The sequence below is a fragment of the Culex quinquefasciatus genome, chromosome 1 (assembly GCF_015732765.1).
Source record: "Culex quinquefasciatus strain JHB chromosome 1, VPISU_Cqui_1.0_pri_paternal, whole genome shotgun sequence".
NCBI classification, from domain to species: Eukaryota; Metazoa; Arthropoda; class Insecta; order Diptera; family Culicidae; genus Culex; species Culex quinquefasciatus.
Genome location: NC_051861.1, coordinates 58,611,894 through 58,681,764, shown reverse-complemented (window position 1 = coordinate 58,681,764; position 69,871 = coordinate 58,611,894). Strand labels below are relative to the sequence as shown.

General features: G+C 39.7%; 3 protein-coding genes across 3 annotated transcripts; 1 reads left to right on the top strand and 2 right to left on the bottom strand.

Annotated features, from left to right (window-relative positions):
- Nucleotides 1–9,716: 9,716 nt before the first annotated feature.
- On the top strand, nucleotides 9,717–18,497 carry LOC119769763. Its single transcript, XM_038263335.1, has 5 exons — nucleotides 9,717–9,843; nucleotides 9,905–10,018; nucleotides 10,078–10,247; nucleotides 10,897–11,271; nucleotides 18,295–18,497. Exons 1-5 carry the CDS (start codon nucleotides 9,758–9,760, stop codon nucleotides 18,495–18,497), a joined length of 948 nt encoding a protein of 315 aa, XP_038119263.1. The 5' UTR covers nucleotides 9,717–9,757.
- A 711-nt stretch (nucleotides 18,498–19,208) lies between these two features.
- LOC119769761 lies at nucleotides 19,209–28,080 on the bottom strand. The gene is made up of 2 exons (XM_038263327.1): nucleotides 27,934–28,080; nucleotides 19,209–19,596 (listed from the first exon to the last, which is right to left on the bottom strand). The coding sequence occupies exons 1-2, from the start codon at nucleotides 28,078–28,080 to the stop codon at nucleotides 19,303–19,305; spliced, it is 441 nt and encodes a 146-aa protein (XP_038119255.1). The 3' UTR covers nucleotides 19,209–19,302.
- A 7,001-nt stretch (nucleotides 28,081–35,081) lies between these two features.
- LOC119769758 lies at nucleotides 35,082–35,822 on the bottom strand. Its single transcript, XM_038263316.1, has one exon. The coding sequence runs from the start codon at nucleotides 35,820–35,822 to the stop codon at nucleotides 35,082–35,084; it is 741 nt and encodes a 246-aa protein (XP_038119244.1).
- Nucleotides 35,823–69,871: the final 34,049 nt, after the last annotated feature.

The window sequence follows — 69,871 nt, the reverse complement described above, 5'->3', positions numbered from 1 at the left end:
ATCTGTCAAACAAAAGACTACATGAACCTCTTGACGAAAAAAAAGCAACATGAACAAAGCGCCATGTACATTCGGCGAAGAAAAACGAATCATAACAAAGCGTCCCCCTCAATGACAGCAGGGTGATATAGACGTTGGTGATTTCAAAAGAAGTTATGTTTGTTTTTCTCAAATAAAATTACGGAACTAATGTTTTATTGAATTTGGATGATCAAGTATCAATAAAAGCAACGTTTTTATCATTAGAAAATCTTATTTTGCTTTTATATTAGAATGGGAATTGAAAATGGATGCTCAACATTCAAATGCGTTTTTCTCAAAACGCATGGTTTGTACATGATGCTTTTTGAAATGTTGGCGTCGAAATGCCCCCCCATCGGAACATCCGCGGGGCCTCCGGCCACTCCGGATTGTGGCCACTACTGCCGAAATGTCAAATTTCATGTCCAGTATCAAAAACCATAAAGTTTGATACCCATATTGCCCCAACTCTTACGGTTCGGCTAATGTCCCCCCATCGAAACATCCGCGGGGTCTCCGGCCACTGGATTGTGGCCACTACTGCCGAAATGTCAAATTTCATATCCAGTATCAAAAACCATAAAGTTTGATACCCATATTGGCCCAACTCTTACGCCCATATTGATCCAACATCGGAAAATCCCTGGGGCCTTCGGCCACTCCAGTCCAGGTGGTGGCCAGTTCCAATGATCGACTCCCGCGAATGGCATGTCTTAGCTGGTCCTTGCCTCCAAGCCATCTGCTCCTGGACCTCCAGGCCGTCTGCTTCTGATGTGTTCTCGTCGACGTCCAGCAATAGAATGAATTTTCGGGACCGACTGAGCCTCGTTTTGTTGCCTCGTCGACGATCCGAAAATTATGAGGTGGAGTGGGGGTGATTTAAGATACATCAATCTCACGTCTCTCGATTGACTGATTGGGAAACGTTCGTTCATCCAACCAGCGTGCACCAAAAAGCGGGGAAATTTGCCGAGAGTGGAATTCGTCACGTAACGTTTTCGCTTCGCGAAAATTTTGGATTGACACCACGTATAGAAACCTTAGGACAAAGTTCTTTGTCAATTAGCCACCCTTACCTTTCATTTGCTGCCAAAACATTTGAAATCGGTTAATTTCTAGGGGGGTGCCACTTAGGTTCTGGCGGGTTTCTCGGGTCTAAATCCTTTCAATCGGCTTCAGACGCTCCGAAACGAAACTATTGGCACTACGCCCCCCGGGGCATGGCCTTCCTCTAACGTGGGATTTCTGCTCCAGCGCCTCTGACGAGACAGGAGAAACCGGGACCGACGTTTTACTTCACCATCCGATAGAAGCTCAGTGGATAAGGCGGGAATCGAACCCGCGTCTCATAGCATCATCGGGATCGGCAGCCGAAGCCGCTACCCCTGCGCCACGAGACCCACTCAGACGCTCCGAATCCTCCGAATCCAATCCGAAACCTTGTCTGGAACAAAGATTATTCTAAGCTAAATTTGTTAATTCCACTCAACCGTGTACATGCTGTCGAACTGTCATTAGAAGGAAAACAAAACAAACGGCATGTTATGTTTTTATTAAATTTTAAAAAATACCCGAAATCGGATCATCAGTTTGCGTGTCTTTGTCCCTTGGCATTGGTACTGGAGTCGGTTTCGGTTAAGGCCCAGCTAGTGACCTTGGAAGACGCGGAAGAAGTAGTGAGTGGGAATGCAAAGATCCCCAGCAGATTGATGCTAACAAAATTTGTATTTAATACGTAGATTTCTGTTGTTTGGATGCACCGGAAATGCAGCAGCGCAGGGGACGCTCCGAATGGACGTGGTGGAATCTTCGAGTGCGAAGGCTTTCGATATTGCCGGGATGTTGGAGTATACTTTTCAGGTGATGGTTCACAATATAAAGTGGTTTAGGAAACTTTATTAAATTCCTTCCCACAGGAAAAAGCTTGCGGAGCCTCGTCCAGAACCGCACTTTTTCCAACGATGTTGCGCTGCCTGGTCGGCCTCTACCACAGAGGCGTACAAACTACTGCGTTCACATGTGCCTGATTTTCCTGGAGAACGCCAAATTGCTCTAAAAACCTGACCTTGCGCAAACTCGGTCCTGGTGGCTTACCAGATCGAATTCCACCTTGAAGCCGCAAGGTACAAAGGTTGCGGTGGTAGCAGCTGCGCTGGAAGTTAAGCAATAAGGAGAGGCGGACGTTTCGTGGCCACTGGCCCTGCAGGACAAATCCAACCAATCATCATCACCACCACCACTACAACACCGGCTGTGATTTGATCGGCTCGATGATGTCCGTGTCCACAACTGAGCAGAGCAACTCCGTAACGAAGCGATCTGCAAGCTTTTTCACGTTGCTATTAGCGAGACTAATGCGGAATCGCCTGTGACGGCCATAAACCTGCTCCAAGGTCATCACCAACAAGCACGAAAACGAGATGGGCAAGTACGGCGCCATCCTGACCCAGGGCATCATCGACGCCGTCACCGTCAACCTCCAAACCTTACCGTATAGCACTTCACCCAAGCCTGCTGCTGCCCGTTGCCTACCCATCCAACCCTTCTACAGGAGGAAGAATGCAAAGAACTTGCAAGGTCGTCATTGCTGTCCTGTATTTTGCAGCACATCCCTGTATTGAGACGAGAAAACGGACAACACTCAAGACGCCGAATCCAAGATGCTTATTGACGAAGATTCCGGCGCCAATCCAAACAAGTCAAGGCAAGGAGGAAGCCAAAGGAGGAGAAAAATTAGAAAAGTCCAAGGACGGCAATCCAGCGCCGCCAACAAACTCCATCAATCGCTGCCACCGAAGACCCCGAATGGGCCCGAACTCAGCTTCGACATTCAGGACACCGGTCGTGCACAACCCGGCTCGTATGATGCGCGTCCAAGTGAAGTTGATTAGCAAGGACGTCACCACCAGCGAGAACGTGATAATGCAGCATAACGCGGCCGTCGGCGTGCAAGTGCTGGTAGAGCGCTGTACGGCGCACGAGCCGAAAAATGACTACCTGGAACTGAATGCGCACGAGCCGTCCGAGTACATTGAGGATTACATGAAGACAGATACATTTATTGCTATAGTCATTTAATTTATTGTTACTTTAATTTGTCGGTATTTGATGCGATTGATAAAATAAAGCTTTGCTAATTTAAGTGCCAACGATGGCGTACGAATCAGCCATCTTCGCGTGCAGTCCAAGCATGCGCGGCTTGAGCCATCCTTGTGACTTCCAGCTGAGCGACATATCGGGAATCGAATGAACGGTTCATCACGTCGGATTCCAGAAAGCGTTGGTTCAGCTTGCAGTCGTGACCTTTGTGACAAACCTTGGTGCACTCGGTGCAGTAGCACAGCGACTCGGTTAGGCCACACGTGCAGCACCGGTCTAGGTGAACGAGCAGGTGTCATTGATTCAAAGGATTCTGAGTGGAAATTGATCGGGGACACTTCCAACCGGGAAAATCATCGAATTACGAATGGTCGCGTCGCCATTGGCTATTTTGAGGATCGCGTTGAACACGCTGATGCCGGTCTGCTAGGCACGGCACGTTACTGTAAACATGAACGATTTTTGTCTTTCGGTTTTTTTTCGTGCTCAGAAGTTGGTTCAGATAGGGCTGTACAACGGGACTTTCACACGACTTGCACGATTTGCAGAGCGATTTTGCACAAATTTGCACGACGATTCGGTCGGTGCTGTATGTCTCGTTGACGGATTTAGGCGTTTAAGCCACTCGTATTGTCTTCGTCGCCGCTAGCCGGGTTGTACTCTGGTGGCCAGTAGAAAACGGGGTAGGATCCTCCGGGTGCTTTGTAATTTCCAGTTCCAAACTTGACCGCTGCGCATTTACCGTCCACCAAGAGATCGCGGCGGTTGGTACTGACCGATCGTCCTCAAAAAAGATGACGACCCTGCAAAGATAAAAGATTAGTTCCGATACGAACTTAGGTCACTTCTAGATGAATCTGACTTCAGCAGCCACTGCTCCCCGTCTTTCGTGCTGTCCAAGTCGTCTTATGGTTCGGCAAATGTCCCCCCATCGGAACATCCCCGGGGCCTCCAGCCACTTCGGAGTGTGGCCACTACTGTCGAAATTTCAAATTTCATGTCCAGTATCAAAATCCATAAAGTTTAATACCCATATTGCAACAACTCTTATGATTCGGCAAATGTCCCCCCATCGGAACATCCCCGGGGCCTCCGGCCACTCCAGGTGGTGGCCACTACTGCCAAAATTTCAAATTTCATGTGCAGTATTAAAAACCCTACAGTTTGATACCCATATTACCCCAACTCTTATGGTTTGGCAAATGTCCCCCCATCGGAACATCCGCGGGGCCTCCGGCCACTCCGGATTGTGGCCACTACTGCCGAAATGTCAAATTTCATGTGCAGTATCAAAAACCCTACAGTTTGATACCCATATTGCCCCAACTCTTATGGTTCGGCAAATGCCCCCCCATCGGAACATCCGCGGGGCCCTCCGGATTGTGGCCACTACTGCTGAAATGTCAAATTTCATGTTCAGTATCAAAAACCTTAAAGTTTGATACCCATATTGCCCCAACTCTTATGGTTCGGCAAATGTCCCCCCATCGGAACATCCCCGAGGCCTCCGGCCACTCCACGTGGTGGCCACTACTGCCGAAATGTCAAATTTCATGTCCAGTATCAAAATCCATAAAGTTTAATACCCATATTACCCCAACTCTTATGGTTTGGCAAATGTCCCCCCATCGGAACATCCGCGAGGCCTCCGGCCACTCCGGATTGTGGTCACTACTGCCGAAATGTCAAATTTCATATCCAGTATCAAAAACCCTAAAGTTTGATACCCATATTGCCCCAACTCTTATGGTTCGGCAAATGCCCCCCCATCGGAACATCCCCGGGGCCTCCAGCCACTTCGGAGTGTGGCCACTACTGTCGAAATTTCAAATTTCATGTCCAGTATCAAAATCCATAAAGTTTAATACCCATATTACCCCAACTCTTATGGTTTGGCAAATGTCCCCCCATCGGAACATCCGCGAGGCCTCCGGCCACTCCGGATTGTGGTCACTACTGCCGAAATGTCAAATTTCATATCCAGTATCAAAAACCCTAAAGTTTGATACCCATATTGCCCCAACTCTTATGGTTCGGCAAATGCCCCCCCATCGGAACATCCCCGGGGCCTCCGGCCACTCCAGGTGGTGGACACTACTGCCAAAATGTCAAATTTCATGTCCAGTATCAAAAACCCTAAAGTTTGATACCCATATTGCCCCAACTCTTATGGTTCCGCAAATGTCCCCCCATCGGAACATCCGCGGGGCCTCCGGCCACTCCGGATTGTGGCCACTACTGCTGATATGTCAAATTTCATGTGCAGTATCAAAAACCCTACAGTTTGATACCCATATTGCCCCAACTCTTATGGTTCGGCAAATGTCCCCCCATCGGAACATCCGCGGGGCCCTCCGGATTGTGGCCACTACTGCTGAAATGTCAAATTTCATGTTCAGTATCAAAAACCTTAAAGTTTGATACCCATATTGCCCCAACTCTTATGGTTCGGCAAATGTCCCCCCATCGGAACATCCCCGAGGCCTCCGGCCACTCCACGTGGTGGCCACTACTGCCGAAATGTCAAATTTCATGTCCAGTATCAAAAAAACCCTACAGTTTGATACCCATATTGCCCCAACTCTTATGGTTCGGCAAATGTCCCCCCATCGGAACATCCCCGGGGCCTCCGGCCACTCCAGGTGGTAGCCACTACTGCCGAAATGTCAAATTTCATATGCAGTATCAAAAACCCTAAAGTTTGATACCCATATTGCCCCAACTCTTATGGTTCGGGAAAAGTCCCCCTATCGGAACACCCGCCGGGGACTCCGGCCACTCCAAGTGGTGGCCAATTCCAATTCCCGCTCATGCCGGCTGGCATGTCTTGGCGTGTCCATGCCTCCAGGCTATCTGCTCCCGGGCCTCCAGGCCGTCTGCAAACGGGCCACCAGGCCATCTGCTCCTGATGTGTTCTCGTCGACGGCCAGCAACAGACTGAATTTTCGGGACCGACCGAGCCGAGTTTTGTTAATTTAGATCGGGGACGTATGCCCCGCCTTTTTGCACATCTCCTTATTCGCTTTTTGCCGCGTCGACGATCCGAAAATTATGAGGTAGATTGGGGGTGATTTTAGATACATCAATCTCACGTCTCTATATTGACTGATTGGGAAACGTTTGTTCAACCAACCAGCGTGCACCAAAAAGAGGGGAAATTTGCCGAGAGGGGAATTCTTTACGTAACGTTTTCGCTTCGCGAAAATTTTGGATTGACACCCCGTATAGAAACCTTAGGACAAAGTTCTTTGTCAAAAAATCAAACCATCCACATTAACGACCTCCGGGTCTTTTGTGGTCTCTATTGCAAGTTTCTGCTCGAACCTATGAGTCCGAAGGCTTGAATGGGGAGAGCACCCAAACCTCTTTCTACTCCAAGGAACCTTCCACCCCAGTGTTTGAACTGACGGCCTTTGGATTGCGAGTCCAACCGCCGCCAGCGATTCCACCGGAGTAGGCTTGGTTTGGTGTGTTGTTTGTACTTATGGCATGGAGACGACTCCTACACCTGGAATGACTTAACGGCGTAACAACCAAGGCCGGGACCGACATTTTACTTCCTCATCCGATGGAAGGTTGGAGCAGATGGGAATCGAACCCAGAATCATCCGCTTACAAAGCGAACAGCGTAACCATTCGGCCACGCACTGCTACTTAAATTGTATTATTCTTAAAATTCTTGATATTTTCAAAATATTTTTTTTAATTATTCAGATATTTAAAATTTTTACGATTCTAACATTCAAACATTTGAGCATGAGCATGAGCATGAGAGACCACCCATGGTTGTCCTTCTCCGTTGCTGAACAGGACCATAATATCCCATCAGCACAACCGGTCACACGCTTCAACGATCAAATGATGTTTCCCTTATCAACAGCATGCATGAATGCGCTGAAAAGATAAAACATCACGATCATCAAAACAAGAGCCGGTGCGAATAGGAAACAGTCGTTGGCCACCAACGGCGCCCGCCATGTCAGTTTGTAGATCTCGAGGAATGGGACGGGAATGTTAGTTAGCACAGGCTGCTACCAAGGGTGGGTTCTATACGATATCCACACCCCGCGTGTGCCGGAAAACTACTTCTACTTGGGATTTTGTTAGTGGGTAAGGGTAATGGCCAGGATTCAACATAGAGGATGATGATGCGACCCAATAATCAATAAATTTTGTTTAATGGTGTGATGTATTATGCATTCTCAAGGCAAACAGTCGGAGTATGCGGATGAGACTGTTCCCGGTTATTTGGTGTTGAGTTTAGCATAAATGATTAGATCTTAGACAGCCGGCTGTGGAAAGATAAAACCAACTAAAATGCGAAAACGCGAAACCGCCCGGATCGAAATACACGCACAATCGGGGGGACAACAAAGACGGAAACGGCAACGAAAATCCTGCGCGAGGACCGCGACGCATACCGTTCAAATTCTCCAACTCAACTGTCTAACATCCCGAAACCGCCCGGATCGAAATACACACACAATCGGGGGGACAACAAAGACGGAAACGGCAACGAAAATCCTGCGCGAGGACCGCGACGCACACCGTTCAAATTCTCCAACGCAACTGTCAAACATCCCGAAACCGCCCGGATCGAAATACACACACAATCGGGGGGACAACAAAAACGGAAACGGCAACGAAAATCCTGCGCGAGGACCGCGACGCACACCGTTCAAATTCTCCAACGCAACTGTCAAACATCCCGAAACCGCCCGGATCGAAATACACACACAATCGGGGGGGACAACAAAGATGGAAACGGCAACGAAAATCCTGCGCGAGGACCGACGCACACCGTTCAAATTCTCCAACGCAACTGTCAAACATCCCGAAACCGCCCGGATCGAAATACACACACAATCGGGGGGACAACAAAGACGGAAACGGCAACGAAAATCCTGCGTGATGACCGCGACGCACACCGTTCAAATTCTCCAACTCAACTGTCAAACATCCCGAAACCGCCCGGATCGAAATACACACACAATCGGGGGGACAACAAAGACGGAAACGGCAACGAAAATCCTGCGCGAGGACCGATGCACACCGTTCAAATTCTCCAACTCAACTGTCAAACATCCCGAAACCGCCCGGATCGAAATACACACACAATCGGGGGGACAACAAAGACGGAAACGGCAACGAAAATCCTGCGCGAGGACCGCGACGCACACCGTTCAAATTCTCCAACGCAACTGTCAAACATCCCGAAACCGCCCGGATGGAAATACACACACAATCGGGGGGACAACAAAAACGGAAACGGCAACGAAAATCCTGCGCGAGGACCGCGACGCACACCGTTCAAATTCTCCAACTCAACTGTCTAACATCCCGAAACCGCCCGGATCGAAATACACACACAATCGGGGGGACAACAAAGACGGAAACGGCAACGAAAATCCTGCGCGAGGACCGACGCACCAATTCTAACATTCAAACATTTCAAAATTATTTAAAAACTTTAATGTTCATTGCATCTTTAAAGCAAGGACTTCAGAATCCCAAGAAACACACGCTTTAAATGTCGGAAATTTTTAATTTTTCTTGAAAAAACTTTCATTTTTAATCACATGATCACCCCTAATTCAACAATTCAACACAACAGCTAGATAAGCGTTGTGCAGCCATCCGGAATTGTGCGACCTTTATTGCTAATGCTAATGCTAATGGAACCGGTTGGCGGAATCCGGAGCAGGACACGACGGAAGCGGACATAAGGTCAGTGGGTGGTTAGGAGGTTAATGATCTGCAGCGATGGTGCTGCATCCGGAACGTCGTGTCTCAAGGAGTCCTGGTTGCGACTCTACAGATTGGTAGGTTTTTCGTTAGGTCAATTCCGTCACCGACTGCATTGCCCTCCAACAGATCATCGAAACCATCTGCAAATGGTGCGGCCTCAACGGGATGAAAGTGAACCCCGCCAAATGCAAATGCATAGTTTTCACCAGATCAGCTGTTCCAACCGTGTTCGCGTATTCATTCAGCTCCGTTGAACTTGACAGGATTTCTTCAATCAGGGATCTCGGCCTGCTGTGTGTGTGTGTGTGTGTGTGTGTGTGTGTGTGTGTGTGTGTGTGTGTGTGTGTGTGTGTGTGTGTGTGTGTGTGTGTGTGTGTGTGTGTGTGTGTGTGTGTGTGTGTGTGTGTGTGTGTGTGTGTGTGTGTGTGTGTGTGTGTGTGTGTGTGTGGTCCAATCCAATACCCGCTGACCGGCAGCGAAATTATGGGAAAGAATAGTTTGTATCAGACTTGGTTTGTGCTGATACAACATATCTCAGTCCCGGGTATTAGGTGGTGACAGCCCTTGCGCTGCTTCCAATGACCCATTTCAGAATTGCAGAGATCAAAGCGGACCAATTCCGAGGTCATTGGGCATTGTCTGGCCCCGCCTAAACATAGAAACAGAACCAAACCACCGACACCGACGTAACACTCCTTGAAAAAAATAATTTGAATTCTGACCCTGAATGATTTACCGCATTTACTGAAACTTTGACTAGCCCCTCGTTTTGAATGAAAATAAATCTTTCGCGCAACACTGCTTCGCTCGGGTGACATTTTGACATGTTGATTTGTTTTGATGCTGTGTTGAAGCATGATGCAGATTATTTTTATTGATTCCGTTCGCAATGGGAAGAACCTGTTTCTTTCCCGGTTGCAGAAGTCGTGACGGAAACTTCATCTCGTTTCACGCGTTTCCTGTGGACGAGCCGACGTGAGTAGAAATTATTGCTTCAAAATCGATAGAATGCGATGAAAAATTTCTTTTTTTTTAGGTTAGGTATCTGGAAAGCATTTTGCGGAAGAGAAAATGCTACTCACAGGAACTTGCTATGTAGCGTGCATTTCGACACTGCCTGTTTTCGTGATCCTTCCCGACCATCGAAAGGGTAAGACTTTTCCAACTTTTTTTAGCTTCATAATTCTGAGTGTTGTTTATTATTTTCAGCTTGCTCAAAACAGCTGTTCCCACACTCAAGGTCCCGGAGCTGGAAGCACACGGCGTAGAGTTCCTAGATGGTTTTGAAACAGAAGTCCATCGAGCCTTGCAGAACCATCCAGCAATAGAAAAGCTTGAGAACTCTGCTACCGGAAATGCAGGAGCTGACGACGAACAGAGTAAGTTTATATATCGACGGTAACATTTCAAAAGGCATCATGTACATTTTGACACTTTCTGGGTTATTGCATATTCTGAAAGTACTCCTAATAAGCTACCTCTCCACCAAAAATGAGCAAAAGTTACTTCAGTAAAGTCTGTTAAATCATGATTTTAAATAAAGTAACATAAATAAAATCTCTGCCATCAGCAGTCCCTGTTTTTAAAGCCCTGTCAATCTGTCAAACAAAAGACTACATGAACCTCGTGACGAAAAAAAAGCAACATGAACAAAGCGCCATTTACATTCGGCGAAGAAAAACGAATCATAACAAACCGCTCCCCTCAATGACAGCAGGGTGATATAGACGTTGGTGATTTCAAAAGAAGTTATGTTTGTTTTTCTCAAATAAAATTACGGAACTAATGTTTTATTGAATTTGGATAATCAAGTATCAATAAAAGCAACGTTTTCCATCGTTTGTTATCATTAGAACATCTTATTTTGCTTCTATATTAAAATGGGAATTGAAAATGGATGCTCAACATTCTAATGCGCTTTTCTCAAAACGTATGGTTTGTACATGATGCTTTTTGAAATGTTGGCGTCGATATTTAAAAAAAAAACAGATTAATAAACAACCAACCTATTAATAACATTATTTACAGTCGATTTCCGTCAGCTTTATCTAATGGAGCGACGACAACGTGAGGCAAGCGAGCAAAAGTTGAGAAAAACGGAAGGAGCACTTAAGATCGCGGAAGATAAGCTGGAGACTTCTCATGCAAGCCAGAAACTGCTGAAACGACGCTGCACCAGACAAGAGCAAAGACTGGCTACAAACAAGGTCGACATCCTGGCGCTAAAGAAGCAGGTCCGACTCAAGCTTGGGGCCCAAGACCGCATGTTTGCGCAAGCCGTCCGATCGAACCCCGTCCTTCGGGAGTGGCAACACGCAACAGCGCTGATATTAATATCGCAAATGTTTTCATTCTCGCACAAAACAAAATCGAGTTTTCTTGCTTTAATAGTCAAAATAACCAGTCAGTCCAAAAACATAAAGTATTTGTAAAAATGAAACTCATAGCGACCAAAACACACCAAACAAATAAAATTTCACTGACAGTTCTCGACTTCAAAATCAGCTGTTCGAACAGTGGTGCCAGTTTGAAAGAAACTTAAACAATATGTCAAATATGACAGCACACCTCACCGGACTTACCCGTGGGGTACTTCAATGGTGGACAACATTTTATCAGCGAGTGTTACGTCGGTGTCGGTGACCAAACCTCAAACTATCTTTAAACTTCCAATCCCATCAGGCAAAACATGGATCTGCGCGTATATAATGGTTAATAAATGGCATTTGTATAACACATCATTTATTTATTTTTTCCATCCTCCGACGAAGCTCGCACTCAAACTGGTCCCGACGCCCGACCAACTCGTTGGATTTTCTTTTTTTCCACTTTTTTTTCACCAAAGGATGCGCAGGATTGATCCTGTCATCCTCCGATGAAGCTCGCACTCAAACTGGTCCCGACGCTCGACCAACTCGTCGGATTTTCTTCTTTTTTCCACTTTTTTTTCACCAGAGGATGCGCAGGATTGATCCTGTCATCCTCCGACGAAGCTTGCACTCAAACTGGCTCCGACGCCCGACCAACTCGTCGGATTATCTTCTTTTTCCCACTTTTTTTCACCAGAGGATGCGCAGGATTGATCCTGTCGTCCTCCGACGAAGCTCACACTCAAACTGGCTCCGACGCCCGACCAACTCGTCGGATTTTCTTCTTTTTTCCACTTTTTTTTCACCAGAGGATGCGCAGGATTGATCCTGTCATCCTCCGACGAAGCTTGCACTCAAACTCAGGGATCTCGGCCTGCTGATTGACCGGAAACTAAACTTCTCGGACCACGTCGCCGCTACTACAGCCAAAGCATTTACGATGTTGGGGTTTCTTCGACGCAAAACTGCTGACTTCGAGAATATCCACGCCCTCAAAACTCTCTTCGTCAGCATAGTCAAAAACAAGTGAGCTTTAAAGTGAGCTCTGTACGCCAGGGATGCCACATGATTTTTAAAAATGTCTGTGAAAAAGTCTGTGTATGTCTGTGTCTTTGTCTAAAATTCAAATAAATCAATTTACAGTCATAGAAATCTATCAAAAATTGTGTTTTTAAGCATTTGAAGACTAACGAAATAAGTTTCGATTGATATTTTAACAAAATAACAATTTAATGAAGTTTTTAAAAAGTCTGTGTACCTCAAAAAATGTCTGACACGAGCTCAAATGTCTGTGAAACACAGACAAATCTGTGTATCTGGCATCCCTGCTGTACGCCCTGCGCCGTCTACCCTGGTGGAACGGTGTATGCACCCAGAACTGGGCATCGGCATACGAGCCCTGTTTGAAAAATGTCGCACGTCGTACGAGTTGTCGCACGGTTTTGATTTTACCGTTTCGATATCGATTGGTCGAAAAGACGACAAACGTACGACAAACACTCGACATGCCCGACATTGTTTTTTCTATCGATTTTCCTTCAATTTGACGTCACGATTTTCGTCGACGCAAGAGTTTGACAGTTCTATTCAGTTGGACTTGTTTGAACATGATTGCTGTTGAGCTTCGCAAGGATTTTGGCCGGTTGATAGGTGATTTGTGTTATTTTTTCTGCTGGAAAGATTCAGCGTGAGTGGGCGTGCGGCCAAATCATAGTGTCATTTGTTCCAGGTTTCCTGATTTCGGTTATCGTGGTGGTGGAGGCGAAGGAGGATGGGAAAGATAACCCGGCGGCCATGCCGGAAGACGGGATGGGAAGGAACCAAATCTGCGGTCGAGGAAGCGGATGTTTTATTTTCCAAGGGAGGTTGCCGTGCATTCCCAAAAGAGAAAAAGGATTAAATTCCAAGTTCCGGCCAAGGGAACATGAAAAAGGAAACGGAACTTCGTAAGAAGTTATTATCAATGGTGAGTAATGTTTTTGAAATAATAAAAAAATCAAACATTCAGAATTAAAAAAAAATATTTATGAATTCATAAGCTCAAAAATTAAAAAAAAAACTTCAAAAAATATAATTCAAAAATAACAAAATTCAAAAATTTCAAAAAAATTATCTAAAAAAATTAACAAAAATCAAATTTAAGTTTTTTAAAATTTATATTTTTTTTAATTTCTGGAATTAATAAAGTTTTAAAAAATCTATGATTAACAAAAAATATAAAAAAATTCACATTTCTTACACGTTTTCAAATTTTAAGACTTCTGCTGTTTTAAATTTCTTTTTTCAAAATTTCTGAATTATAAAATTTATCAATTACTAAATAATAAAATCATAAAATTATAAAATTATAAAATTATAAAATTATAAAATTATAAAATTATAAAATTATAAAATTATAAAATTATAAAATTATAAAATTATAAAATTATAAAATTATAAAATTATAAAATTATAAAATTATAAAATTATAAAATTATAAAATTATAAAATTATAAAATTATAAAATTATAAAATTATAAAATTATAAAATTATAAAATTATAAAATTATAAAATTATAAAATTATAAAATTATAAAATTATAAAATTATAAAATTATAAAATTATAAAATTATAAAATTATAAAATTATAAAATTATAAAATTATAAAATTATAAAATTATAAAATTATAAAATTATAAAATTATAAAATTATAAAATTATAAAATTATAAAATTATAAAATTATAAAATTATAAAATTATAAAATTATAAAATTATAAAATTATAAAATTATAAAATTATAAAATTATAAAATTATAAAATTATAAAATTATAAAATTATAAAATTATAAAATTATAAAATTATAAAATTATAAAATTATAAAATTATAAAATTATAAAATTATAAAATTATAAAATTATAAAATTATAAAATTATAAAATTATAAAATTATAAAATTATAAAATTATAAAATTATAAAATTATAAAATTATAAAATTATAAAATTATAAAATTATAAAATTATAAAATTATAAAATTATAAAATTATAAAATTATAAAATTATAAAATTATAAAATTATAAAATTATAAAATTATAAAATTATAAAATTATAAAATTATAAAATTATAAAATTATAAAATTATAAAATTATAAAATTATAAAATTATAAAATTATAAAATTATAAAATTATAAAATTATAAAATTATAAAATTATAAAATTATAAAATTATAAAATTATAAAATTATAAAATTATAAAATTATAAAATTATAAAATTATAAAATTATAAAATTATAAAATTATAAAATTATAAAATTATAAAATTATAAAATTATAAAATTATAAAATTATAAAATTATAAAATTATAAAATTATAAAATTATAAAATTATAAAATTATAAAATTATAAAATTATAAAATTATAAAATTATAAAATTATAAAATTATAAAATTATAAAATTATAAAATTATAAAATTATAAAATTATAAAATTATAAAATTATAAAATTATAAAATTATAAAATTATAAAATTATAAAATTATAAAATTATAAAATTATAAAATTATAAAATTATAAAATTATAAAACTATAAAATTATAAAATTATAAAATTATAAAATTATAAAATTATTAAATTATTAAATTATTAAATTATTAAATTATTAAATTATTAAATTATTAAATTATTAAATTATTAAATTATTAAATTATTAAATTATTAAATTATTAAATTATTAAATCAAAAAAATTTAAACTTTAAAATTTTTGTAATTTTAAAATTTAAAATTTTTGTAATTTAATTATTTTAAAATTTTTAAAATTTAAAATTTTTGTAATTTAAAAATTTTAAAATTTTAAAATTGTGGAATTGCATGAGCATGAGCATGAGCATGAGCATGAGAGATCACCCATGGTTGCCCCTCCGTTGCTGAACAGAACCGTAATATCCTTTCAGCACTACTGATTATAGGCTTCGACGATCTAGTGGTGTTTCCCTTATCAACAGCATGTATGAATGCGCTGAAAAGATAAAACACCATGATTGCTAAAGCTAGATCAGTTGCGAATAGGTAACAGTCATTGGCCACCAACGGCGCCCGCCATGTCAGTTTGTAGACCTCGATTTTAAGGGACGGGAATGTTAGTTAGCGCAGGTTGCTACTAGGGCAGCTGATTTACTCTGTGCTTACACCCCACGAGCGCCAGGAACCTGAAAACTTGTTAGTAGGATAGGGTGTTTGGTCAGGATTCATCATAGAAGATGATGATGCGACCCAAAATCATAGTGTTTGTTAAAAGATGTTATATATTATTCTCAAGGCAAACAATCGGATGCTGCGGATGAGACATTTCCCGTTTATCGGTTGTTAAATTTTAAATGAAATGGTCTAGTCTTAGACAGCCGGCTGTGGAAAGATAGAACAAAAATCATTTGTAATTAAAGAATGAAGGATTAAACAATGTAACTTTTAACTTGAGATGATTTTACGAGTTTTAAATGATTGATGTTCAGTGAGGTACTGATTAACGGTGCGAACGACGAGTTTCGATGTGTATCGAGCTGAAATGGTATGATAGGGTGTTGATAGGGTCAAATCAAACTGGCTAGCTGTCATCGGGACAGCCAAAGCCAGCCGCACCTTCACACGCACGCGAGAAAAACGAAAACGAAAAAAAACACACCGACGGCGGACGCGAAAATTCTTACGACCCTACGGAAAGGAATCGCAAATCTGACTGGCTCAACTGTCATCGAGACAGCCAAAGCCAGCCGCACCTTCACACGCACACACGCACGCCAAAAAAACGAAAAACACACCGACGGCGGACGCGAAAATTCTACGACCCTACGGAAAGGAATCGCAAATCTGACTGGCTCAACTGTCATCGGGACAGCAAAAGCCAGCCGCACCTTCACACGCACACACGCACGCCAAAAAAAACGAAAAACACACCGACGGCGGACGCGAAAATTCTTACGACCCTACGGAAAGGAATCGCAAATCTGACTTACACCCCACGAGCGCCAGGAACCTGAAAACTTGTTAGTAGGATAGGGTGTTTGGTCAGGATTCATCATAGAAGATGATGATGCGACCCAAAATCATAGTGTTTGTTAAAAGATGTTATATATTATTCTCAAGGCAAACAATCGGATGCTGCGGATGAGACATTTCCCGTTTATCGGTTGTTAAATTTTAAATGAAATGGTCTAGTCTTAGACAGCCGGCTGTGGAAAGATAGAACAAAAATCATTTGTAATTAAAGAATGAAGGATTAAACAATGTAACTTTTAACTTGAGATGATTTTACGAGTTTTAAATGATTGATGTTCAGTGAGGTACTGATTAACGGTGCGAACGACGAGTTTCGATGTGTATCGAGCTGAAATGGTATGATAGGGTGTTGATAGGGTCAAATCAAACTGGCTAGCTGTCATCGGGACAGCCAAAGCCAGCCGCACCTTCACACGCACGTGAGAAAAACGAAAAAAAAAACGAAAAAACACACCGACGGCGGACGCGAAAATTCTTACGACCCTACGGAAAGGAATCGCAAATCTGACTGGCTCAACTGTCATCGAGACAGCCAAAGCCAGCCGCACCTTCACACGCACACACGCACGCCAAAAAAAACGAAAAACAAAAAAACACACCGACGGCGGACGCGAAAATTCTACGACCCTACGGAAAGGAATCGCAAATCTGACTGGCTCAACTGTCATCGGGACAGCAAAAGCCAGCCGCACCTTCACACGCACACACGCACACCAAAAAAACGAAAAACACACCGACGGCGGACGCGAAAATTCTTACGACCCTACGGAAAGGAATCGCAAATCTGACTGGCTCAACTGTCATCGAGACAGCCAAAGCCAGCCGCACCTTCACACGCACACACGCACGCCAAAAAAAACGAAAAACAAAAAAACACACCGACGGCGGACGCGAAAATTCTACGACCCTACGGAAAGGAATCGCAAATCTGACTGGCTCAACTGTCATCGGGACAGCAAAAGCCAGCCGCACCTTCACACGCACACACGCACGCCAAAAAAACGAAAAACACACCGACGGCGGACGCGAAAATTCTACGACCCTACGGAAAGGAATCGCAAATCTGACTGGCTCAACTGTCATCGGGACAGCAAAAGCCAGCCGCACCTTCACACGCACACACGCACGCCAAAAAACGAAAAACACACCGACGGCGGACGCGAAAATTCTACGACCCTACGGAAAGGAATCGCAAATCTGACTGGCTCAACTGTCATCGGGACAGCAAAAGCCAGCCGCACCTTCACACGCACACACGCACGCCAAAAAACGAAAAACACACCGACGGCGGACGCGAAAATTCTTACGACCCTACGGAAAGGAATCACAAATCTGACTGGCTCAACTGTCATCGAGACAGCAAAAGCCAGCCGCACCTTCACACGCACACACGCACGCCAAAAAAACGAAAAACACACCCTTTAAAATTTTAAAATTGTGGAATTATAGAATTATAAAATTTTATAATTATAAAATTTTAAAATTATGAAATTGTTGAAATTCAAAATAATGTTTACTATGAAATTCCTAAATTATGCAATTCTTGAATTGTCAAATATTAAAATTTTTGTTTTGTATAATTAAGAAATTATAAAGTAAATAAAAATTAGTAGCTATATATATTATGATTTTTTTAATTAATTTCATTCTTGATTTGTCAATTGTTAATTTATTGAATTGATAAATTATGAAATCATAAAATCGTCAAATTATTTTTTTTAAATGGTTGCATATTTCTAAATTTATATAATTAAAATATTTGAAATCTGCAGCATTCTAAAATTCAATGATTTAAAAATTCTTATTTCTAGAATCTTTTATTCGATTAATCTTGAATAAAATTGGGTATTTTTTACCTTGTAATTTTAAAATCTTGTATTTTCCTGTAAGCAAAAACCTCTAAATATGAATGGTTAAACGGAATCACCCTATCTTATTTCAGACATTCGAAAATATTCCTATCTGATCCTGCAGAAAGTCTTGCAAAGTGCGTAAACCCACGTTATCCGTTACTTCAGTGGCCATCAGTCCATCGGACATAAAACAGTGGGCAGCACCAGGACCGTTTCCAAGTCCAACTTTGATCAGCATCTGCGGCAGCAACGAGGAGCAACAGTCCATCTTGGCCAAGATGCTGCCCCGCCTGCATCGGAAGAAGCGACTCGCAACGGCGCTCGAGAAGATGACTGACGAATTCTTGCCGAGCGACGAGGAGAACTAGAAGACCAACCGGAAGACGACACCAAGATGTACGTGAAGATCCGCGACACAACAAGTATAATGAATTAATTGATTTTTTACTCCGGTGAAAAGTTCAAATACATAAAAAATAAAAAAAAAATTAAAAATAAACAATTATCTATTTTTTAACTGCAACATAACCTAAAAACCTGAAAAACAGCACACGACAAAGGCACGACAACCTAAATAACAAAACCGTGCGACGTCGGTCGAATGTCGTACGACAATGTCGAAAAATTTCGATGATCGATCGCACGACAAATACGACATTTTGGTGCAAAAACGTATGACATTCGTGCGAATGTCGCACGACATTGTCGTACGACGTCGTACGATTGTACGGACGACAGACGACGGACGTCCGACGGACTTTTCAGTCAGGGAGAGGATAAAGAGCGTGATTCGGTAGTAAAATGGTACTGCCCTGACTGAAAAGTCCGTCGGACGTCCGTCGTTTGTCGTCCGTGCATTCGTACGACGTCGCACGACAATGTCGTGCGACTGTCGCGCAAATGTCATACGTTTTTGCACCAAAATGTCGTATTTGTCGTGCGATCGATAATCGAAATTGTACGACATTGTCGTACGACATTCGACCGACGTCGCACGGTTTTGTTATTTAGGATGTCGTGCCATTGTCGTGTGCTGTCAATTCTAATTTTTAGGTTATGTTGCAGTTAAAAACATGTGGTTTTGTTTTTTTATTTTTTTTTATTCAGACGCACAAAATTTCACAATAATATTAGCTTTTTCACTCAATTAAACTTTCGGATCGCAGATTCTTCTCAAAATTCCTTGATTTTCCTTGACCGCAGCTTAAGGCTTGGATTGGTGTTCTCCTGGCAGCATTTTGGTGGTGGACTTTTGATCCCCGACGAGCTGATCAAAGTTGTACAGGGATGCGAAGACAATCTTGGATCTCCGACGAATTGATCGTCGAATTGATGGCCACCGGAGTACGAGACAATGTGGGTTTGTGGAGTATGCGTACGAAACAACGTGGCTGCTTCCGTGGGTTCTACGGATGCAACGCGGGACCACACGTGGACGGCAGGATCTGATTGGAATACGTTTGTTGCCTGAAAAAAAGATGCGTCAATCATAAATTGGCAAGCATTTATAAATAAAATTCAGATTTGAATAATAATAACATGAAAATTTCAAGATACTAAATTTCAAAAAAAATCCTCAAAAAATAAAAATTGCATGACTTTTCAAAAGTTTAAACATCTATAAAAAAATAATAATGAATGTATCTTAAAATTTTAAAATGCATAAAACGTGTTTGAAAATTTTAAGAAATTTAAAAATGCTAAAAAAATTAATGTTCTTATGCTTGAATTTCAAGATTTCAATTTTTTTTGGAATTCAAAATTCTTTGAAATATTTTATGAACCGTCATCAGAGGTGACATTCTGTCATCAGGGGTGAGATTGGGTCAAACAAAAATGCTGAAATTTGTTTGACCCAATCTCACACCCCACACGCAATGGAACTATATAACTTTAATTTTTAAGGATTACAGAATGTTAAAATTTTAGAAAATATCAAATGTTACGAATTTTCAAAATATTAAAATTCTTAAAGTTAACAAATATCAAAACATAAAAAATGTAATAAAAATAATCTAATCAAAAATTTAAAATTCTAAAATTCTAAAATTCTAAAATTCTAAAATTCTAAAATTCTAAAATTCTAAAATTCTAAAATTCTAAAATTCTAAAATTCAAAAATTCAAAAATTCAAAAATTCAAAAATTTAAAATTTAAAATTCTAAATTTAAAATTCTAAAATTCTAAATTCTAAATTCTAAAATTCTAAAATTCTAAAATTCTAAAATTTAAAATTCCAAAATTTAAAATTCTAAAATTCTAAAATTCTAAAATTCTAAAATTCTAAAATTCTAAAATTCTAAAATTCTAAAATTCTAAAATTCTAAAATTCTAAAATTCTAAAATTCTAAAATTCTAAAATTTAAAATTCTAAAATTCTAAAATTCTAAAATTTAAAATTCTAAAATTCTAAAATTTAAAATTCTAAAATTCTAAAATTCTAAAATTCTAAAATTCTAAAATTCTAAAATTCTAAAATTCTAAAATTCTAAAATTCTAAAATTCTAAAATTCTAAAATTCTAAAATTCTAAAATTCTAAAATTCTAAAATTCTAAAATTCTAAAATTCTAAAATTTAAAATTCTAAATTTAAAATTCTAAAATTCTAAAATTCTAAAATTCTAAAATTCTAAAATTCTAAAATTCTAAAATTCTAAAATTCAAAATTCAAAAATTCAAAAATTCAAAAATTCAAAAATTCAAAAATTCAAAAATTCAAAAATTCAAAAATTCAAAATTCTAAAATTCTAAAATTCTAAAATTCTAAAATTCTAAAATTCTAAAATTCTAAAATTCTAAAATTCTAAAATTCTAAAATTCTAAAATTCTAAAATTCTAAAATTCTAAAATTCTAAAATTCTAAAATTCTAAAATTCTAAAATTCTAAAATTCTAAAATTCTAAAATTCTAAAATTTAAAATTCTAAAATTCTAAAATTTAAAATTTAAAATTCTAAAATTCTAAAATTCTAAAACTAAAATTCTAAAATTCTAAAATTCTAAAATTCTAAAATTTAAAATTCTAAAATTTAAAATTCTAAAATTCTAAAATTTAAAATTTAAAATTCTAAAATTCTAAAATTCTAAAATTCTAAAATTCTAAATTCTAAAATTCTAAAATTCTAAAATTCTAAAATTCTAAAATTCTAAAATTCTAAAATTCTAAAATTCTAAAATTCTAAAATTCTAAAATTCTAAAATTCAAAATTCAAAATTCAAAAATTCAAAATTCAAAAATTCAAAAATTCAAAATTCTAAAATTCTAAAATTCTAAAATTCTAAATTTAAAATTTAAAATTCTAAATTTAAAATTCTAAAATTCTAAAATTCTAAAATTCTAAAATTCTAAAATTCTAAAATTCTAAAATTTAAAATTCTAAAATTCTAAAATTCTAAATTTAAAATTTAAAATTCTAAAATTCTAAAATTCTAAAATTCTAAAATTCTAAAATTCTAAAATTCTAAAATTCTAATTTAAAATTCTAAAATTCTAAAATTCTAAAATTCTAAATTCTAAAATTCTAAAATTCTAAAATTCTAAAATTCTAAAATTTAAAATTCTAAAATTTAAAATTCTAAAATTCTAAAATTCTAAAATTCTAAAATTCTAAAATTCTAAAATTCTAAAATTCTAAAATTCTAAAATTCTAAAATTCTAAAATTCTATTCTAAAATTCTAAAATTTAAAATTCTAAAATTCTAAAATTCAAAATTCTAAAATTCTAAAATTCTAAATTAAAATTCAAATTCTAAAATTCAAAATTCAAAATTCAAAAATTCAAAATTCAAAATTCAAAATTCAAAATTCAAAATTCAAAATTCAAAATTCAAAATTCAAAATTCAAAAATTCAAAATTCAAAAATTCAAAAGTTCAAAATTCAAAAATTCAAAATTCAAAAATTCAAAATTCAAAATTCAAAAATTCAAGGTTCAAAATTCAAAATTCAAAAGTTCAAAATTCAAAATTCAAAATTCAAAATTCAAAATTCAAAATTCAAAATTCAAAAATTCAAAATTCAAAAGTTCAAAATTCAAAATTCAAAATTCAAAAATTCAAAATTCAAGGGATTCAAAATTCAAGGTTCAAAAATTCAAAATTCAAAATTCAAAATTCAAAATTCAAAATTCAAAATTCAAAAATTCAAAAATTCAAAATTCAAACGTTCAAAGGTTCAAAATTCAAAATTCAAAAATCAAAAATCAAAGGTTCAAAATTCAAAATTCAAAATTCAAAATTTTTTCAAAATTCAAAATTCAAAATTCAAAATTCAAAAATTCAAGGGATTCAAGGATTCAAAGGTTCAAAATTCAAAATTCTAAAATTCTGGAGTTCTAAAATTCTAAAGTTCTAAAATTCAAAATTCAAAAATTCAAAAATTCTCAAAATTCTAAAATTCTAAAATTCTAAAATTCAAAAATTCAAAAATTCAAAAATTCAAAAATTCAAAAATTCAAAAATTCAAAAATTCAAAAATTCAAAAATTCAAAAATTCAAAAATTCAAAAATTCAAAAATTCAAAAATTCAAAAATTCAAAAATTCAAAAATTCAAAAATTCAAAAATTCAAAAATTCAAAATTCAAAATTCAAAATTCAAAAATTCAAAAATTCAAAAATTCAAAAATTCAAAAATTCAAAAATTCAAAAATTCAAAAATTCAAAAATTCAAAAATTCAAAAATTCAAAAATTCAAAAATTCAAAAATTCAAAAATTCAAAAATTCAAAAATTCAAAAATTCAATTCGGTTTTATTGGTGAATAATCAAGATACAATGAGTTATTTTGAAGTGCATAACAGAGTTTTGGAGTTTCTTACAGCTGTGTGTTGCATCATAATCCATTTAGGAACAATTATTTCTTTAACTAAGGCACTAGCAAGAGTAAGAAAAACTATAAAAAACTTACAGAAATTGCAAAGGAAAGGGATAGAGGAAGAGAAAGCTTATATCTAGATCACAGTTAATTTATCCTTTGTAGATGTGTTTGATCATCAGTTCCCCAAGGGCCAGGAATTGTTCTGCCTTGTTCCGGCAGCTCCGAAACCGCGTCATCATCTCCCCGCGAGAGCAAAGAACTCCGGCAGGGTGAAGAGATCTTCCCGGTGACTTCTTGCTGGGCCGTACTGCCGCTACCGGCAGCGACCACGCTGGCAAACGAACGCCCCAACCAGGAGGGAACGCTGAGTTTTCCGCTGGAACCGTACGCTGTCCAGCTGCAGGAACGGCTGCGCTCGTACTTCGCTGAGGAGGGTGGGACGCTTTCTTCTTCCTCTTTTCCTGCTCCTCGAGGTAGGCCTTGCGCGCGACGCATCCGCGGTAATTGCCGGTATGGTTGCCGTCACAGTTCGCGCACTTTACGCGCGGCTTGGTTTGTTCTGCCTTGTCCCCCAAGTCCGCCTTTCGCGGCAGTGCGCACGCCTCCGAGAGGTGTGACTCACCACACTTCACGCAGCGGGGCCGGAGGTTGCAGTTCCGCGAGCCGTGGCCGAATTTCTGGCAACGGTGGCATTGCGCTACGTCCGTCGGGTTCTTGGTGTAAAACCGCCAGTTTACCCAAAAACCGTCCAACGTTTTAGTCCGCCGCAGGTCTTGGATCTTGACGGTGCCGCGGTCGAAGTACAACAGGTTCAGTGTGTGTGTACCTGTTACCGTTGTCTTGCGCGATAGCACTTTAATCTCCCGCGGTTTTATTCCGGCGTCCGAAAGGTGACCCTTCAGGTCGGAGATCGGACGGTCTTGATAACCCTGCAAGACGACCTTAACAGGAGGCTTCTCGGGGTTGAATGTGTAGAAGTTGAAGTTGCTACGCTTCAATTCTTCAAACACCAGGTCGAAATTCTTTTGGTCAGTGTGATCACTTGCACTGCCGACTTACCGATTTTCAGACAATATCCGAGGCCTTCCAGCAACTCGTCAACATCGTCCGCTAACGTGTCCAAAACAAAAATTGGAGGTGGTCTACGTTCCGCTGGAGAGTTGTTCTTTTTTGACGTCGGCACTTTTTTCCGTGCACGACCATCATCGTCGTCGTCGTCGTCGGTAGTGCTGCTACCGTCAGAGTTGTTATTTTCTTCATCGTCGCTCAGCATCTGGAACTCGTTCCTGATGGGGATGTTGGCGGATGTTGATGTTCCACTGGTCGTGGCACCGGAAGTACCGGAACGGGTTCGCACTGGTGATCTTGCGACATATCCGGGATGTAGTAACTTTTTGTCGATGCCTTCAGCGCTGACGCTCCCCTGCGCGATGGCGGCCGACACGGCGTTGGTTTGTTTACCTTTTTGCACACGGCCGGTAGACGAACTTCGCGGGTTTTTCGAGGCCGCACTCGAACTGCCACGGCCACGGCCGGCCTTTGGCATGCTGGAGAAGCAAACTCGCGTGTAACCACACTCAATTACGGCGAAAAAAATCGAAAAAACGATGGAGCACTGAGCACTAGCTGCATGCTCTCGTGCGTACACGGAGGGAGCTGTTCAAAAATTCAAAAATTCAAAAATTCAAAAATTCAAAAATTCAAAAATTCAAAAATTCAAAAATTCAAAAATTCAAAAATTCAAAAATTCAAAAATTCAAAAATTCAAAAATTCAAAAATTCAAAAATTCAAAAATTCAAAAATTCAAAATTCAAAAATTCAAAATTCAAAATTCAAAATTCAAAAATTCAAAATTCAAAATTCAAAATTCAAAATTCAAAATTCAAAATTCAAAATTCAAAAATTCAAAATTCAAAATTCAAAATTCAAAATTCAAAAGTTCAAAAATTCAAAATTCAAAATTCAAAAATTCAAAAGTTCAAAAATTCAAAATTCAAAAATTCAAAAATTCAAGGTTCAAAATTCAAAATTCAAAATTCAAAATTCAAAATTCAGGGTTCAAAGGTTCAAAAATTCAAAATTCAAAATTCAAAATTCAAAAATTCAAAATTCAAAATTCAAAATTCAAAATTCAAAATTCAAAAATTCAAAATTCAAAGTTCAATTCAAAATTCAGTTCAAAATTCAAAATTCAAAATTCAAGGATTCAAAATTCAAAATTCAAAAGTTCAAAATTCAAGGGTTCAAAATTCAAAATTCAAAATTCAAAAATTCAAAAATTCAAAATTCAAAAATTCAAAATTCAAAATTCAAAATTCAAAATTCAAAATTCAAAATTCAAAATTCAAAATTCAAAATTCAAATTCAAAATTCAAAATTCAAAAATTCAAAATTCAAAATTCAAAATTCAAAATTCAAAATTCAAAATTCAAAATTCAAAATTCAAAATTCAAAATTCAAAAATTCAAAATTCAAAATTCAAAATTCAAAATTCAAAATTCAAAAATTCAAAAATTCAAAAATTCAAAATTCAAAATTCAAAATTCAAAATTCAAAATTCAAAATTCAAAAATTCAAAAATTCAAAATTCAAAATTCAAAAATTCAAAATTCAAAATTCAAAAATTCAAAATTCAAAATTCAAAAATTCAAAATTCAAAATTCAAAATTCAAAAATTCAAAATTCAAAATTCAAAATTCAAAATTCAAAATTCAAAATTCAAAATTCAAAAATTCAAAAATTCAAGGATTCAAAATTCAAAAATTCAAAATTCAAAATTCAAAAATTCAAAGTTCAAGGGTTCAAAATTCAAAATTCAGGGTTCAAAATTCAAAAGTTCAAAAATTCAAAAATTCAAAATTCAAAATTCAAATTCAAAATTCAAAATTCAAAAATTCAAAATTCAAAATTCAAAATTCAAAATTCAAAAATTCAAAATTCAAAATTCAAAATTCAAAAATTCAAAAATTCAAAATTCAAAAATTCAAAAATTCAAAATTCAAAATTCAAAAATTCAAAAATTCAAAATTCAAAATTCAAAATTCAAAAATTCAAAATTCAAAAATTCAAAATTCAAAATTCAAAATTCAAAATTCAAAAATTCAAAATTCAAAATTCAAAAATTCAAAAATTCAAAATTCAAAATTCAAAAATTCAAAATTCAAAAATTCAAAATTCAAAATTCAAAATTCAAAATTCAAAAATTCAAAAATTCAAAATTCAAAAATTCAAAAATTCAAAAATTCAAAAATTCAAAAATTCAAAAATTCAAAAATTCAAAAATTCAAAAATTCAAAAATTCAAAAATTCAAAAATTCAAAAATTCAAAAATTCAAAAATTCAAAAATTCAAAAATTCAAAAATTCAAAAATTCAAAAATTCAAAAATTCAAAAGTTTAAAAATTCTAAAATGCTAAACTGCTAAAATTTTAAGCTGCTAAAATTCTAAGCTGCTAAAATTCTAATAAAATTAAGTTCCGAAATTCGAAATTCTTAAAAACTAAATTTTCTTGAATCATAATTTTTTTTAATTCTAGGGTGCCTCAATACCAAAATCATTTATTTCAATTCGTAATATTTGTATAACTCCTATTTTTTAATAGAATTTGTTTTAAATTTTGACCTTGTAATTTTCAAAAGTTTATAGATTTGAGTTTTTTTGTACTTTTTGAAAATTCAAGAATTTGTTTAATTTTTTTTTCAAATTTGTTTTACTCTTTTTAATATAAAAACAACATTTTTAAAACTTAAAAAAACATTGAATTTGCATTTTTTTTTTGAAATTTGTGATAAAAATATTTTCTTAATTTTTTTTTGAATTATTTTTAAATTTAACATCTAAAAAAATAAAAAAAAATTTAAGAAACTTATGAATTTTTCAAATGCGTAGAATAAAAAAATAGAATTTTTGGAATTTCAGAATTCAAAAATATAAATTATTTTAATTTTAGAATTTATAGAATTTACAATTTTGGAATTTAAGAACTCATAATTTTTAGAATATTAGAATTCATAATTCCAACTCGTGCGTCCAACGTTTTGGGTATTTAAGAACTTTATAATGTTAGATTTTTATTATTTATAAATTAAAGAATTTTAGTATTTAAGAATTAAGGAATGTTAGTGTTTAAATTTTTTGTCAATTAAACAATTTTCTTATTTTTGAATTTAATTGTTTTTTGAGAATTTGAAGAATCAATAAATTCTAGAATTTAAGAATACTAACAATACTCTTGCTAGTGCCTTAGTTAAAGAAATAATTGTTCCTAAATGGATTATGATGCAACACACAGCTGTAAGGAACTCCAAAACTCCGTTATGCACTTCAAAATAACTCATTGTATCTTGATTATTGGGTCCTAAAATGAAGCTTAGATTGCTGATATTATTCTTTACAACGATAAAGCTTATTTTTCTGAGTAAAATAACCCTTTGTACGACCACAAAGAGTTTAAAATGGATTTTAAAATCAATTTTGAAAAATTAACCTCGCGGTTCTTCTTGACAGAAAAGGTCCTACTTGACAGCTCGTTCCAAGGGGACCATAGTTGATCCATCGAAAAAATGTTGTCTTGTCAATAACTTTTTTTGCATAAAAATAAAAAAAAGTGATCAGAAATGGTTTTTAATCGTGTTTTTTACCGTTGTACATAAAAATTTACATAGGGTTTTAGTACCCAATTCACCAATAAAACCGAATTGAAATTGGAAAGAATACTAACAATTTGCACAATATCAAGAAATTAAATAAATTTAGAATTTTCAAATTCTTGCATTTTCAAGTTCTGGAATGCTAGAATTTTACAACTTTACAATTTCAGCGTTTAAGTTTTTTTTTAAGTTTTAGTATTTTAGATTTTTTTAATTTTCAGTTTTGAATTATTGGATTGAAAAGTTGAGGATTTGTTATGTTCCATTCATCCTATTTTTATTTTCGATTGTCCAATCGCACTTCCGGCACACCTCCATCGTTTCTAAAACATGACTCACCAGTTCCATTAGGCATGCGTCGCAACCTCCCGCGAACGGTAATACACCAAACATCAACCGCTTCCACGATCGCAAACTGGTTCCTGCCTGTCCCGTCTTCCGGAATGGCCCGCCGAGTAAATAATATTTCCCGTCCTCCTCCTCCATCGCCACGAAGACCGAAATCTGGAATACAAGACACTTTGATTCGGTCGCTCGCCCACTCCGGCCGGAACTTTTCGGCAGAAAAAGTAATTGAACCTAGTAAACAACTTACCTATTAACTGTCCAAAATCCTCCAAAAGCCTAAAAGCAATAACAACTGGTTCGACTCGGTTGCAATCAAGTCCGAACAAGATCAACTGAAGAGAACTGTCAAACTGTTTGCGTCGACGATAATCGACGTCGAATTGAGGTAAATCGATGGAAAAACAATGTCGGGCATGTTGAGTGTTTGTCGCACGTTTGTCGTCCTTTCGACCAATCGATATCGAAACGGTAAAATCACAACCGTGCGACAACTCGTACGACGTGCGACATTTTTCAAACAGGGAATCGACGTCGAATTGAAGGAAAATCGATCGAAAAAACTATGTCGAGCATGTCAAGTGTTTGTCGTCCGTTTGTCGTCCTTTCGACCAATCGATATCGAAACGGTAAAATCAAAACCGTGCGACAACTCGTACGACGTGCGACATTTTTCAAACAGGGGAGTACGATTCCTTTCCACCGTACGCTCTATGGTTACAACCAACCCATCGACCGTTGATGTCGCATCTTCAACGCCGTTTCGAAGGCGTTTGAACCTGGAATGGCTAGAGAACGTTTCAAACACGAGCAGGGATAAATAACAAGGGAATACCAAATTTTGGTATTACTTGGGTTAATAACAGAGACCAAAATGTGCCCTTGGTTGCCCAATAGATGGTAAAATACCATGAAATCAAGTCTAGTATGTGGAAGGGCACAACAATACCAAACCATGTTGTGAAATTTTCAGTTTTCACTGAAATCATTCGCTTTGAGACATATATATCTTGATAAATAAATTACCTTTGAACGAGCTACTCGAATGTATAACATCATTTGCGTTGATTGTTACTCCAGTGAGACTGCGAACCGACTGTACCTTTCTTTTAGATCGTTTCCTGCTGATGCTGGGATTGACCGTAATACTTTTAATTTCAACATTTTTTGTATGCAGATTTCCCTGAACTTTCATATCGGTGTGCACAGCGTTGGGTCTATTCAGATAGAAGAGGTCCTTTGATCTTGTATATATGTTGCTTAACATACTTTTTAAACTGTTCCATTTATACAATGCTGATAGTGATGTATGATCTTTCGATATCCCTTCCATGGACATTTTTGTCACCGCATTTGACTCGGCTATAAAAACCGTGTTCGTTGACAACGAAGATCTAGAATGACTTTTACAAGCACGAACAACCTTAGTCATTTGATATTTCATTAAATCAATCCAACCCTTTCTTATATTCACAATCGTTTTAATGTTCAAAAGGCTTGTTTTAAGTGCATTGAAATTTTCTTGGTCTCCTGAAAAAAGAAATTTAATTGGATACAAACAACAACACAAAACGTGGCAGTTTTTTCATACCTTCACTTGGACTCATTCGTTGATGTTTACTCAGCTTTAGTTGAAATACCTCCAACACATTTTCGTACTCATCGCCGATAAGGAAAATGTACAAATTTCCGTTTTGGGACTCTTTGTACAGATAGAATTGCTTTGTAGTAGGGCCAAGAAAAATGTGATTGGCTATTGGAGGACCATGTTCGGAAACCACTGCGTATGCTGATGCCACCTTCAGGAGCGGTTGACTACGGTAAAAGAACAGTTCATTTTTGAATGACAAAGCAATGATGCTGTCCTTGTTATCAATAAGCTCGATATGTTTTGGATTTAGACCAATTTTACTGACTCTTAGGAAGAGATTTTCACCGTTCCATTTATAAAGGAAACATTTATCTGAAATAAAAAATGGAACACGTAAAAATTAAATTACAATAATTATTTTAATTTTTTGGATATCTTACCAATAGCCAGGCAACGTAGGATATACAAATCATCGTTGACGACATAGTGCGGCATGCGTGGAAAGAGAAAATACATTTCTTGAGTTTTCACAATTTTTCGTTGGTCATTCAACACATATATGTGATTAGTCGATCGTTCTGGATGATTGGTAAAGTCTAAAACCAAAATCACCAACTGTTTGCTGCCGTGTACTATCAATTCCGTGTGACGTGGCACATCTTTCACATCCTCTACTGAGAAATGATAATTGAGCCACCTGTAAACCCTGTAGAATAATCAAAAAAAGTTATTTTATAAAGTGGGAACATAGAATAAAACTTACGCAATTTTTCCTGAATCCGAATCCATATAACCAGTGATCAAATACAAATTGGATGAATGTTGCAGTAAAAGAGTTCTTGTGGTTCTTCCTGGGCGGCGAATCTTTTGTATGGATTTAATTGTACTATTGTTGATCTCTATTTTTTCATTAGGAATTTGATAAATTTGAAATCTATCCTCCAAATACAAAGCAGCGATAAGAAAGGTCTTATTTTCCGTTGTTTTTATCTCATCAATCTGTAATCAATACATATATTTATTATTACTTACTTTTTTATTGGTCGAACGAATGACAAATCTTATTTAGTGGAGGAAGACGACCATACAGGGCACGAGGAACAATCGCTCGTATCATCGTTATTCTCACAATTTCTAATATTTCCAATATGAGGAATTGGAGGACTCAAGGACATCTATAAAGCCACCTGGACATCACCTGACCAACGTACTACAACGCAAATCGACCACATCCTAATCGATGGCTGTTTCTTCTCGGACGTCACAAATGTGCGCACCCCGAGCAAGGGTAAATAACACGGGAATACCATGTTTTGGTGTTACTTGGCATAATAACAAATTCCAAAATGTGCCCTTGGTTGCCCAGTAATATTTATTGTTTACTCGTAAAGCTTATGTAGACTGCTTACAATTTTCTTACATACTAGATATTACTGCGGGCGCAAGGGGTAGGACAGTGAGTAATTGAGTGACTCATTTTTTTCAGAATGACTCAATGTTACTCAAAGCTACTCAATTTTCATCAACATAAATTTTCGGCCTGGTTACGGAATATTTGAACGGTTGTTGTTTTTGACAGATGTGTTTATGTACAAACAAATAGTTTGGTTAAAAAATGTAGGCAAAAATAAATAAGATAAAGATAACATTTTGGAGTCGTTTCAGAAATGTTCCGGAGTGGTAAACTGGCGCGGATTACATTGCGGAAGATGCTCAAGGAGCGTTCACCGTTTACATATTCCGACAACGCGAAGGTTTTCATCTCGTGCTAGCTTGACCTAGCATGTCACGAACCGCTGAGACTTCCTGCTGTAGCTTCCTGGTCCAAGGTTTTGCTCTTGTAAAAGACTATCCGACGGCGGCTTCAACGCCATTCGGTACTAACCTCAAAGTTTCTTCGAACAAATCCCACTGGGTAGAGCACTTTCCCAGCTTAGGCGAATTTCCATGAACCTTAGAATGCTCAACGTCTAGTTGTGCCTGCTGAGCAAACCCAACCTGTATTGTCCTTTACTAGTTAAACCCTAACTGGGATTGGGGACAGAATCAACCTAGTCGAAATCGATTTGACCCGACGGGTTAACCGATGTTTTGCACCCACATTAAATTCACATTCGCTGTGACCTAATCGATATCCTCTACTTGGCCATAACTTATGATTTCCGATCTTCCCACTTGCACCCCCTGCTTCACGTTGAACCCCAACAAGAGGGAAAGAGGTAAAAAGAACGAAATGACCTTGCAACAGGATCGCCTCAGTTACGGAACGATTGACCTGAAGCGGCCCAGAAGCATGCCGAATTCGTCCAAAACTAACGACACCGTGCTTGGCCAACTCTTTTATACAGCGACCAGGTGTGCTCTCGCATCGGCATCCCTAATGAACGAAACATGTTCCAACAATCAGGCCCACCTCAAAACCGTGAACTAAATTCGGTCAAAACAATGGTTTGACTCCGACTTGCTCCGCTGGGCACTTATTAGCAGCGGCGTAGCTATTATCGTCGGCCAACTGAACGTTATTACCCAGAATCTGCGGATGGCCAAGGTAGTTGAGACTCACTGCTTTATCATCCCATCGGTGAGATCAGCCCGACCATCAATGCCGAAATGTAACGCTCTGCTATTTTTTTTTTATTTCAACGACACCTTAGTATCAGAATTGAGATTTTTTTGTTCGATGCCACTATCCACTGCGACCAGGAATTAGATCTATTGCGGACTTGCAATTCTATTTATAGAATCACAAAGGCTTCTTCTGTTATTAGGCAGATGGGACACGCACACACGCTATTGTTGAGCGAGTGTGTCGAGCGATCCACTGCCGTAACTTCGCCGCCGAAGAGGTTTGAATGTTTTTCAATCCTCTTTGGCTCTGCCTTTCCACTCTGTACTGTCCAAATGTATCGCTAGAACCGAAGTGCACATTTTACGTTTACTTATACCCAGCTAGCCCTTAAGTTCTGGTTTCTGGAAAACTCGTCCCTTCAAAGCACTTTTTGCGATCGGGCCGTGGAGCTCTGTAGGGCAATTATACAGAGAACAGTTGGTCCTTATACATGTGAAGAGTACAGGGGAAAGGATGTGCCAAGCCATGTGGGTTTGAAACCACGATCTTCCGCTCGTAAAGCGAAACCTGTAACCATTAGACCACAGGAGCTCGGCATCAGAATTGAGATGGTTCAGTTCTCGGTTCAGTTTAACTCCAGTGGGATATAGTGCATAATCTTAGGCAGGACTCGCTGACGTGGTTAGGGGGGGGAGGGATTTCGAACGGGGAAAGAAAAACAAATACTGAAAAATATAATTATCGTCAGGGACATGCCACTATCACATAACATCAAACTCCTGCTCGTTGTCAATTTGGTGCACATGCTAGCCAGCAGAAAAAGCGGAAAGGTCCGAAAAGTTGCCCAGCTGCTTGGTCCTTATAATTGGCCACATCGTAGTAGAGTTGAACAACCGGATCTCGAACGCAATCGTCACCTAATCCTTCTAGAACGACTCCCGCTGCGCATGGTAAATGTTGGCTTGATACCCGCACCGGTATCTCCTCTGGTCGCGGTCCTTCTTCAACAGGCGGATTTTGCCCGGTAGTCTAGTGAGATTGGTTATGAGACGAAGAGATCTTCACCGATGTAACACACATCAGCTTCAGAACCAGGATCAAGTTGCTAGGTCTTGACAGATTTTCTGCTGACCCACCGCGCCGGATACGCATGCTACCGGAATGTCCAGGGAGTTTCGCTCGCTAAACGATTAGAGTGGGCTGGCAGTGATTTGTCATTTTGGTCGGTAACAAGCAGATTGATTTGATCACCGGTAGGAATCAGGACAAAGCGGCCGAGGCCAGGCAGGATGTCGTTGATGACCAGAAGCTGGCTCGGTCGGAACGGATGCAAACTAAACATTTCACTTTTACCACGAGTGTAATCCGAGGCAAACATATTACAAATAAGTCCAACTCACTTAATTTTTCAGTTCAAATCCAATCTTTCGCTTTGTCTTATGTTTTTGTTTTATCACATCTGTCATCAATGACAAATGTCAGTGTCAAAATTTCGTTGCGTCTTTTATGAAAATTGAGTAACTCTCGTTACTCAATCTTACTCAAAAAATTTCAATGTGGCTCAATGTGACTCACTGTCCTACCCCTTGGTTGATCTATTTCCACAACCAAATCTGAATTTCTTGACCAAAATTTGATATGTTTTAAATTTCGGGAATTCCCGGGACAAAATATTAAAAATCCCGGGATTCGGGAATTCCCGGTTTGGAAAAAATCCCGGGATTTTTGTCCCGGGAATTCCCGGGATGGACGCACTAGCTGAAAGGCATTATATATTATTCTCAAGGCAAGCAGTCGTTTGCTGCGGATGTGATATTTCCCGTTTATCTGTTGTTTGATTAATCATGAAATGGTTCAATCTTAGACAGCCGGCTGCGGAAAGATGAGTCTTTTTACGCGAGCAATTCAAAATAGCGCTAACTATTTTTACGCGAAAAAATCAAAATAGCGCGAAACTTTTTTACGCGAATTTTTTTACGCTAGAACCAAAATTCGTGTAAAAAGAGGTTTGACTGTACTGGAATCGAACTCATGCCAGGTAAGGTGCAGACACCATTTTAGCTACCCGTTTACCAACTGAGCTATAACGCATGTTGAAAACGAGCTGCTGCTGCATCAATATGTTTGAACTGCAGGCAAAAATATCAGGAAATTCAAAGAAAGAGAAACAAAATAAACCAGAACAAGAAAGGCCCAGGCAGCGTGGCATTTTTCGTAGAATTTTCGAGGATGCATGATTCCAACTGAATAGGATTCAACACAAATCCAATATTAAAATGATTTTAGAACGAAGTTCGAATACCACATGCATACACCCAGAACTGGGCATCGGCATACGAGAGAATAAAGACCACGGTTCGGTAGTGAAATGTTGCTGTGTGCAGTCGGAGAGGATAAATCCCAAAATTACCGAGAGTACTTTACTCATGGGTTCATTTCCCAAAAAAGTTCATCTATCAAAAAAAAAAAAGAATGCCGGTACCGAGACTCGAACCCAAGACCTTCGGCAAATTGAACCGGGCCACCATGGTTCGGTGACAAAGTTGCGGTCATTTCTCCATATATGCAACTTAATAGGATGAACTCATGCAATAAACGAATGAACACGCGAGAGGAATATACTCTCGCAAAATAGTTCTTTCCTCACGTTTCTTTTCGGGAAGACTATCCCCTCGTTCTTTAACTTTGGGTGTATCATTTTCAAATGTATCAGCATACTTTTAAGAACGTTAAACATCATTTAAATTGGATTTTTTTTATGAATCACCTTTATTTATAATATTTTTATTTGAAATACCTTTACAATACTGTGGGGACCGATTCGGGACTCGTGAATAAAACTAACCGTCTCGTTCAAGGTTAGAAAACAGTGTGTTTTATTCATGTGGTTTTTCTTTCTTCGCCGGTGTGAGTGTATGCGTGTGCTATTTAACGGGGGGTGCATCAATGCGATTGATTGCACCTCCACATAGTCCCCCCCGGTTACACCAGAAATCTTACTCTATGCCCAGATGGTGTAACTACAGTTTTTCTGTCGCTTCTGGGATGTTCATCAATGGCTGGGTCGCAGGTGTAGGCCGGTTTGACACGATCGATGGAAATTCGTTGTGTTTTCCCGTTAATTTCGATGTCCATGTGCTTCTTGTCACGAGCAACCACCTTGAACGGTCCCTCGTAAGGCTGCACCAACGGTCTCTTCACTGCATAAATTCTCACGAAGACGTGAGAGCACTTCTCGAGCCGGCGGTTGACGAAAACAGCTGGCTTGGCGTGGTGATCTGGATCAACCGGTTTCAGCTTACCCATCGCATTCCGGAGCTGCTTAGCGAACTCCGTCCGGTCTTCGTTGTTGGTTTGCTGCTCAAGAAACTCGCCAGGCAACCGTAGAGTTTGTCCGTATACCAACTCCGCCACAGAGCATCCAAAGTCCTCTCGGAGCACGGCCCGCAAACCAAGCATGATCAACGGGAGCTGGTCGCACCAGTGCTTGGAATCCACCGCCATTATGGACGATTTCAGATGCCGGTGGAAGCGCTCGATGATGCCGTTCGACTGTGGGTGGTAAGCTGTCGTCCTGATGTGCTTGCAACCGATGATCCTGGAGTGCTCCAGAAGGAGTTCTGACTCAAACTGCCTGCCAGGGTCCGTAGCGATGGTTTCCGGAACTCCAAACCGACAAATCCACATTTCGCACAGCGCACGTGCCACAGTTTCCGCTGTCATGTCGGGTAACGGCATTACTTCGAGCCAACGGGTATATCGATCAATAGCTGTTAGCAGATACCAATTACCATTGCACGGCGGCAACGGTCCAACAAGATCGATGTGGATGTGGCGGAACCGGCTGTTAGGGGGAGCAAACTTTTCCAGCGGGGCCTTGGTATGCCGATGGATCTTGGATCGCTAACACTGCACACAGGATTGGACGTAGTGTTTGACGTCCTTGTTGATGTGGGTCCACACGAAGCGGTCCGTAACCATCCGCCGAGTCAATCGTATACCCGGATGCGCCAGGCCATGGATGTGCTGGAGCACCAGTTGGCGGTGTTGTGGTGGTATGTAGGGCCTGACCTTACCTTGTGAAGTGTCGCAGTAGAGTGGCTTCGGCGTTAATGGTGTTTGACGGAGCTCAATTTTCAGTCCTGTCGACGAGCTCAATAGGCGCTGCAGTTCGCTGTCGTTTGTCTGATCTGCTACGATCTGTCCGTAATCAATCGGCGATGGAGCTGCTACGGCTTCGATCCGGGACAACGCGTCCGCGACGACATTGTGTTGGCCGCTGATATGCCGAATGTCGTTGGTGAACTCCGAGATGTACCGCAAGTAGCGATCTTCGTGGGGGAGCCTACTGTTTGGACTGGATGTCAGAGCAGTGGTCAGTGGTTTGTGGTCTGTGAAGATGACGAACCGCCTCCCCCCCAGCATGTGCCGGAAATATTGCACCGCCATTTTCATCGCCGTGAGCTCCCGTCCAAACGTTGAATACCTCTGCTGGGATGGACTGAACTTCTCGGAGTAGAACCCTAAAGGATTCCATTGGCTTTCGAATGCTTCCCTAGCATTGTCGGTCCACTCCAGCTTCCGCGAATCGTTTTTCTTGTTGCCCGGTATCAAATCTCGCAGGTGAGACTACGTGTCTGTCGCGTGCGGCAGGAACCTTTGGAAGGTCTGGCTGGCGTTGCACAAGCCGAACTGCATTCGGGTGAACTCGAAGAGCCCAAATGGAGTAATCACCGCCGTTTTTGGAATGTCGTCCTCCTCAACCGGGATCTGATGATAATCCCTTTCGAGATCGAGCGTGGTGAAGATCGACTTCCCCTGGAATGCGTTCAGTAGATCGTGAATATGCGGGACAGGGTAGCGATCAGGGACGGTCACTTGGTTCAGGCCGCGGTAGTCTCCAACAAATCTCCATTGGCCGTTCTTCTTCTGCACGCAGTGAAGAGGGCTCGCCCAGCTGCTGCTGGACGGACGACAGATCCCGAGTTCACTCATGACCTGAAACTCCTTCCTAGCGGCTTCCAGCTTATCTGGTGCTAAACGTCGACATTTGCTCTACACCGGAGGTCCCTTCGTTTGAATGTGGTGCGTGACGTCGTGTTGCACAGCAGATTTCATGGACGTCGGAAGAGTGACGTCACGGAACTCGACGAGCAGGTCTCGAAACAGATGATCCGTGGCCACGACCGTTACGCTGTGGACGCCAGTCATGCTTTTGAACGGGTTCTCCGTTCGTTCAAGTTCACAAAGCAACACGAAAAATAACAGCTCTGAGAACGAACGCTCGTCTCTAAGAAACGTTCGTTCAGAGGCTTTTTTGAAACGAACGGAGAACCCAGTTCAGAACATCAACATTTTCCTTTGATAATACCTCAGTAGACTAGCTAAACTTCATGGACTGTTAATCATCCGTTTACATATCAGTACTGCTAGCTTAGTGGTAACAATTTGGTTTAGAAATCATAAGTAGTGAGTTCGAATCTCTGAACTAGAAAAGCAATGATTTTTTTTAAATCACGGTAGCAATAATTTTTCGTCTCCATTTTAGTTGGGGTGCTTTTTGCTTTTTAAGCGGTATATGCACTTCGGAAGGAACCGGTCAAGAAAAAAATGAAATGGGCAGCAGCGGCAGCTAAAGCAAGCCAGAGAGGGTGAAGAAAAGCCCCAAGAAATCGCTCCCTCTCCTTTGTTCTGCTGTTCGTAAAGCTGTTTCTTGACCCCTTTCCTTCCGATCTGCGTACTAGCCATTAACCGTTTCATTTAGTCTCCCTTGCCTCCCAGCTGGAGTGTCCCCTGATTGGTATTAAATGTAATTTCAGTCGTCGTCAAAAAGTTGGTACCCAACCACACAAAAAAAAAATATTTAAAAAACTGAGATTCGAACTCACTTCCTTCGAATACTGTTCATGCATGTTACCACCGAGCTAACTAAGCTCTGTACAAATCATTTTACTGAATGTTTATTTAAGTTTAACAGTTGCCATAGAAAGCCTTTGGCTACAGGCGGTTCACAGAACGCGTTCCAAACTTTGAAGAGAACGGCACGAAAAAGTGACGTTCTGTTTTTGGAACGAAAAGCAATGGCTCCTGCGCGGTGGGTTCAGTTCGTTTTGAAGAAAGAGAACGAACGCAGAACGGGTTCCGTTCAAATTGCATGACTGGTGGACGCTTGCGGTTGTTAGACCGCCGGTAGACGACAGTTTGGTGAATCCGTCGATCAGACGGCGGTGTTTCAGGTCAACGACGATTCCGAAGGCCGCTAGGAAATCCGCACCGATTATAGCCATTCCAACGTCAGCGACCAGGAAGAGCCAGTTGAACCTGCGTCGCAGTCCCAAATCGGTAGTCAACACGCGCTTGTCGTACACCTTGATACGAGAGCCGTTGGCCGCGTGTAGATCGAATGCCGCTGCTCCTTTCATCCGGTCTCTGTTAGTGGCCGGAATCAAGGAGACGTCCGAGCCTGTGTCAATCAGGAATCGTGTGTTGCTTGTGCGATCATACAACAAAATTCGGCGGCGGAAGTACTCAATCCGTCCACCTCCGCCGACTGTGGTGAACGCGGAACTAGTTTTTTTTTAATTCTGGAACTTGCAGGGGTCCCGACACCTCAGAGCACGGCCGCCTTTCTTCCGGTGGAACCAGCAGATTTCGTATCCGTCTCCATACGTGCTTCGGGAACTGGATCGCGCTGCTGAACGGCTGCAGGAGAAGCTTCTGCCGCGATCAGCTTTGAGGTTACGAATTTCTTCGGTGAGAGCAGCAATTTGGCAGCGCTGATCGGGGTCTTCGGGCTTCGTCGTGGGACCGCTGGACGCGGCGGAAACGTGACGCGTTGAGGAATCCATCATTTTGTCCGCAATTTCTGCCAGCTTGCCGACCGTCGTCCCGTCGCTGATTGTGAGAATGTTCTTGACATCCGGCGGGAGTCGTTGAAGGAACAGCATCTTGAGCAAGTCGTCGGAGATTTTCAGACCTGCCGAAAGTTCCATAATTTTCGCGAGCAGATGGGTCGGCCGCATGTCCCCCAGATCGCAGGCATTCAGAAGGCGTTCCAATCTGCCCTGAGGCGAAACTTGGAACCGAGAAATCAGGCGCTCCTTTACCGCTGCGTATTTGTTAGATTCCGGCGGGGTTCGCAATAATGTCGGCGACGTGACAAATCACCGTCTGGTCAATCTTGGCCACAATGTGATTGTACTTGGTGTGGTCCCGCACTACGTTGGCCAACTCGAACTGCGCCTCCGCCTGTGCGAACCACATGCCCGGATCGTTCTTCCAGAAATCCGGAAGTCTTACGGCCACGCTGGCGGCCACTGCTGCGTTTTCGGTGACGGTAGGATCGGGGTCGGGCATTGTCGAAACTTCCGCTTTTACGCGTCGGGGTCACCGGGTCTTTTTGGGGACCTGGAGTCGAAGTCGGAGTCGGAGTCGTCAAAACTCGAACAGCTGGAGTCGGAGTCGGAGCCGGAGTCGGCTAAATTTTAAGAGCTGGAGTCGGAGTCGGAGTCGGAGCCAAAGATTTCTGATAACCCGGAGTCGGAGTCGGAGTTATCTTAAATTCAAAAAAAAAATGTTTTTTATTGTTCAGTATTTACTATATAACAGCTTAATTTACAAAACTTCTTATGTTTTTGATTGTTTTTTTTTCGTAGCATGCAATGCGTCGCCATTTTATCATTTTTTTAGAGATTTATCAGATGCCATTATGTTTTTGAAGCTTTTTATTGTGATTGGAAAGCTCTAATTGTGTTATTTCACTACAATCACTAAATGATAACCTCTTACCCAAATTTGTAGTATCATAATTTAAAAAAATATAAAAAAATATTAGTCCGGGTACTTAGCCTGATGGTTAAGCGATCTGCCTTCCAAGCAGACGATCAGGGATCGAATCCCGCCCGGTCACCTCGTCACCGATTTTTCGGTGGCAACTAGACCCCCTTGCTCCCTCTGGGAGCACCAGAACCCCGGTAATTAATTACCAAAAACACACACGCACGCCGCTCCCCCCGCTAGAACCAGATAGTGGTGGTTGAGTGCAAACAGGACGGGAAGATGACCAACCAACCACACCACAACGCGTGAAGAAAGGAAGGAAGACTCTTCCAAGAAGACCCCCCTGGAGATCATCATCATCCATCATGAACAAGAACAATAGATCTCGAGATCTATAAATAGACGCACGGCTCCGTGATGGCAAGGCCGATTGAGCCAGTTAGGGTATAGGTTAAGATAGAGGACAAAGAATAAAAAAAAATAAAAAAATATTGGTTATGTAGTCAGACATATCTAATTGATTCTTGACTGCTTCTTTTGCCTATATTTATGTGCCCTTTTAATTCAAATTTGACCAAATTTCATCCAGTTCTTTCTGAAAAAAGAACACTCACAAACATCTTTTAGCCCGATAGCGAATGTCTTGGAGGTTTTAAGTTAAATCATTTTTTAGGAAAAAAATTACGAGATACATAAAAAGATTAAAAATAGTAATTTCTGTTTTTGGAAATCGAAAAAGAGTCACTGACAGTTTAACTTTTGTAACAAATAATCAACGATAATAACAATCTCTTATTTGGAACTCAACATGCGCATTTTGTTTATAACTGAGTATGTACAAGAAAATAATCAAAGTGTTGCATTTAAAATAATTGAAACTAACAAATAAATATCAAACAAAGTTGCAACTAATTTTGAAATAATCATTGAATGTTGATGTTGATTTTAGGTAAACTATTTTGATATTGTTACAAATTATCGTTGAACAAATCTCAAGTCTTCAGTACAAAAATGAACTTTTAAAAAAATGTATAGAAGAAAATGTAGGATTTTAATTTATTTTTCAAGTATTATTTAAAAAAATGAAATCAAAATATTATCAACCCGTAAGAATTTTCTCATACTGTATGTCCCACGCCAATATGACGGAAGGTGATTATCATTGCAAATCAATGTACCTTTAAAAATGAAATACTTGTGACCTAGAAAATATTTTACTTGTGAATATTTGTTTTTTATTATATTTTAAGTTTTTTCATACATTTTGATGGAGGCGCAAGATCATTCATAACGCTTCGTTTTAGGTGAAGATTCACGAAGTATCGTGCACCTCCTTCATAATGTATATTAATTTCTAAAATCAAAATAAATTAAAAAATTCCAGGGTAAAATATTTTACTTGTCACAGATATTTGAAAAGGGCCTCTTAAGCATCCTTTCCATGAAGAAATTGTTCAGATACATTGATTTGCAATAATAATCTACTTCAGCCATGGTGTGATGTCCATGTACGTCAAAAAAACAAAAAAAAATGTTTCGTTTAAAATTATCATTTAAAATCAAGGTGCCTATCACTTTGCTTCTTATAAATGTCAGCCTGAAAAAGAGTAAATTGAATTTTGATGTTCAATTCATTAAGGCCAGGTTTCTTTTAATTATTTATACAAAAATAACAATTTAATATTTAAATTTATTAGCTTTGAATGGGACCATCCATAAACCACGTGGACAACTTAGGGGGGGGGGGGGTCGGCGATTGTCCACGCTCCATACAAAAAAGATTTTATTTGTATGGAAATTGTCCACGATGGGGGGGGGGGTTGAGAATTCAAAAAAAGTGTCCACGTGGTTTGTGGATGGTCCCAATACATTATTTGCAAATTTGAGGTTAAGCAAATAGATCCAAATTTACTTACAAAACTGTTCTTCTCAAAATGCCTCTAAGACTGAAGATATTTTTTGATTTCTGTTTCCATAACGTATAAAACTTGTTACCTAGAAACTTTTTTTTCGTTTTGTGATTCGAAGTTATTTTTCTTGAGAAAAACATGACGTTTAGAGGGTATTTAAATAATCCTATTTATCAATGTTTTCAAAATAATTAACTAATAATAGTTGACTAACTTTTGAAATATTTAAAAAATATGTGGAGTTGGAGTCGGAGTAGGAGCCAACCATTTGTTGAAAGCTGGAGAGTCGGAGTCGGAGTCGGCTAGAGTTGGTAGACCGGAGTCGGAGTCGGAGTCGGAGCCAACTATTTGTTGAAAGCCGGAGCCGGAGTCGGAGTCGGCTAGTCTGAGAAAGCCGGAGTCGGAGTCGTTTGAAGTATAACCCGACTCCGCAGCCATGGTTTTTAGGTTAAAATTTGTACCCGCCAGCAAAAACAAATGGTAAGCTAATGTGTGTGAGATCTGGCTTAGATAGCTCTATGCGATTGGTTGCACCACCACAACAGGGCTGTGTACAAGGGGGGGGGGGATTTTAGGGGTTTAACCCCCCCCTGGCAAATTAAGTCAGTTACACCCCACGCGCCCCTCGGCCCGAAGGGCCGATTTTTTTTAGCTATGTTGCTAAAATGCCAAAGAGATTTTTTTTTTCAAATCGATATGAAAAATTTGACTGGAGGCGCCCTAATGACTAAAACATTTTAATGAAAATTGTGAAAATTTAACTGGACACGCCCCAAAGACTTATTTTTTTTCAATACAGATATGCAATATAAAAATTTGACTGAAGGCGCCCCTACGTCTTAAACAAATCATGCAAATTCTCGATATGAAAAAAATACACGGTGTATTTTTTCGAGACCTCAATGATAAAAAATTCGGTATGTCTGATATTTGGCACCGTGAAAGAAGGGCTCTTTCTCGACATTTTGCGGTATATACTGAAATATTTCGTCGGGGGGTCTAGTGCAACTTTTTTTTTAAGATTATTTTTCGATTTTATGGGATATTTGTTCAAAAAAGTCACAGGAAATCGGTGCATTCATGTTGATATCCCTCAAACATCTTATAAATATGCCTTGGGGACTCTATCCAACTATATTTGACCAATATTTGACCTCTAATAAAAAAAATCGAAAGAAATTTACCAGATTTCTAGCTTTCTTTGTAATAACCCCAAAATCCAAGCTGGAATCCCCGATACGACCGAAAGTTAATCTTTTTTTGTACAATTTGTCATGAAATAACAGCAACACATTGCCTGGATAGAAATTTGAGCATTAAACAATGCAAAACATAGATTATTTATTTAATAAGCTGTTTATTACCCAATAGGTTCCGAAAATTATTTTTTCAATCCTCTGCCACATAACACCATTACATATGAAAAATTTGACTGGAGGCGCCCTAATGACTAAAGCATTGTTATGGATATTATGAAAATTTAACTGGAGGCGCCCCTAAGACTTGTTTTTTTTTCAATACGAATATGCAATATGAAAATTTGACTGGAGGCGCCCCTACGACTTAATAAAATCATGCAAATTCTCGATATGAAAAATTTGAATGGAGGCGCCCTAATGACTAAAGCATTGTTATGAAAATTATGAAAATTTAACTGGAGGCGCTCCTAAGACTTGATTTTTTTCAATACGAATATGCAATATAAAAATTTGACTGGAGGTGCCCCTACGTCTTAAACAAATCATGCAAATTCTCGCTATGAAAAATTGAATGGAGGCGCCCCTACGACTTTAAAAATCAAATTAATTCTATTATAAAAATTGACTGAAGGCGCCCTTACGACTTGAAAAAAAACATGAAAATTCTCGATATGAAAAATTTGACTGGAGGCGCCCCTATGACTACCACATTTTTATGAAAATTATGAAAATTTAACTGGTCGCGCCTCTTAGACTTATTTTTTTTTCAATACGAATATGCAATATATAAATTTGACTGGAGGCGCGCCTACGACTCAAAAAAATCATGCAAATTCTTGATATGAAAAAATGAATGGAGGCGCCCCTACGACTTAAAAAATCATGAAAAATTTCGCTATGAAAAATTTAATGGATGCGAAACCTACGACTTTAAAAAATTCATACAATTTCTTATTATCAAAATTGACTGGAGGCGCCTCTATGACTAATCTATTTTTTTTTAAACATATTCTCAACAACTACGACTTAAAAAATCATGCAAATTCTGGATATGAAAAATTGACTGGAAGCGCCCCTAAGAATTATTTTTTAAATACATATTCTCAATGTAAAAATATATCTGAAGACGCCCCTACGACTTTAAAGGCATATTCTCGAACTGGCAACTTGGATTGAGGCGCTCTTATGACTTAAAAAAATCATACAAATTCTTATTATGAAAATTTAACTGGTGGCGCCCCTACGACTTAAATTTTTTTGAAACAAATTTTCAAGATTAAAAAATTTGACAGGAAGCGCCCCTACGACTTAAAAAATCATGAAAATTTTGGCTATGAAAAATTTAATGGATGCGTCCCTACGACTTTAAAAAATCATACAATTTCTTATTATGAAAATTGACTGAAGGCGCCCCTATGACTTAAACATTTTTATGAAAATTCTTAATATGAAAATTTAATGGGAGGCGCCACTACGACCTAAAAAATCATACAAATTTTGTTATGAAAATTTGACTGGAGGCGTCCTTATGACTAGAAAAAATCATGCAAATTCTCGATATGAAAAATTTGACTTAAGGCGCCCCTACGACTTGAAAAATTCATGCCAATTCTCGATATGGAAAATGGAATGGAGGCGCCCCTATGACGTAAACATTTTTATGTAAATTCTCAATATGTAAGTTTTACTGGAGGCGCCCTTATGAGTGGGGAAAAAATTGGTAAAATTATTGAGAAAAAAGTTGATTCATCGGTGCCCAAAGCAGCTAAAAAATGATAAAAATATTTTAAAAATAAGATTTTACTGGAAACGCTATTATGACAAAATTAAAACATTCAACAAAAAAAAAGGTGCAGGTGGTTATGTTACACATGACCAGTATGACAAAGAACTTTGCAAGATGATTGTTGAAATTTTCGATAAAAATGTCCGGTCCAAATTTCCCCATGATTCCCTTATAATCACATAAGACAACTCTTTTGTGAATAGTTTTAAGACATAATATCAACGTCCTATCGAACTAAGGGGACGGAAATTGCAAATGGAGCTGCAATAGAAATCAAGGTGAAATCAATCGACTTTCCCTCACCACTCGAAAGTTATCAAGATGCGGAAATGTTTTTGCAAGGCTGTTGCAAGCAATTGGCGGCAGCAAAGTAAATTTCAACAGCAAACATTAAAACTGCCCTTTCAAGGGCTCTAATTGAATTCGAAATAGTTATTCTATATTCCCAGAAACAGAATTTCGCCGCGGCACAATAAAAGGCAATCGCAGTAATCGATTTATTACTTCCTGCGTAAAATAAGCGATTTATTTTAACTGCGTAACTTCAGATAATGGTCAGATGCATGTGCAGTATCAAAAACCATAAAGTTTGATACCCATATTGCCCTAACTCTTATGGTTCGGCAAATGTCCCCTCATCGGAACATCCGTGGGGCCTCCGGCCACTCCGGATTGTAGCCAATACTTCCGAAATTTCAAATTTCATGTCCAGTATCAAAAACCATGAAGTTTGATACCCATATTGCCCTAACTCTTATTGTTCGGGAAATGTCCCCCCACCGGAACATCCCCGGGGCCTCCGGATTGTGGTCACTACTGCTGAAATGTCAAATTTTATGTCCAGTATCAAAAACCATAAAGTTTGATACCCATATTGCCCTAACTCTTATGGTTCGGCAAATGTCCCCTCATCGGAACATCCGCGGGGCCTCCGGCCACTCCGGATTGTGGCCAATACTTCCGAAATTTCAAATTTCATGTCCAGTATCAAAAACCATAAAGTTTGATACCCATATTGCCCCAACTCTTTTGGTTCGGGAAATGTCCCCCTTCGGAACATCCGCGGGGCCTCCGGCCACTCCGGATTGCGGTCACGACTGCCGAAATGTTAAATGTCATGTCCAGTATCAAAAACCATAAACTTTATCGCAACCACAACCAACTTGACCCAAAGGGAACTGGTTCTCGATCAACACGGAGACCCCTTCTTGATGCCGTTAACCGGAGCCTTCCGGGATCAGCAGCTTGACCACATCGGTCCCTAACGTTCTTCCTTGATGGCCTGCAGCGACAATCCGTCCCGTTCCTGCGATGGCCCGAGCAATTTCGGCGACCTCTCCACGTCGTTGACCGGGGGAAATTTCTGCTGTCCCTTCTGATTCTGCAACTGCCACTCGATGTTGACTCCTCGGCTGTCAGAAAATTATGAGCTTGAGTGGAGATGATTTTAGATACATCAATCTCACGTCTCTCGGAGAGGATGATCGGGAAAGGTTTGTTCAACCAATCAGCGTGAAGGAAAAGGAGGGGAAGTCTGCGAAGAGGGGAAATCGCCACGTAACGATTTCGCTTCGCAAAAAATTGGGTTCCGATCTTTTTATTGATTCTCTTTACACATACTACACACCACCTAGAGCACCAAACAGTGCGTTGCAAGTGTATTTGTAGCAAGAAAGCGCCATCGAGCATCGACTGTGGATTTGCTCGTGTGTGTGTGTGTGTGTGTGTGTGTGTGTGTGTGTGTGTGTGTGTGTGTGTGTGTAGTAAACCACACTAAAATTGTGTTCGCGGAACCACACTAATATCGAAAATCGATTTTCCCCAAGATCGATCGGATGAGCAAACTCGTGAAGGGTAGTTGCACGGCAGAAACCAGGCGCACACAAATGAAGCTCCCCAGCCCGCGTTTGTGTGTATGCGTTGATAATTTGGTGCCCTTTCAAGCCCCAAACTTGCCACTCGATTTCCCTTCCGCACACACAAACACTCACTACCGTACCCAACTAGATTTTTAAAGAATACTCTTTCGTGTGAATTGGCCCTGAAAAGGGACATTTTAACGTCCTATGACGATGATAAAACCATGCGATGATGACACTCCAAGTTGCCGGCAATTTTCCCTCCCGCGCCTGCTCTGCCTCTCTTTCCAATTTTTCAATTCTCTCCTTCCTCTCGGCGGCTCTGCTGTGCTGCTGCTGCTGCTGCTTCTCGATCCTCCTCGTGCAAAGCTTCGGACTCGTTTGAGCTTCAACCGGCGGCACGGCGCTCTTTTATAACCTCGCTTGGCTGTGACGGCTCGACGCTTTCGAAGCAGTGGCAGAGAGCAAAATTTGCTAAGTGCTAGATACTTGAATCTGATTAATGTGTTCGGGAAAGGTTGCGCTCAACCAATCAGCGACCGGGATTTTCCCGGTCTGAATTTTTATTTTTCATCTTAACTTTTGAGTACTTTAACAAAGTTTTATCAACTTTGTGAGGTAGTCTACTTGCAATTTAAGACTTCCCCTTTCGTTTGGTGGATAAAGCATGCAGATTGCTTGAATTGGGTGGAAGATATAAGCGTTTAAACGATTACACAAATCGTTACACTTTCGCTTTGCGAAATTTTGGATTGACACCCGTAGACAGTGCCCTTAGGACAAAGTTCTTTGTCAAAAGTTTGACTATCGTCGCCCCTCTAGCAACATAAAGACTGTTTAATAAGAGCCAAACAAAGTTTGGCGTACGATAACATAACAAAATAAAAATGCTGTTTTACGTTCTAGCTACAACATTTTTTTGCGCCGGTTGGCACATTTTGTTTGACTAGTTTTGAACAGTCTTTATAGCTTGAGGAGCACCTATAGTCAAATAATTTTATTTTGTTTTTATTTCAACAAAACGCCGCTGGTAAAGTTCTTTTTTCAAAATATCTCTGATCTTTTTTATGTTGCTCTACTTTTTCATTTTTTTTTATTTTGTCATGACCTCCAGTGAAATTTTATTTTCAAAAAGGTAGTCAAATTGTTTTATTTAACATTTTTATTTCAACACATGGCGCAACTTTTTATCATTTTTATGTTGCTTAAGCTAACTTTTTTTGATTATTTTTTTACGTGTTGTGAAACTTTCTTTGAAATCTTATTTTCAAAATATTTTCATCATTTCTATGGTGCTTTTCAGGCGTTGAATGTATTTTTTAATATGTTAATTATTTTATCATTTTTAAATTTTGTTTATGAGAGAGGTGCCTTTTCGGAACATTTTCTGGGGTAAATCGAAATATATCTTTGTTTCCTGTAGCAACTTTGTTACTTTTTATCGATTTTCTAGGACGTTTCTTCAGAAAACTCAAGGAATCGATAGAAATATATTCAAAATTATCTTTTTTTCATTTTTTATACTCAAAAAGTCTGTTACAAATGTTTGACCCAAAAATTAAGTTTCTTATCTAATTTTTCAGATTTTCAGAAAATTCCGTCCAAAGATACAAAATTTCATACGTTTACATACCCATTCCAGCCCTCAAAATTGTATGGAAACTTTTATGGAAAAACAAATGATGCAAAATTGCTTCTTTTGACATAGGGAATGCAAAGAAAAGTCGATTGAAAATCGGACCAGTAGTTTCCGAGTTATGATCAGTTGAACACATTCAGTTTATCCAGCTACAATCCAACCCCACCTCTAGACGGGGTTCGATCTAATAATTCGCCAAAAATCAATTTTTTAACAAAATTTCGACCTTTAAACCCTGGAGATGGAGCCACACGTTGCCGTCGTTTCAGGGCTACTTGCAAAGATGGTTTCCGATGTTGATATATATCACACACTTATTTTATATTTATATACTTGTGTTGATAGAAATCACAGCTTTTATAATATGTAAAATTGCAAGATATTGAATTTTTTTTATTTGAATCTCAATATTCTTGTTCGTAAAATCTGTTAGGAACAGGTTTAAATTTGTTTGATAATGGGGAGGAATAGTTAGTTGTTTTAGGTTGTTTTATAATTCCAGACTCCAGTTATGTGTAGGCCAGTTTAGTAATGCTATCAGAATCTCTGATTTCAATTGAAGTGGTACACTACTAATTTTGAATTGTCAAAAAATCCATAGAGTCTCAATCAATCAATAATGAAATGATATCGGACAAAATTCGTTAATCTGTTGAACTAACGGTTTTCAGATTATGGTTGTATCGACCATTGTTGCGAATCGAGGATCTACTGGAGTTTTGAAGATCAAATAGAGCCTAACATTTCGAAAGGACACACAGGTGTGAACAGGATTGTGTCTCTTTCACTCAAATGACAGTTTACATAAGGTATTATAGGGATACACTCTTGTTTGCAAAGCTTGTGTGCCCGAATGAAATGTAAGGCATGAAATAGTCGTCTTAACAACGAGTGTTTAACTTGTCATTAATGTTTATTGTTTTTGGAAGCAGCAAGACAGGTTTAAAAACTAGGTAAAGGAATGTTTGGCTTTGTAATTAAACATTTCGGGGATTTGAGATTCAAGTTACTTTCACACAGTTTAGTTGAGGTTGTTGATTCAAGTTAGTTAGCTTTCCTGAAATACAGTATGTAAAAAAAGTATTTACACCCCTTGGGCACTATGCACATTTTGTGATGAAACATGTAAAAAATTTAAAGTTTGACAGGAACCTAGTACTACGTTTTGTTCAGAAACTCATGCCAAACATTTTGCTACAAAAAGCTCATGAAAAGATGATTTCTATAAAAAGTTATATAACAAATTCTATTACGAAAATAAAAAAGGTGCAAAAAAAGTTTGTACACCTTTCGAAAAATTAACATAAATAATGTTATTTGTTGACAAATCACCATAAATCCAGTCTCCCAACTCCAAATAGGCATCCTTGACTGATTAAAAAGATAATTTGGATTGAATATAAAGTTTACTAACTACTTAGTGTAAAAGTTTAAATAACTCTGGAAATTCTATATAAAACTTATCAAAACTTAATTTTGCAAACTTTTAATTCAAATAAATGTCAATATATTACCATAGAATTGCTAAATAAACATTTTGGAGTGGGCATAACACCGTTTTGGGGGTATTTGTATCGATAGAATATTTTTCGTTGGAATTTCGTACCAACCCGGAATTACGTCGTCGGAAAATCCGCCGGCATCGAACCGGTCCACAATTCACAAGTCAACCTATGTGGCATCGGAAAGGGCATAAAATTTCCGATCTTTTGATACCCATACATCCAGGTTTTCTATAAAACCTACGTTTTTAAATACCTAGGTAAAAACGTTGTTATGGTTTCGTTTGAGCAACCTGCCAAAAATGTATGGAATTTCGTAATTTTTGTTCTCGTGGATCAAACTTACTTTTTGCCCAGGTATTTAAAAACGTAGGTTTTAAAGAAAACCTAGATGTATGGGTATCAAAAGATCGGAAATTTTATGCCCTTTCCGATTCTACATAGGTTGACTTGTGAATCGTGGACCGGTTCGAATGCCGGCGGATTTTCCGACGACGTAATTCCGGGTTGATACGAAATTCCAACGAAAAATCTATTCTAGCGATACAAATACCCCCAAAACGGTGTTATACCCACTCCAAAATGTTTATTTAACAATTCTATGGTAATATATTGACATTTATTTCAATTAAAAGTTTGCAAAATTAAATTTAGATAAGTTTTATATAGAATTTCCAGAGTTATATAAACTTTTATACTAAGTAGTTAGTAAACTTAATATTCAACCCAAATTATTTTTTTAATCAGTCAAGGATGCCTATTTGGAGTTGGGAGTCTGGATTTATGGTGATTTGTCAACAAATAACATCATTTATGTTAATTTTTCGAAAGGTGTACAAACTTTTTTTGCACCTTTTTTATTTTCGTAATAGTATTTGTTATATAACTTTTTATAGAAATCATCTTTTCATGAGCTTTTTGTAGCAAAATGTTTGGCATGAGTTTCTGAACAAAACGTAGTACTAGGTTCCTGTCAAACTTTAGATTTTTTACATGTTTCATCACAAAATGTGCATAGTGCCCAAGGGGTGTAAATACTTTTTTTACATACTGTACAGCAATTCCATTTGAAAAGAGCCTAAACCAAAAAAAAAGTTCTCCGATCGGGCTCAAAATTTTTCTGGGGTAAATAATTGAACATAAATGATTAGTTAAATTAAAGTTAGTTGCAATGTACGACAAGACTACTGACGGACGCGACAGGACGGGGCCCAGAAAAAATGCCCTTGACAAGTTAGTTTTCATCTTTCATTTTCCTGTAAATTTATTTGATTTCCTTTAAATTTGAAATACATCATAGGTTTCCTTTGTATAAATCTCAAATTAGTTTTTGATTAAATCATAATTTCAGATTACCTTTAATCAGTGTTAAACTTAGATTAACGTAACTGCTCATGTCATCCAAGTTCTTACTACTCACACCTACACTAATTTTCTTTCACCTTCCCCCTCCCGATCCCCTATATCTTCCGGTGGTGTTCATTTTGTATGCAATACTAGTTCGGCCACTACCCTTTTTTCCACAAGAAACCGGACTTGGATTGACTTGAGGCCGCGTCCCCCACCTTGCTCCGTAAAACGAAAACGAAACGAATTTATTTATTTGAATAATTCTTTATCTGTCCTGCAGGCCAAGTGCGAATGATTCTGATGATACCTCTTCAGTTGACGCTCAGGCGAGGAACATCCTGGAAGGAGCGTCACTGACTACGTCCGTAGTCCTGTTAGATTATTTCTTGATCAAGACAGTATAGCTCTGGTTCCTTGCAAGTGTCCTATTTTCTTACCTCCACGTTGGCTTGGTTTTCATGATGACCTAGCTGGTGGCCTGTGGAAACGGATCGTAAACCTTTGACCACCGCGGGTCAAAGTCGAGACGGCTAAAAGAAAGGGGCGCGACAATGTGGGAAAGGGATGTAATTTGTGATTGTAGACGGTATTATTTTGATTCGCAGTATGTTGAGTCAACTGCTGTGGATGTACCTGAAACATCGCACAACGGGGTTTCTCTTCATTCTATTTCATCTACCACCTATCTTCTGTTTATTTTGTTTCACTGATTTTCTAACGCGGCTTCTGTTAACTTCTGTTTACTCCATTTGATTTCGATTTTACTCATTTGATTCTCTTATTTCTCAACGCTTTTCCACTCTATTTTAACAATTGATGCTGCTGTAACAAACTGTCTGTTTTTCCTTAATTTGGCAGCGATGTCAATTTTGTTTATCTTTATTTATCTATTTGAATAATTTTTCATCTGCCCTATAAATTGCACTTAACACCTTAACTACATTGTTACCTCTTGTTATTAACTATTGTTAATTTCATTATCTACTTAATAAATTACTATCTTTCTTTTACTATTGATTCTTTACATAGTATATTTCTTTCACTGTCCATTGTTTTCAATCTTCACCCTTTTCTTCAACGAGCCCTTACTCAATTTTTGGAATGATCAAAGAATTAACACAAATATTACTATTGTACTTTTGAAAAACTTTTATAAAATGCTTAGGACCAAAAATTGTAACAAAACACCGCGACAAAAGAAATACCAACATATAAACACGACTCAACACTAGGAAAGATTTCAGGAGAAAACAATACACAGTAAATAACAATTAGTTTTTGAATTCAAACTAAAAATAAAACAGTTTTTGCTTTAATGAAAGTTGTTAGGCACACTTTAAATGGTTAGGCGCTTATACTTACATCAAACCCTACGTAATGTACCACCCCCGGCCGAGTTAAAATGCGTAACCGGAAAAGAAGGTGTGCATGCCTGGCACGAACACTCAATGCGTGTTCTAGCGTGCTGCTCGTACTGACTCAGAGCAAGGGTGAGATGTAGGTGTAAGGGCAGTGCGTGTTCGTCGGGAACCTAGTGCATAAGATCGGTCAAGGCCCGTTCTTACACTGAAAATTGCGAATTGCGAATTGCGAATTGCGAATTGAATAATTCTTTATCTGTTCTATAAATTATCATTACTATAATCTAAGCTTGTTTTGTATCTCTATTTATTAACTATTGTCTAATTTTACATCTAATACATCTAGCTTCTCATATTTATTCTTCAAAATACGCTCATCATTCTCTTACTATTGATACTTGATTTTTATAAAATAAATTCTCTTTTACTGTCTATTGTTTTCAATCTTCAACTTTTTTTCAAACAAGTGAGGTTTGAGCCCTTACTCAATTTATGGAATGGTTAAAGGATATTACTATTGTATTTTTGGTATACTTTTATAACATGCTTAGGACCAAAAATTGTAACAAAATACCGCGACAAAAGAAATAGCAACATATAAACACGACTCAACACTAGGAAAGATTTCAGGAGAAAACAATACACAGTAAATAACAATATGTTTTTGAATTCAAACTAAAAATAAAACAGTTTTTGCTTTAATGAAAGTTGATAAGCACACTATAAATGGTTAGGCGCTTATGCTTACATCAAACCCTACTTAATGTACCACCCCCGGCCGAGTTAAAATGCGTAACCGGAAAAGAAGGTGTGCATGCCTGGCACGAACACTCAAGGCGTGTTCTAGCGTGCTGCTCGTACTGACTCAAAGCAAGGGTGAGATGTAGGTGTAAGGGCGGTGCGTGTTCGTCGGGAACCTAGTGCATAAGATCGGTCAAGGCCCGTTCTTACACTGAAAATTGCGAAAATTTCGACCTTTAAAAAGCAATGGAAAGAAAAACTCTTAAAATTTGAAAAAAATTAGGGTAGAACGTGTAACTTGTTTTATCTAATCTAATCTAATCTAACCCTAGCGCAGCCAGTCTTTCGAGGGCATCCTGGAAAATGCCTTAGGTTGATTAACGCCTAGCATCCTCTTGTCATTATTAACAATTGCAGTGCCCCAATGCAATAAATTGCTTTGAAACATCACAAACGTTAAAGCGGCCAGGCCAACTGCGTAAAGTTTACCGCAAAGATGATTCGTTGAATTGGGTTGAGTTTGAGCACGAATGTTCAAACAACAACGCAATTCTGAATCTACAGGGGAGGAAGAAACGTGGGGATCCCCCGCTCACGTTCCTGTTAGTTATAGCAATAATCGTTGGGAGCACCATGCTAAGAAGTTTTGGTGCTCCGGGACCCTCTGGGATGGGACATTGTATTTCCACAAATGCCCTGGACACTTTTGCCATGGTTATAGCGCCACAACTCGCTCGGTAGAACGTGTAACTTGTTTTATGTGACTTTACTAATTTTTAAAAAAATGATTGTTTTTCTTGGCTGTGTTTTTCACTAATATTTTCGGTACTTTTTTTTCTATTGTCTCAGACTATACCTCTAAGCATTTTTTAACGATTTAAATGATAATGGTTTGTTCTAGAGTAAAAAAAAAATGAAAAACATACAAAAAAAATAATGAAAAATTGGCTGTAAAAAACATCACAAATTAGGTGCTAGAACAGGCCAAATACTACAAAAAACAAACATCAACTAAACAAGATAAATGCAAATCTAAAAACTAAAAATTAAACAAAAACAACATAAAACAAGAGAAGTAAAGTTTTTCGTAGAACAAAAGTTGCTCAAAATGACAAGGGAAAAATTAAAAAAAAAATCGAAAAAAAATGGGCAGCAAAGGGTTAACACTTAGAAAAAATCAAGTTCATAGTTTTGATTTCTTTGAAATTGTGTATCTTAGAAACAAATGTGTGTGTGTGTGTGGTCCAATCCAATACCCGCTAGCCGGTAGCGAAATTATGGGAAAGTATAGTTTGTATCAGACTTGGGTTATACTGATACAACTTATCTCAGTCCCGGGTATTAGGTGGTGATAGCCCTCGCGCTGCTTCCAACGACCCATTTCAGAATGACAGAGCTCCTTGCGGTCCAATTCCGAGGTCGTTGGGCATTGTCCGGCCCCGCCTAAACATAGAGCAAAAACCAGACGGGTTCTCGATCTATCTTTAAACTTCCAATCCCATCAGGCAAACAGGGACCAGCGCGTATTTAATTATTGTTGAAAAGAAGGCATAATTTAAAATTAAAATTTTCAGTTCGGATAGATCTCACCAAGTTTCTGGATCGACTGGTTGTCCAATTTCTAGGCAGCTTTCAAGCACCCGGACGTTGTTTCCTGTTTTGTTCGCAAGCACCCGGAATTCCAGCTGCGAGCAGCTTGATCACATCTTGGAGTACAGATTCTCTGACAATTCTTGGTCAGCTGCAGATTAGATACTGCGGCTTCAGCGCAATATCCACCATTTCCGACCGACTTCACCCGATCGTAAAACTTAGTGTAGTTTAACTGATCTTCCAAGTACTTCCTCTTCATCTGCAACACATTCTCCAGTAGTAGATAAAACTGCTTGAGTGCAGCTTCCAAAAACCTTCCTTTGCACACTATTATTTTCTTTCGCACTATTTTATTTTTGTTATTTTGGGCGTAAAAAAACAGGTTGAATACCACCCTTAAGCTAGCTAGCTTACATCTCACTAATACAACTGCAAGACCGAAGCCACCGCGACGATTTGCTTGAACTGTCAAACCAGGCGTCGTAGAAATTAAAATCGCGGAAACTGGTCAAATTTATAAAACTAAACGAAATCTTCACTTTCCACAAGTAAATCCACACATTTTACAATCTTTCCACTTCTTTCCAAGGTCATGACTTTTAAATAAACGTTCAAATAATTGAAATTCCGCGGACCGCACAGTTCCAGCTTCTGCTGTCGATGGCAGGACTGCCAACTCTCCTTGTGTATCTTAGAAACAAATTGCTCAATTTGAAAGTTTCAGAGAGAAAGTTGTACAAATTTTTCTTGGCTCTTCAAAAATATTTTTTAGGGGTACTTTAAATTCCAGAAGTGTTATTTTAAAATGAATAGAAACCAAAATAAATTGAAAATGCAGTCCTAAAATTAGCTTTAACCTGAAAACGGTACATTTTGTTAACAAAATTGCTTCAACCATTTTTGTCCACTTTTTCGTTTTTTTTCTTCAAAATAATCATATCTCCTAAACCAGATTTTGCACCATCACTAAAGTTCCGTAGATGTCTTTTTTAGTCCCCTAAAACATAAAAAATCTGATTTTTTGCTTTGCCCAAGACACCAAATCGATCAGATAATCCCTTGTGAAGATATAAAAATTCATTCATTTGCATATAAATTTAATATGACCAGCCCCCAGAATTGTATGGACATAGAATAGAAAAACGAATGATGCAAAATTGCTTCGTTTGACATAGAGAATGCATGGTGCATGGCAAAGTTTCATCCAAAAAAAAAAAAATAAATAAAAGTTAAAAATCGTGAAAAAAAATTGCAAAATCGTAGAGAACTACTCTTAATATAAAAAAAAGAAAACTTATGAAAACTTGTTTTGAGCAATTACTGCTACACTTCTTCATAGAGCATCCAATTTCCCAGGGTTTGCAATTTCCCGGGAAACGGGATATTTTCAACCAATTTCCCGGGAAATCCCGGGAATTTTTAAACTAATTGAAAATTGCTCTAATCTTGATTCTGAATCATATTTGGCATCAAAATTGAATAGGACAGCGACTTTAACGGTTAAAATAAGTATAAAGATCAACTAATAGCTTGACTGCATGTAAAAATGCATACAACTACAAGAAAATGTATATTTTTTCTAATTTATAAGCTCAAATCGTACAACAAATCAAAAAGTGATCTCTTATATTTTTTGTTGAAAAGTACTTTTTCATCAAAGAGTTTGGACAGTAAGTAAAATGAATCCTTACTCCACAATCTTAAAAAAAATTAAAACTTGCCTCTGTGACCAGTTTGAGAGGGTATGCATACCCTGGCACATTAAGTTGAAACGAATAAAATCATTCAGAATTTTTTTTTTCATAACAAATAACTTTTCTAAACCAAGATATACTGATTTCAGCTCTTGATTGGTAAAGCTTTTAAGTTTTTCTTTAAAAATCTAACTTCTCGTGTTTGTTTTACTTCAAACAACTCAATGTTTTCAAATATTTAAAGCAAGTTTTTTTGTTTTAAAATGATTTTAAAATGTTTTTTTTTTCCTCTTGGTTTTCAGGTTTATAATTGACTTCTGTTGAACGTTTTTTTTATGGAACGAAAACATGATTTAAATTATACGATAAATTGTCATCAACCCATTACCACTCTTCGATTCATTTTTTCATGTTAAACCTTCTAACACCCATTGTTGCATCCATGCTCCATAATTCTTTAACCTTAAATAGATTTTTTTAACGAATTGAAGTAATTCTGCTTGCAAAAACCTATTTGAAATATTTAATTATACCAATTAAATTTACATCTAATTTGATCATGATAAACAAAATCGTAAACTATTCGTATTCTTTATTTCTTATCCAATTATGTTTTAAAAAGTTTACTTGAATTGTAAAAGTTCATTTTCATTTAGCAAGGTCAATTTCCAGTTTCTTCAAAAACTAATATTATCAGAAATAAATCTTGATATTAAATTGTGTTTCTTCATTTTTTCTAGAGCACTTAAAAAATATATGGATCCAAAAAAATAATAAAATGTATACTTCCGCTTGAATTCGGGAATTCCTGGGAAATTTATAAATTTCCCGGGAAACGGGAAATATATTTTTACGAGAAATCCTGGAATTCCGGAAATTTTTTCCGGGACGGGAATTTGACGCTCTACTTCTTCACTAAAACCCCGTTTACGCTCCACAAGTGAACGGCCCATCCTCTTCCGATTTACGCCAAAACTCTCATTTGCGCAAAAATCTGAAATTCGCTCAAACTCCGAATTAACGCCCCCCCTTCATGGCGCTATTCAACACGATTTGCAGCGCCAATTCAAAAAGTGTAGTCTCCTGTTGCACCAATGTAAAATATATAAAAAAAAACGAAGTTGACTTTATATCTGTCGGCCGGTACTAGACCGGTCTTCTTTTTAACTACAAGGACTTCGCCGCCCTGTTTGAGTAAGGCACAGAGCGACGGCGCCGGATACCCATACTTACACTTAGAATTTTAGAGCGTCCGCCTCGGGATTCGAACCAGCAAAATATATGTAAAATATACCAAAGTATTTTTTATTGAGATTAAAGATTCACTGTTAGCGCCCTTTCGCAATCTAAACAAGCACCCCATGCGCCTTTCGAAACCTTTCCCTGTGCACGATCCTGCACCACAATACCAATGTATATATATATATATATATATATATATATATATATATATATATATATATATATATATATATATATATATATATATATATATATATATATAGATATATATATATATATATATATACCATACATTGGTATTGTGGTGCAGGATCGTGCACAGGATTTTCGAAAGGGGAGGGTTTTCCCCAATTTATAAAGATCATTAAATGATTTTTTTATACCAAAATAAAATAGTTAGCTCTAATTTGGAGTAGATTTGCGTTTTTAAGTATGTATGTAAGTAACAGTATGTCAAAATTCGACATTTTCTTAAAATTTGCCCAACAACAAAACAATACCAAAATTTGGTATAATACCATACATTTGTATTAACTTACACTTTAGACATTTTTTCAAGGGCTCGCAAAAACCAAAATTTGGTATTGATACCATTGAATAGTATTATTTTGCATTTCCCATGCTCGGGTACAGCGTGTTTGGATCTGTCAAACATTGGCCAATCTGTTTGCCTTGACAATCTGTATTTGACAGCTCTGAGTGCGGCACTCAGTATGGAATCAAACGTCATCAAACGAACGTACCATTTGTTTTCATGGTACGTTGTTCACGTTTACGCGAACGAACTTTTTTGCATGTAGCCTTTAAATTATGCCAGAAGTCCAAAGTTTAGGCAATTTTTTTAGGCAATTAGAAAAAAAGACGTCGTAGGGGAACAGCATCTAATTCCAGCGTGCCTCTAATGTTGGCAGATCAGAACTTTGACATTCAATAAAAGCTAATTAAAAGCGTTTTCAACTGAACTCGAGTGATAAATAGCTCAATAAGAAGTGAGCAAGCAAGTTTGTATCAAAAGTTTTGCAAAATTAGTTGTTTAAATAGTGAAATTCAGCAAATTGGATGGAGTAAGGAGCGAGTGCTTAACCTGCCAAACATACGAGAATTTCCCCTACAAAAAGGAATCAAGTTCCCTACTCTCCTCTAGTTATTATTATTATACAAACATGTTCTTGAAAAGAGTATTACCTCAAACTCTGCCACTCCATCGCTGCTATCCTCAATAGTTGCAATGTATAACCAACGGAAACAAGTCTGATCAAAAACCATAAGGTAAATATCGTTCCCAACCAGCAGATAAAATCTTCCACTTTGTCTAGACCGACTAAGTAGTGTTTTTGGTTGGTTTGGCGGTTGATTGAACACGCAGTTCAATCGGCGCAATACAATATCATATTGGTTTTCTGAAAAAAAAAAGTGATTATGATTCGTTGAGAAAATATGAGCAATATGGGTTAACTAGATTAAACTAATTGCTATTACTTAAAAACATACCGTTGAATGCAAAAGGTACGTTTCGAAATCTATCATCTAGCGGAAACAAATCCAGTTTTTGACGCATCGCGGACTGGACATTATCCAGACACGGTTCGTGTAAGCTCAATGCAGGCTTCATGAAAAAAAGAAGATTGTGATATTAAAACTGATTTTAACCCGTATATTTCAGAAAATTACCTGGATAAAAGTTAGTAAAAATAGCCATAAGATCATCGTTGAAGTCAATTCGATCACGTGCACATCTAACCACTTAACTCGAAAAAGATAGACTGCGTTAAGACAAAAGATTCTATCAAATGTGCATAATACAAGTCGAACAATAGAAAGATGCAAAAAAATGAAGATATTTTAAGAAAAGGCCAAATACACTAGCAAAAATCCCCATTTGGTTTCCGATATGTTTCGATGACAAATTCTCCGGGCTGGTACACTAGGGCGATAAATTTAAACATAATCTAATGGCAAAATAGATTTGACACATTCCGGTGTTGCAACGTCACAAAATTTTCCGAAATATATCTCGTATGATATCAAAACTTGTCCCAAACTTAAATATTATTACTGATTCGGATTGGACATTGAATTTTCTACAACTATGAAAGACTTATAATTTAAGTCGAGCTTTTCATTTGCCACATCGATCACTCCGTGACGTTGCAACGGAGTGAGAAATAGTGAAATTTCGACCCTTTTTAGTTTCATACAAATCAATAAGTCATGTTTTAGTTATTATAAACATTTCTAGTTGAAATGTGAAAGCATGTTTGGGGTTTAGGGTCCCCAGAAACACGTGCACCTTGAAACCAAAGAGTATTGAAAATAAAGCGCGGACTTGGAGCAAATTTCCAACAAATTCATTGTACCACAAAAGTAAGAGATAAGGCGTTACGGGTTTGATGCGTTATGTTTTTTTATGGCTATTTTGGGTCCGGTGGTTTAGTGGTTAGCGTGGTATCCTCTGTACCTATGGCCTGGGTTCAATCCCAGACGGACCCGGTGGCATTTTTCGATACGAGATTTGCCTGACCACGCCTTCTATCGGATGGGGAAGTAAAACGTCGGTCCATTTGCGTAAAATAGGTTTTGATTGACTCACCACACATAATCTTCGGACGCCTAGAAATGAGCAGAAACTTGCAACAGAGACCACAAAACACCCGGGGGTCGTTAAAGTGGATTACTTTGCTTTTTTACTTTGCTTTTGGGAACTGGATTTTTCGCTATCCCTGACTGAAAAGTCCATCAGAAGTCCGTCGTTTGTCGTCCGTGAAATCGTACGACGTCGCACGACAATGTCGTGTGACTTTCGCGCGAATGTCATACGTTTTTGCACCAAAATGTCGTTTTTGTCGTGCGATCGATAATCGAAATTGTACGACATTGTCGTGCGACATTCGACCGACGTCGCACGGTTTTGTTATTTAAGATGTCGTGCTATTGTCGTGTGGCAGTGTGTGGCCGAATGGTTACGCTGTCCGCTTTGTAAGCGGATGATTCTGGGTTCGTAATTAAAATATGCAACTTTTGGTACTCTAACATGTATAGGTCATCGCTAAAATTTTGAAGTTATCTCAGTTTTAGTGAAAAAAGTTGTTTTTTTGCCGATTTCGTCATTTTCCTGTTTTTTGCGCGTGGCGCGTCGAAAAACTCAGTTTTTATTTTCAAAAAATAATTTCTCCGGAACGTACGGTTCGACATCGCCAATTTTTTGATATGTTATGTAAAATTTTCCGAGGAATCCGATAAAAATATTTTCAGACAAAGGCTTTTTGGTCCAGACATGGTCAAAACGCCATTTTAAGTTTTCATACGACTTTTTCAAATGTTAAGCTAGATTTTTGAAACTTCTTACTATTTTTCTCAAATAGCCAAACTCACCTTTCTTTTGCGTCTAAGACAGCTAAAATCGGATGAAATGACGTGGAGATATGATTTTTTGAAAAAGAGGTTTTTGCGAAAAATGACGAAAATTGAAATTTTTTGAACCACCCTAGCACGATGTAGGTCACCCTAATGGCCAAACAATAAAAATACGGGTCTTATTATTTTGGCCAAGGAACCCCCAGAAAAATTTTGAGCCTGATTGGAGAACTTTTTTTTCGGTTTAAGCTCTTTTCAAATGGAATTGCTGTCCTGTTACTTGCTGATGCTGCTGCTGCTGTTCCTCGCCGCGTGTTCGTAGTCGGCGTGGACGACGATGTCGGTTCGACCTGCGGTTGCGTGGTCGACTTTGATGAAGATGCGCGGGCCGGCGTTGGCTTTCCGGCTAGCACGTGGGCGGATCGGACCGCCTCCAGACGAGATGTTGACGGCTCGTCTCTTCCGGCGAATGTAGCGTGTGCCGGGTCAAACTTGTCTCACACTCGAAGCGGGGCGGTGGTGGACGCGCGCTCGATCTCCTTCTGGTGCTGCTTGGCTGGTAGGGCGAGAGAAGCGAAGCCTTCGAACTTCGCGAATGAGGTTAGCACATGCACGGGGATAATTCGCACGGGGTAACGGTTTACCTGATCTCTAACTAGGCCGCGCACTAGGCTAACTTCTTCGCACACACAAACTTCTAACTTCGACGAGATCTAGGGGGAGAAGTTAGAATTTAAGACCTAACCGGAAACACTACCACGCCACATTAAAAACCTCAGGACTGGACAGGGGAAACCGGGATAAAAGTCCGCGCACTCCACACTTCACAAAGGTCTGGGACAAAGTGAACAAGTACTAGCTTCCTCAGAACGGGGAAGGTGGCCCCAGACGTACTTTTGGCACGCCGCTTCCCGGAGATTGCCTCGGGCTTCTTTGGATCTTTAAAGATCTGAGTTCCCGTCTCACTCTAGCGGTCGGCAATGGCTCTGACCGTCCCTTTCCGTCTTCCCAAAGGATTCAACATATGAGCGACCTCCGCGAGATTCTCTCTCTAGGTCTTAAACTGATAACGAAAGTTAACAACAATCGTGAGGGCTAACATCACCTACATTGATTACCGTGGTAACGGAGATCAAATTACATTTAAAGACGAACGGAAAAACCAAAATAAATAAATACATAAATGCTAACAAGTGCAACTGTTACACGGTGATCGGCGCTGATGCGGACGTTTCTGGTGAAACCACATTTGACGTCATTTCCGCTTCCACTGTTTCTTTGACGTTGTTGCTGTCTGTAACTTGCTTCTTGTTGAGAACCTGCATCTCTGGACGAAACTCCGGAACCAGCAGAACTGGCGATGGAGCGGGAGTCCCACGGGCGGTCACGGAACTGTAGGTTCGTGAACTGCCGCCTCCCGACGAGCCTGTTGCCAGTTTGGGACAGCTCGATTTCAAGTGCCCCTCTTCCTTACAATGGAAGCACCGATTTTTCAGGCCATCGCAGTAAATACGAGCTCTGAAATGGCCGACAAAGAGGTTCACAGGAATTTCCTTTGAGACCTCCATGTGTACGCCCCGTACACCGCTGAACATGCTGAACTTGTAATCCAGCGGTTACCTTTCCCGCACGTGTTGGCGTATTGTTCCGTATTGGCGAAGAGCGCTGGCGATCGCTTGATCTTCAATTTCCGGAGGAAGATTGAAAATCCGTACGTACCGGAAGATACTGAACCAGTTGCACAAAAGACTCCGCACCGTCGTTGTGCCGGAAACAGTAGTGTTCGTCGAGCTCGTTGATGAACCTGGAGAAAATCACCTCGTCCATAAACTTCAGATAGAAGTTCCCGTCGTTCTCGGCCTTATACACCGAGTGCAAATCTGCTGCACTCAGCTTCAGGGAGTCCACAATAAACTTCAGTACTTCCAGGTGGGCTGGGTTCCTTGTTCCGGCTTCGAAGCACAGTTTCATGGTGTTCTTTCGAACTCCGGTTTCCATTTTTACTCTACTCTGACCTTGAATAGATTCCGCGAAAACAATAGTTTGATGGCTTTGCAGCCAAACAATAGGAAAAAAACTCTCTAGCCCGGGAGCAACTGTTCGGATCGACTGCTCGCGAAGACGTCCACTCCGAGAATGGCTTGAAACACCGGCGTGCCGCGACGAGGATTCCTACTCCTTCCGCTTTCCTGCTGTTTTTTGGCCCACGATTGCAGCGAAAAACCGGTCCGAAGACCTGCGACGAAAGCGTGTTCTCTTTCAGCCAAGTTTCCGTCAGGGCGATGAAGTGTCAGCATCAGGGCAGCGTCGACTGAACGGAAAAACGCGAATACATGCCTGGGAGCGCATTTTGAAAGACCCGTTCTCTAAAGCCGTACACAGGGCCGGGACGACTTTGATGTCCGGAACTAGATACGTCGCAGCAGAGCGGTGGTGCGACTGTGACGGGAGAGTCGGGGTCTTCCATGATGCGGGGGTTCGTGCGTCCCGGGTCAGCAGTGTCCGACGGCCACCTTCACATTTTTATATTACTATTGTTAGTGTATTTCTTCGAGGAGTGACCAGAAATAAATGTGATGTTGAGTCGATGGAAGCTTTTTGCTCTTAGTTTCCTTCAATTTATTATCCTAACCCTGAGCTGAATTCATGCACTGACTCCCCGTAATTTGCGGGACTAGAACAAAGACTATAAATGTATTTAAATTTTTATTATGGCTTCCCGTGAATTCGGATGTTGGAATCGAAACAGCCTGCAGCCACGCCATGGCGGAAGGCAATTATTATTTAAATTGAATGTACCTAAAATGTTTTTTCGTGGAAAGGTAGTCCCTTTTCGATATATGTGACCTAGACAATATTTCACCTAGGGATTTAGTATGAGGCGTTCATAAAGTATGGCACACTAAAATCTACAAAAATTAACCCTCTCTCCCCTATGCCACGCATTGTCACGCTTGCAATCCCCCCCCCCCTCCAAAAAGTCCGGCACGTTTAGTACCTTAATTTGTCTTTTTTAAATATATTTTTACTCTCTTTTAATTATGATTTCAATCAATACCTTGTATCATGTTTGATTTAGGAGTTAAGTTTATGGAACATCAAATATTTTTATTATTTTTTTTCCGGTACCCTTGGTATCCTTACACAGTGAGTTGCATATGGGTCATTCCTTCCCAAGTGACCACGCGTCCAACATCGACCTTCACCAAATCTGCTCATATTTGGCATGGGGGTTGTTTTTGCCCCAAAAACAAAGAATCCAAAGTTTGGTGACATTTGGTCCACCCCCGCGCCCGTGGCACCCCCCTCTTTTTCTGAGATTTTTGGAAAACCTCATTTTTAAAATGCATTTTGCTAAGAGAAAAGTTTACAAAAAGTGTACTTTTGGGTATGCGTATTTGAAGATTTTTTGACGTAGAATCGAATAAGGCTTTCTAGTCAGAGATTTACCAATACATTCAAAGTATGTTTACATTACAGCTGGACGTTTGTTTGCATCAGGTTTCCTATCTCTTTCTAGCAAAAGTTTTTTGTCCGGCGACTTCTAGATGGTTTTTTTGACTGGCCGCCCGATATGTCAGAAAACATACTTCACAGGGCAGTGACAGCTCGAGCTCGATCAATGTTTGCATCAGTACACTGTGACGAGAAGTTCGTCATTTTTGGGTTAAATTATATTTTTTTCACTGGGCCTAGAAAGCCTTATGGCATACTCAAAATTTACGTACAGTGTTGCAAGATATGAAAATGTTGCGCTTAAAGTTTTAAAATGCATTTTCAACCCTTTGGACGAGCACTTACGGGAAAACTGACAATTACATTCGATTGCTGAGAGTTTTGCCTTCCTCACTGAGGTAAGGCTATAATCCTGCTCTAAAAATGAACTTCGTATAAAAACGTCGTAGACCTAGTCGTAGACCCACCTTCATGTATACATATCGACTCAGAATCGAAAACTGAACAAATGTCTGTGTGTATGTGTGTGAGTATGTGTGTGTGTGTGTGTGTGTGTGTGTGTGTGTGTGTGTGTGTGTGTGTGTGTGTGTGTGTGTGTTTTTTTTTTTTTTTTTTTTTTTTTTACAAGGTCGGAATCTGCTACCAGACACCTGAGAATACATTTCTCAGTGTGGGGTTGGGAAAACAAAAAGAGTTTTCCTGACCCACTAAACCAGTCCTTGAACGCCGTGCCCTTGTCCCCCCGGGACCACCTTTCGGTATAACTTCGGGGGGAGGCGTTGCATTTTCTGCACTAGTCTACTTACAGGATCCATGCCGGGTGCTAGAACCATTTCCTGTCCTACATACATATGAGTCCATGCGAGGGTTTAACCGCGCCCAAGAATCGCGTTGCTTTTGATCGGCTAGTCATATGCAGCCCTCTCCTTGGACCATCGAGACGTTTACCGATTTGGTAGAGCCAACCGTCATAACGTGCTCTCCTTCACAGCCACACTCGTGGGTTCTCGACTCCTGTGACCATCGAGACGTGTACCGATTTGGTAGAGCCGACCATCATAACGTGCTCTCCTTCACAGCCACACTCGTGGGTTTTCGACTAGGCTCCTAGTCGTTCCTCCTCTGATCGTCTCTCCATTTCCGCTGGAGAGCCGAAGTGATCTGCGTCACCGCTCCGACGACCGCATTCCACTTGGCGATGTCGCTGCACATTCTTCGCACCACATTATCCGGGCTGGTGTCCGCTCCGATAATGGCCAGCATTTCGCTTCGCGCTGCCTCGAAGCGAGGGCAGGCGAACACCACGTGCTCCGGTGTTTCCTCGCAATCGACGCAGTCCGGACAGAGAGGAGACTCTGCATGTCCAAACCTGTGCAGGTACTTCCTGAAGCAGCCATGGCCCGACAGGAACTGTGTGAGGTGGAAGGTGACCTCTCCATGCCTTCTGCTCACCCACGTGGATACGGACGGGATAAGCCGATGCGTCCATCTGCCTTTCTTCGTGGTGTCCCACTCACGTTGCCACCTTGCCAGCGATTCGGCTCTCGCAGCTTCCCGGATACCTCTCGTGCCTCTCCGGATGTAGCGCACGGTGTCCTCCTCCAGTGTGATGCCGATGGGGATCATTCCGGCTATGACGCCAACTGCTTCCGACGAAATGGTCCTGTACGCGCTTGCAACCCGCATGGCCATCAGTCTCTGCGTTCTGTCGAGCAGCGCTCGATTTCGCTTCGTCCCCAGCGCCGTCCACCATACCGGTCCGCCGTACCTAAGTATGGACGTCGCGACACTTGCCAAGAGGCGGCGCCTACTGCTCCTGGGTCCAGCGTTGTTCGGCATCATCCTCGACAGTGCCATGATCGCCTTAGCCGCCTTCTCGCAGGCGTAATCGACGTGGCTGTTGAAGTTCAGCCGGTCATCCACCATCACCCCGAGGTACTTGAGCGCTCTCTTCGAGTGCACGACGTGTTCTCCAACGTGTATCTGGGCCTGCTGCACCTTCTTGTGGTTACTAACCAGCACCATCTCCGTCTTGTGGTGAGCGATCCGCAGCTTCACCTCGAGCATCCAGTTCTCGATCATTGCGATTGCCTCCATAGCCAGCACTTCGACCTCCTCGACATTTTCGCCGGTTACCGTCAGCACTATGTCGTCTGCAAAGCCAACAATCTCTACGCCGTTGGGTAGTCCCAGTGTCAACACTCCGTCATACATTCCATTCCACAGTGCTGAACCCAGAATGGATCCCTGCGGAACTCCCGCGGTAACAACAACGGTTTTTTGTCCATCGGCAGTGTCGTAGACCAGCACGCGGTTCTCGAAGTAGCTCTTCAAGATGGCCGCCCAGCTCGCACTGTTGAACGCGTTCTTGACGTCAATCGTGACTATTGCGCAGCAACGGTTCCCCCTGCGTTTTTTCCTCCGCGCTTCGTCGGCTTTCTCGACCACTTTCCGGATGGCGTCCACCGTGGATCTCCCTTTACGGAAGCCGAACTGCCTCGCTGCTAAGCCATGCTCGCTCTCCGTGTACTTGGTCAGCCGGTTAAGGATGATCCGTTCCAGAAGCTTTCCGAGGGTGTCCAGCAAACATATAGGCCTATACGATGATGGGTCCCCGGTGGTTTGCCTGGCTTCGGCAGCAACACGAGCTTTTGAACCTTCCACGGGTCGGGGAAGTGTCCTTCGTCCAGGCATTTCTGCAGGACTGTTCGAAACCTGCCGGGAATGCTAGAACCGCCGATTTCAGGGCGAAATTCGGGATTCCATCCGGGCCGGGAGCTTTCTTCACCTTCAATCTCTTCGCTACTGCCACAAGTTCCTCGTTGGTGATCAGATGACCTTCGGCGTTGCTACCCCTTCGTCGTTGTACGGTGTAGGAGGCCATGTCGTTGGGTCATGTCTTGGGAAGAGCCCTTCCACAATGACCTTCAGCTTGTCGGGACACGTTTCAGCCACCATCGATGGGCCTCTGATCTTCGCCATCGCTACACGATATGCGCTCCCCAAGGGTTTGCATCAGCGTCTTGGCATAACTCCTTGAAGCAGTTTGTCTTGCTGCATTTGATCGCTTTCTTGAGCGCGGCCTTTGCAGACCGGTACTCCTCTCTGCACTCCTCTCTAGTTGCTTCGGATCTTGCTCTCTGGACTCGTCTTCTGGCGCTGAGGCAACTTGCCCGAAGGGTACCGAGTTCTTCATTCCACCAGTAGGCTGGACGACGACAGTTCCTTGGCTCCAGTCTCCGCGGCATGGTTGTGTCGCATGCTGTCACCAGTTGTGCTGTTAGCACGTCGGCACTCAAGTCTTGGGGACCATCACACCAATGGAGCGCTTCCACGAAGAGACCCTCGTCGAAGTACTGCAGCTTCCATTTCCTTCCGTAGGACCGGCTGCTCCTATCTGGTACAGGGGCTCGTCTCCCGATGCTGTACCGGATCGCTTGGTGATCGCTATGGGTATAGTCCTCACTCACCCTCCAGTTCATGTCGGCCGCCAGTCGCGGGCTACAGAACGTAACGTCGATAATGGACTCACGACCGTCGCGGAAGGTACTGCTGGTTCCGCGATTCGCCAGCCTAACGTCTAGCTTTGCCAGAGCTTCCATTAGGCTATGCCCCCTAGCATTGGTGCATCTGCTACCCCACTCGACCGCCCACGCGTTGAAGTCACCTCCGATAACGATCGGGCTTCGTCCGATCAGTTCATCGGTCAGACTATCCAGCATCTGCTGAAACTGCTCCAAGGTCCATCTTGGGGAGCATAGCAGCTACAGAAGAAGGTTCCGTTTACTTTGGCGATCACGAATCCTTCAAACGCCCTCGAGACCACTTCCTGTATGGGGTACCGCCCCATCACGTGTATCGCCGCCATTCTTGCTGTATCCGCGGCCCAGTTTCCGTTGTCGTGTGGAACTCGGTACGGTTCTGCAATAATTGCCACGTCACACCCCGTCTCCGCGGTCGACTGCCACAGCAGTTGCTGTGCAGTGTCGCAGTGATTGAGGTTCACCTGGGACACCTCCATTACTTTTTGCCCGAGGCCAGCTTCTTGTACACCGGGCAATTAAAGCCACCCGTCGCATGGCTATTGCCGTCGCCTTCTTTACAGAGCACGCACTTCGGCTGATTTTTGCAGTCTCTTGCCATGTGGCCTCTCTACCACACCTTCTGCAACTGTTGGTTCGATCGGGACCGTCGCAATTTCTCGCCTGGTGGCCGAAACCCATACAGCGGAAACACCTCGTCATCTGCTGGGTCACTCGAGGAACAGGCCTCAGTGGGCACACCGACCACCCTACTTTGACCTTGCCGGTTTCCAGCAGCTTAGACGCCGAAGGCGTCGATAGTCGGATCGACGCAATTTGCGTGCCGCCGTAGGCTTTCCTCAACCGGATTGCCATCGGTGTCGTACGGTCATCCAGAAGAACGATCAGCGCATCTTCTAGCTCTTCCTCCGTCGTGATCTCGTCCAGGTTCCTGCACTCGATCGTTGTCTCCGGTGATAGCGCTTCGACTCGTAGCCTACGGCTTTCTCGACGAGGGACTTAAAAGCTGAGCTCTTGACCGCGGGATCCTTCTTCAGCTCAAAAAGCATCGCTCCGGTTTGGGTGCGCCTGGTTTTAACCACTTTCTCGCCAAGCTCCTTGAGTTCCGGATCGGTTCGTACTTTCCGGAGGAGGTCTGCGTACGAAACACCTTCCTTCACCTCGACCACCAAAGCCTCGCCTTTGTTACGCTCCCTGCGAAACTTGGGTTTTTGGGTGTCCTCGTTCTGCTTCCTTTTTCTTCCGCTTCTTCTTCTTGACCTTCTCCCATTCCTTCTCCTTCCCTGGGGTTGGTTCTGGTTCCTTCGCCGGGTCCGGACTGTCTCCATTCCCTGCTTCTGCTTCTTTGCGTCCTCCTCCTCTCCAGGCGTTTCCCTGTCCCTTTTAGAGCTTGGGCCGGGCGGCTTTTTCGGTTCTTTCTCCCGTAGCGCTTCCTCCTCCAGTTTTGCATTCAGCGTTTCTTCGGCTCTTTCAGCTCTGAGCTTCAGTGAATTCCGCGTCACCACCAGCGAGTTGTTTTCGCGCTCTGCGGCATTCATGGCTGCCTTGACTCCATTCACCATCTGCTTGATTCTGGTGTGGACGTTGTTTTTGTCCTTGATGAAATCAAAGAGTTCGTTGACCCTCCTCCTGACCTCCTGTAACGCGGTCCTTCCAAGCAGGACTCCGTCCTGAGGGGTACTGCCGGCGAAGTTCAACAAGGATGACTTGGGAGTCTCCTCTCCAATTACTCCTATCTGCTGACTCGAAGCAGCCGCCTGGTTCA

What these genes read in the sequence shown, in the direction of transcription:
- LOC119769763 (XM_038263335.1), top strand. Translation starts at nt 9,758, where the DNA reads ATGGGAAGAACCTGTTTCTTTCCCGGTTGCAGAAGTCGTGACGGAAAC. An exon ending in AGGAGCTGACGACGAACAGA is followed by an intron (nt 10,248 to 10,896) that starts GTAAGTTTATAT and finishes CATTATTTACAG; the next exon opens with TCGATTTCCGTCAGCTTTAT. An exon ending in TTTAATAGTCAAAATAACCA is followed by an intron (nt 11,272 to 18,294) that starts GTCAGTCCAAAA and finishes CCGTTACTTCAG; the next exon opens with TGGCCATCAGTCCATCGGAC.
- LOC119769761 (XM_038263327.1), bottom strand. Translation starts at nt 28,080, where the DNA reads ATGGAGGAGGAGGACGGGAAATATTATTTACTCGGCGGGCCATTCCGG. An exon ending in ACGCATGCCTAATGGAACTG is followed by an intron (nt 19,597 to 27,933) that starts GTGAGTCATGTT and finishes TCTTTTTTTCAG; the next exon opens with GCAACAAACGTATTCCAATC.
- LOC119769758 (XM_038263316.1), bottom strand. Translation starts at nt 35,822, where the DNA reads ATGACAGCGGAAACTGTGGCACGTGCGCTGTGCGAAATGTGGATTTGT.